The sequence below is a fragment of the Hyperolius riggenbachi genome, chromosome 8 (assembly GCF_040937935.1).
Source record: "Hyperolius riggenbachi isolate aHypRig1 chromosome 8, aHypRig1.pri, whole genome shotgun sequence".
In the NCBI taxonomy this organism is placed as follows: Eukaryota; Metazoa; Chordata; class Amphibia; order Anura; family Hyperoliidae; genus Hyperolius; species Hyperolius riggenbachi.
The window spans coordinates 28,316,060-28,388,148 of record NC_090653.1 but is presented as its reverse complement, the minus strand read 5'-3'; the positions used below and the strand labels follow the sequence as shown (position 1 = coordinate 28,388,148).

The window sequence follows — 72,089 nt, the reverse complement described above, 5'->3', positions numbered from 1 at the left end:
AGGTTACTAGACAGGATTGCTGGGACTCGGAAACTGATGTAGTGCATCTATTGGCATCTGCTGGATCAGACAGGAGTTGAACTTTATTAACACAGGTAATTTCTGCAGAAGTGTTTGCAGAGACAGGCAAGATTTTTCTGGTGTCTGTTTCACTAAACAAAGAGTCATGAGTACTGGCTAGGCTGGACTCGGAAGTCAGCAGGACCTCTGGATTCTCTGCTGAGAAATTTGCGCAGGGCAAGGTTAAGAATGTATCAGTGGCTTCTGTTTTACTGGGAAGTAACACTGAGTTATCCATGGTACAGGGTGGAATTGCAGGAACTTCAATTTCACACAAAAAGAGCTCCGAATCACCTGCTGAATCAGCCAAAGGTGCTGAAGCAGGCGGGTCAGAACGCCAAATTTGCGAATTCGGAGTCACATAAAAATCATCCAAAATCAGTTCCCACACATCAATCAAAGGAGCCACACAGTCATACCTACACACACCAGCCTCTATTAGGTTATAGGCTGACTTAATGCATGCGTTCAATACCATTTCACTTTTTGCACTGTAAAATTGACAAAATGAACTTGAATCATTCTTCCATTCACAGACCAGGGCTTCCATCTCTCCCCTCTCGAATGGAGGATCCCATGCATACTTAACAGCGAAACATTTAGGCTGATCACAGTCTGCAGATATGATTGTGGCAGGCACATGTATAGGGTTAATTAGCAGGTGATTGGCAGATTCCTTATTCTTAAGAATCTCCAATACCTGTAGCAAGTGTTGAACTGTAGTGTATGCAAACTTCCCTTGGTTCACAAATAAGTTGATTTGTTCAATACTCTGTAATATCTCATCATAATCATACTCAGATAATTCTTTTAAACAAAAATCTTTATTTTCCCTAGCCAGGGAAGAAAGTTCATTAGTAGTTTCATAAGTCCATTTAACTCCCCTGAAAGACAATTGCATATCATTATCTGTTAATGGCAGAATCTCATTATAGGTCTCAGTCGCTAAGGATAACGACTCTGCAGATCGGACACGTTTCTTAGAACGTTTGCGTTTTGCCTTAGACCCTGCTGTTTTTGGTGATTTATTCAAGGCTGCAGGAAAATTATCAGTAACACTTTCTGCTTGCTGAACATTTTTGCAAGCAATTGAAGGAGAAGCTGATTGGCCTGCTGCCAGGAGTTCATTAAGAGGAAAAGGCAATGGATCTATGCGCAACCAGTTATGGATCACAAACGCTAGAAATTCCAGCGGTCTCTCTTTCAAATCGGAATGATTGAGAACATCAAATGCCCACTGGAATAATTCCCCTTTAAACAAAATATAACTTAGTTGGAGTGCCCAGGTTGAAACAGGAGTCGCTTGGAGATCAGGATTGGCCAGGAACCTGGCACATTCAGAGAAAAACTCATTTTCTGTTTCAGAGCTAAGTTCTTCAAATTTCTTAAAGGAACAGGAACCATAATTAACAGTGTCATACTTTCTGGGAATCCCCCCCACAATGGGGATTGGTAATGGGGTTTTCATAATGTGAGGCTTGGTGGTGTATTCTCCACAGTCAGCATGCAACGCATGAGCTGGCGTGGAGGAGGTACACACACTAGCACAAGGAAACAGGCTATCCCTAGTATAGTGGAGGGGAGGACTGACTCCAATAGGAGATTGTGGCGCACAGAGCCGGTGCAGATCTGACAGCCACAAACAATGCTTTCGTTATAACGTCTCAGCGCAAAGTAGCGCTGAGCGCATAAACCAGAACTGAGGAGATCAGGACAGGTAGACAGAATGAACGCTTGCTAGCTAGCGGCTACTTAGCGACAGCAAGCGTCCAAAACCAGACAGACTGGAATGAGGCAGCCAATGCGATGCGGCGATGGCGTGCCTCACAAAGACAGGACAGGACAGTCAGAAAATAGCAGGATTAAGATAGATGAACGTAACACAGATAAATATACAATAAGTATGTTTTCCTAGCGTATTACAATTACAGCTATCAATGAAACTATTTGTAACGTCTGACTAACATATGTATATATCGGCAATGAACCGATATATGACATAAGCAGGAACGCTGACTAGGAATGGAGTAACACAGGGAACAGGACTCAGAAGGATTCGCTATCTCTTCGCAGAGATGAACGCAATCCACAAACGGTAACAGAACAGGATTCAGAAGGATTCGTTATCTCTTCGCAGAGATGAACGCAATCCACAAACAGTAACAGAACAGGATTCAGAAGGATTCGTTATCTCTTCGCAGAGATGAACGCAATCCACAAACGGTAACAGGACAGGATTCAGAAGGATTCGTTATCTCCTCGCAGAGATGAACGCAATCCACAAACGGTAACAGAACAGGATTCAGAAGGATTCGTTATCTCTTCGCAGAGATGAACGCAATCCACAAACAGAACCAGGAGCAGGGTAACTACCTCAGCACGGGTGGTCACGGTACGCGCAACCTACCAAAACGTGCTGGAAAGCTGACTAACTGCACACAGGATATAAACAGTTCGTGTACGTATACATCAGCGACACTGATGTATCAACGTAACACAAATACAAGGAAAATAATAAACGTGCTGGTATGCATATATATTGGCAATGAACCAATATATGATGCAAAGACCAGCAAAGTATCTTTAGAACAAGAAACACGATCGAGGGCTGAAGCGACAGCAAGACAGGCTTAAGCTGAAGCTATGAAAACCCAAGGAAACCCTGCAGGAAGCAGATCTTTATACTGAGGTCATCCAATGGGAGCAGACATGCAGATTCCCACACAGGTGAATGATAATCAGTCACAAGCTGACAGCAGGGAAAGACAGACAAAGCTATGCAGCTTGCATGGAAATAGATCAGAACTGCCTGAGCTGCAGCACTACTACTTCCAGCAATAGCTGCTGCAGCAGCGATCATTACACTGAGATGAGGAGAATTTAAAAAGGGATAATTTGCATATTCAGTAGTGGAGCATTGTGGGTAACCACAAATGTTCACTTGTAGCTGAATTATTGCAGATGTCCTTCAGTTTTAAGAAGGCAAATACACCAGGCAGAAGACGTCCTCAAGGGCTTGTTACCCTCGCCACGTATTGGTGCAGCTGTGGTACCATGAGCTGAAAAGCTATGTCTACATAAAACTAGAGGGTTAATGCTCAAGTTTTTGTAACCAAGAAATCTATCTCTGTTTTCTTATGCCATGCCAATCAAATAAAGCACCCCAATCCAAATTATAACCAAAAAACCCAGAGGGATGAGAAAGGGTGCCGCACAGGGCTGGATTTACCATAAGGCACTGTAGGCAAATGCCTACAGGCACCTGATGATAGAAAGGCAGCTCACTTTGCTCCTGGAGTTCCTCCTTCCCTCCTTCCTTGACTATGCAGAGTCCTGAGAAAAAGAGAGGTTAATCAACTGACTCTCAGCGTTCCACTGACAAGATCTCCCTTTAGTCAGGGGCACCTCTAGCAATTTACTACTGAGGTTCCTCTAGCTACCTTATACTTGTAGTATATATGTGCCTATAGGCTCCTGTGAGGTAAATCTGGGCCTGGCGCCGCCATAGACTGCAATGTTCTTTGCTACGATTTGTAGCTCTAAGGGGGTTAAAAGGGTGCCTGTTATTTATTTGGGACTATATCCTGCACCCTTTTATAACCAAAAGCACTTTTCTTGGCTATATCTAGTGCTCTTATATAAACAAAATCACTTTTCTCAGCTACAGTGGGATGCAAAAGTTTGGGCAACTTTGTTAATCGTCATGATTTTCCTGTATAAATCTTTGGTTTTTATGATAAAAAATGTCAGTTAAATATATCATATAGGAGACACACACAGTGATATTTGAGAAGTGAAATGAAGTTTATTGGATTTACAGAATGTGCGCAATAATTGTTTAAACAAAATTAGACAGGTGCATAAATTTGAGCACCATAAAAAATAAATGAAATCAATATTTAGTAGATCCTCCTTTTGCAGAAATTACAGCCTCTAAATGCTTCCTGTAGGTTCCAATGGGAGTATGGATTCTGGTTGACAGTATTTTGGACCATTCCTCTTTACAAATCATCTCTAGTTCATACAGGTTTGATGGCTTCCGAGCATGGACAGCTCTCTAACTCACACCACAGATTTTCAATTATATTCAGGTCTGGGGACAGAGATGGCCATTCCAGAATGTTATACTTGTTCATCTGCATGAATGCCTTAGTGGATTTTGAGCAGTGTTTAGGGTCATCGTTGTTTTGTTGAAAGATTCAGCCCCGGCGCAGCTTCAGCTTTGTCACTGATTCCTGGACATTGGTCTTCAGAATCTGCTGATACTGAGTGGAATCCATGCGTCCCTCAACTTTCACAAGATTCCCAGTCCCTGCACTGGCCACACAGCCCCACAGCATGGTGGAACTACCACCATATTTTACTGTAGGTAGCAGGTGTTTTTCTTGGAATGCTGTGTTGTTTTTCCTCCATGCATAACACCCCTTGTTATGCCCAAATAACTCAATTTTAGCTTCATCAGTCCACAGCACCTTATTCCAAAATGAAGCTGGCTTGTCCAAATGTGCTTTAGCATACGTCAAGTGGCTCTGTTTGTGCTGTGGGCGGAGAAAAGGCTTCCTCTGCATCACTCTCACATACAGCATCTCCTTTTGTAAAGTTCACTGAATGGTTGAACGATGCACAGTGACTCCATCTGCAGCAAGATGATGTTGTAGGTATTTGGTGCTGGTCTGTAAGTTGTCTCTGACTGTTCTCACCATTCGTCGCTTCTGTTTATCTGAGATTTTTCTTGGTCTGCCACTTCGAGCCTTAACTTGAACTGAGCCTGTGGTCTTCCATTTCCTCAATATGTTCCTAACTGTGGAAACAGATAGCTGAAATCTCTGAGACAGCTTTTGTATAATTCCCCTAAACCATGATGGTGAACAATCTTTGTCTTCAGGTCCTTTGAGAGTTGTTTTGAGACCCCCATGTTTCTACTCTTCAGAGAAAATTAAAAGAGGAGGGAAACTTACAATTGACCCCCTTAAATATTCTTTCTCATAATTGGATTCACCTGTGTGTGTAGGTCGGGGTCACTGAGCTTACCAAGCCAATTTAAGTTCCAATAATTAGTTCTAAAGGTTTTGGAATCAATAAAATGACAAATTTATGCACCTGCCTAATTTTATTTAAACAAATATTGCGCACTTTCTGTAAATCCAATAAACTTCATTTCACTTCTCAAATATCACTGTGTGTGTCTCCTATATGATATATTTAAGTATATAGAGATCCGTGCGCTCCTCAACCTGTACTCAATCATAAAATATCACAAATATATTGCCGCTAACTGCCACAGATGCGTGTGTCACACTATCAGAAACTGGTTATTTGTTACAGCAGAGCGCTCAACAACTTAATCTCAAACTCTTTCTGCATATGCAGATATCAGATATAAATAAGCCAGGAAAAAAAACCAACACAGTTCATTCCATGCACTTGTAGATGATAAATTTATTAAAAGTACACACTTCTTCTTATCCTTCATATACAGTACAGTTCATGGCAGTAACATTATACGCTCACCAGATCACTTGGCCAACCACTAAGGATCAGCATTCACGCTTTTTGGGCCTTGCCAGTTCACCACTTGCTAATATCTCCCAGATGAGACTCCTCAAATGTCCATGTACATGGTAAAAGGACAAGGATACAACAGTAGTGTGATACCGCTTGGTTATAGAATGTTCAATACCACCAGTGCTCCCAGTTTACTCCAGTATCACCCTACGTGCCTCCACCAGATAAGCACTCAAGCCTCTGACCAGATGAGGTTGCCGACCCGTCACAGACCAGCACTTCAGCGTATTTTGTAAATATCTCCCCTCCAACAAAATGGTCCTAGGACTCAAGCAAAGTGTAACATAGTGTAACTCCGTTTATTAATATCAGTATAAAAAGGTAGTGCACTTACAAACATCCATAAAATCTGCGCATATAAAATCTTTCCTCGAGGACATTCAGTGTCTGGCCAGCTCCTGTAGCACCGCCCTACTAGTTTCGTCAATTTGACTCACCAGGGGGGTTAAGGATAGTTACCCAGCAGGGGAGGTTAAGTGTTAGGCACCACCAGGGTAGGGTTCTTTGTGAGAGTAGGGAGAAGTTAGGCCATAGTAATCACTTTTCTAGGCTATATCCGATGCCCTTTCATAACCGAACTCACTTTTCTCAGCTATATCCGGCATCCTTTTATAACCAAATTACTTTTCTTGGCTAAATTTGGTGCCTTTGTATAAGCAAAATCAGTTTTATCAGCTCTATCCGGTGCCCTTTTAAAACCTAAATCACTTTTATCAGTGCTATCCGGCACACTTTTATAACCAAAATCAATTTTCTCTGCTATGTCCAGCACCCTACCACTTTTCTCGACCATATCTTGTGCCCTATTATAACCGAAAGCACTTTTCTCGGCTAAATACAGTGCCCTTTTATAATCAAATTTATGTTTCTTGTGCACTTTTCAAATGAAGGTGTTTTTGGTTGTGTAGAAAGAAAGGTATTTAAGAAAAGTTGACATACATACAGAATAAGCTTTAGTGAGTCCATCATGGCATGTCCAGCATGAGAAGATCCCATGCTGCAGGTAAATTGTGTCTTTGAAACTGCACAAAATAGCCCCATCACGTTGTTGTATAAAGTTTTACCTTGTTTTGAAGTTTTTTAAAACTAAAACTTCAACCGTAAATAATTAAAGTCAAAGTTTGGTGCTCAGGGAATCCAGTCCAATGAGATCTTATTAGTCTTCTCAAAAGACTATAAAACCCTGAGCTATAGCAAGGATTTGTAATACGGAAAGCTACATTGCAGCAGCAGATTATGTAGATGGTAGACCACCATAACCATTGCATTTACAGGCAATTACGCTAGAAGCCTTAAACAAACATAATTGTGAAAGTCTTGTTTTTACCTTTCTCCTTTCCAATTCTTATGTCCATAATTTTGTAAAAAATATACTGTATATGTTTTGGGGTTTTTTGTAAGATGGGTTTTTACTTGTTCTGCAAGCTTTAAACCATATTGGGTTGGATCCAATTCACTTTTTCTTCTTCGCTTTCTTCTAGAAGATTATTTTTATCTTCTGCTTTAAATACTTTTTCAGCACTCTGCAATTGCAAAAATGTAAAAAAAGTGAAATTGAATTGGATCAGGCCCATTTTGTGATATGCTTTATATGCTTTCTGTATACAAATATCAGCTGCCTCAGAAAGCACCATAGTTTTCCAATTTCAGCCTATGATGTTCCATATTGTCTTTGCGGCTCAACACCTTATAACAAGTAATTGGAAAAGTACTGAACCTTTATTTATCCACCAACTTAAAGCTTTAGTTTCTCACAATCTTATCCTGGAACAAAGCTTAAGAAATAAGTCTTTACACAAGAAGGCTTGTATCCAACATCTTCCACCTAATTGGAAACAACTTTTGGAGCAATTTGAGTGTAGACGAGTAGTTGTAGATGATTTAGTTTGATTATGTTCTTAATGTTATCCAGGTTTTACAGTGGTTGAAGTAAATTATCTTTGCTATTGCAATAGTGCTTACAAAGTTCACAATAAGAAATATATCTGATACTACTCTAACTTATACGGTTAACAACTCTATGCTTTCAGTCCAGCTCAGAAGATCTACAGATCACTGCTCTGAGCTGTATCATGTCATAGATGGGGTGGCTACTCCTATCAGCCTTTTAGGCTAAGTAAATGAGAGGGTGTTAGTTACTCGATCTGGCATATACTTTATGCAATTTATAGCTTACTATACCTGTACATGCATTTGAATCTCTAAGATTCTTTTTGTCTTCCATACTCAAAATGTATGTCAATTTGTAATGGTAGTATCGTTTGACTATTTGTAAGCTTATACTTGTTGACTTTTTCGCTTCAATAAAACTTAATTGTGAAAAAAAAGAAAGCACCATAGTGTTTTAGCATAGAAAAATCAAAAAATACGCCTTAAATGGATTAATCTGGGCAATACAGACACAACCTTCACTAACCTTCCACACAATGCATGCGTTTTATCATTGCAATCACTGGTTACTGTACAAATAAAAAGTATGCATTCCTGCAGACACAAGTGGGACCCCTCCCTGACTGTTCCTGTTTTCTCTCCCTAAAGGTGGCCATACACCATACAATTTTTTAAATATCTGTTCAATTCAAGAATTGCAATACATTTTTCTGACTGATTGTAACATTTCAAAAATGTACCACACACATGTTAAAATTTTCCCCAATCATGATAAAAATTATTTCAAACGCTGAGAAAATTGCTCGGGTGTGCATATTAATAAATTGACAGTCTAACGCACACAATAAAATCTTTAGAAAAATTGAAAACATTTTTTCCAGCATTCCGGATCGATAAAAAAAAAAAAAAAAAACAGGAAATCTGATCGGATTTTTCAGTCAAATGAAAAAAAAGCTTTTGATTTGTTTCGGGAGACCCGATCATGTTTATCAAATTTCCGTAAAATCGGATCATTTTATTGTATCGTGTGTGGCCATCTTAAGAGATAGTTCTGCTTCCCCACAAAGCATTTGGAATCAAAATGTCAGCTCTTGTTCCACATCAGCCAATCTTTTAATGGAAATGTAATAAAGAGTTATGTTTTATACATAAAAAGAGCTATATAAACTTTTCTGGAGGTGCTGACCCATTCTGAAGATTATTTTGAATTAAAACGTCATCTCTTGTTCCGCATCAGTAATTGCACAGCCAAGCCTAGTTCTGTTTTCATGGTCCAATACACCATGAATGAGAGGAACAAGACAGCGGAGACCGTCTTCATACTCAAAGGCTTTTCAGACATCTCTGAGCTTGAAGCTCCAATATCAATTCTAATTCTTCTCATTTATCTCACCACTCTTGTTGGCAACATAGTCATTCTTCTGCTGGTTTGCCAGGACTCTCATCTCCACACTCCCATGTACTTCTTCCTGGGTAACCTGTCTGTTCTTGACATAGGTTATACCACCGTCGCACTACATAAGAGCATTGATATCTTTGTAACAGGAGATCATGAAGTATCTTTTATTGACTGCATGGTACAGATGTATTTCTTCACCTGGTTTGCCTGCAATGATTTAATGCTGCTTACATCCATGGGCTATGACAGGTATGTCGCCATATGTAAACCATTGCATTTTACAACTCTCATGAATGGTAGAGTCTGTACCAGATTGGCCATGTTCTGCTGGGCGTTTAGTTTTCTACATGTTCTTCCTCCGGTCACCCTAATTTCCCAGCTCTCTTGCTACACTTCCAATATAATTAACCACTTTACATGTGATGTCTTACCGTTGGTGGAAATTTCCTGCAGTGACACCTCCATTGTGGAAATGGTGATCTTCATAGATGGAGGTTTAGTAGCAATATTCACCCCTTTTCTGCTCACTTTTATCTCCTACGTGTTTATCATTACCACCATAATGAAGATTAAGTCTAGCGCAGGGAGAAAGAAAGCCTTCTACACGTGTTCCTCACACCTCACTGCTGTCCTCATTCTCTATGTATCTATTTTTTCTCAGTATTTGACCCCAAGTGGCACCTTCAAGTCCAATAAGCTTTTGTCTTTATTCAACTCAGCTGTGGTTCCCATGCTAAACCCCTTCATCTACAGCTTGAAGAACAAAGATGTGAAGTCCGCCATACAGAAGAAACTCAAAAATGTTATGGCCATTCTTTAAAGAGTAGCAAATGGGGCAGAAAAATAAAAATACACAAAATGATTATAACCATGATGATGCGTTCCTGGCAGAAAAAAAGGCTGACTACTGTGTGCGAAATATTTATCAGATGACAGAACTCAGTATTGGTTTGAAACACAGAAACCTCTTGAGGAGGATGTTTGATCTCTTGTCTTCACAGATAAATGTAATAAATGTTATGATTTTTCATTGAAGGCATAAGAAGAGCCCAAACATTGGACTACAGTTAACAGCTTTATTAAATATAGTATTTTTCAGACTATAAGAAGCTCTGGTCTATAAGATGCACTTAGGTTTAGAAGACAAAAACCAGGGAAAAAATAAACTAACCCTGGTGCATCCATGGTCCAAGGGCATCTTGTAGATGTTCTCTCCCCAATTATTGTGTCCCCATTGTTTCACCCACCGATACGAACTGCAATGTCGGGGGCTGCCTGTACTGTCACCAGTGTCCTCCTTCGCTCCCCCTGTGGAATGTAATTAGCAGCTGCAGCTACGTGTATCTCTCACCTTACGCGAGGGTTCCTGTGGTTCCACAGGAACCCTCGCGTAAGGTGAGAGATACACGTAACCCTCGCGTAAGGTGAGAGATACACGTAGCTGCAGCTGCTAATTACATTCCACAGGGTGGCTTCTACTCTCACTCGCTGTTCCCCTTAGTGCCAGTCACATGTGTAATGATGCGAACAGGAAATGCCGATACTAGGGGGAAGACCGTGTGAGAGAAACATCTGCATGAGAGACACGTGGCTGCAGCTGCTAATGACATTCCACAGGGGGAGCGAAGAAGGACACCCGGAAAAGTACAAGTAGTCCCCAACATCGGGGTTCATATCGGCGGGCAATTGTAAATCAGGAACTCCCTGTATTTGGACTATAAAACGCAGAGACTATTTCTCCCACTTTTGTGGGAGAAAAAGTGCATCTTATAGTCCGAAAAATATGGTAGTCACTTCGTCCAACCTCTTCCACTCTTCCCCCTAGCCTCCCCTGTGCACCACACCTAGACAAATCACCTTATCATCATCACAACAAACCTCTTCATGGATTATATTTCATCAACTATGAAACATCCTAAAAATACACTGGTCTCAAAATTAATTACATTTGTTTGGGCAATGCTTTTATGGTAGATACATTTTTGAAAGAGCAATAGATTATCAATCTATCAATGTTATGTTTTTGTTTTGTTATTTTTTTTTATATTTGTAGAAATCAATAAACCGACTATTTCTCGTCTAACATTAAATAAAAGCATGTTAAGAGTCCTTTTTTTCACACTTGAATACGTAGAATGCTAAAAAGTCTAGTATGCAGAGTCAGTGTCTGACTGGGAGGTGGTAAAGCTGAGGAAATCCACCTGCTGGCCAAGCAGCAGTCACCCTGTGTTGTCACTCCCAATGAAAACCTATAGCAAGTCTTCACTGTGAGCAGCAATTCATGATTACTGCTGCTTGGAAAGCAAGTGGATCTCCTCAGCTTTACCACCTCCCTGTCCAACACTGATTCAGACTCAGTGGAACACACAGCTGAAGTCACTTTTTAACCACTTAACAACCGCCTAACACCGATAGGCGTCGGCAGGTCGAAGTGGTGTTTCCATGGAAACGGCTGCTCGTTTGAGTGGCCGTTCCATGTCAGTTCACGGAGGTTGTCTCCGTGAACAGCCTGCGAGCCTTAGATCGCGGCTCGCAGGCTAATTGTAAACACGCGGGGAAGAAATCCCCAGTGATTACATCAATACGGCGCTGCTGCGCAGCAGCGCCGTAAAGGAGATCGCCGATCCCCGGCCTCTGATTGGCCGGGGAACACCGGCATCTGATAGGCTAAAGCCTATTAGAGGCGGCGCAGGACGGATCGCCGTCCTGTGACGCCCACAGCGCGGAGGGGAGGAAGGGAAGGGCGGAGAGGGCAGAATAGCGCTGCGTAGGGGGGCTTTGAGGAGTCCCCCTGCTTGTCACACATAGCCGGCGGCGATCATACCCCCCAGCAGGACATCCCCCTAGTGGGGAAAAAAGGGGGGAAGTCTGATCGCCATGCTGCCAACACGATCTGTGCAGTGGGCTGAAGAGCCCACGCAGCACAGTCAAGGGGAAAATCCCCTGGTCGTCAAGTGGTTAACAATGATAAATATTTCATTTGTATTATTATATAGTATTTATATAGCGCTGACATCTTCAGCAGGGCTGTAGAGAGTATATTATCTTGTCACTAACCGTCCCTCAGAGGGGGCTCACATCTAATCTCTACCATAGTCATATGTCCATGTATGTATCGTGTAGCGTATGTATCGTATAGGGCCAATTTTTTGTGCGGAAGCCAATTAACTTATGTGTATGTTTTTTTTTATGTGGGAGGAAACCAAAGCACCAGGAGGAAACCCAAACAGCCAGGGGGAGAACATACAAACTCTGTGCAGATAGTGCCCTGGCTGGGATACAAACCGGGGACTCATGGCTGCAAGGTTAGAGTGCTAACCACTACACCACCGTGCTGTCCAATCCATTTTAGTGTAACTGAGGTGAGATATTCCCTATGAATACATTTTAGTTGAATCATTTGTTCTTTAAATGATATAGCAAAAACTCGGTATACAGAGGCGCCAGAGTAGAGTAAAACGTTTTTAAAACCGCTTAAAAGGAGAGGGGGGTGTTAAGGTGGACTCACCTCCCTCTTACAAAAAAAGAAAACTCACTTGAGTCTCAATAAAATATGCAACGCGTTTCGCGGGCGTGACCCCGCTTCCTCAGGCAAAAATGGGAGCACAACTTAGTGGGTCAAGCAATAAGTTTGAACGTTTAAATGATATAGAGCAGTGGTCCTCAAACTAAGGCCCGCGGGCCGAATGTGGCCCCTGAGGCTTTTTTTACCAGGCCCCCACATACAAAATGTATTACTTATAGATGCGGTAAGCTACATCTTTAAATATTGGTAGTCCACATATAGAATAGCAGTGCTGGCACCACCCTTCCACATGGAAGCCAGAAAGCACTGATTCTCTGGTTTCCAATCAAATTCCACAGTAGGTGACACTGCTGTCCAATTGGACGGAAGGTTGTCACCTGGGTATGCTTCACTGTCTGGCCCGCAAAGACTTCTACATCCTTTTATGTATACTTCGGCCCCCCAGCAGTCTGAAGTATGTTGACCCGGCCCTCGATCCAAAACGTTTGGGGACCCCTGATATAGAGGATTGCCTTGCAAGGCTTGGTCCTCAGTCATTTAATCTACTATATTGTGTTTCCATTTGGCAAAATGATCTTTCCTTTTCTGGGATTGATGAAATGAAATAGTATAATTAAAGCTAGGCACACATAACTGTCCCTCAGAGGATCTCACAACCTATGCGAGCTATTTTCAGCTTACAGCCTGTAAAATTAAGGGGTAGAAACACTAGGAAAAGGAAGTGCAGTAAAATGTTGACCTTCTAGCGGCTGGCGACCAATCAGAATGTCCTATTTAAGGTTGTGTGCTTTCCCTAACCGGAGGTGGTTAGTCAAGCAATGTGAGGTAAAGGAGAGAGCTAAGTGGAAGATTACACCTGTGCAGTGGCCCTGAAGAAGGCAAGTTGATGTATCATCAACAATAATAGTTATACCAGACATAGGAGTTGGATCTTGTAGTGGAAAGATGACAGTTTCTGTTTTACTTATAATGTGTTTCAGGAAATAAGAGGGCATGCAGGAGGACATCATGTTAAAGAGAATCTGTATTGTTAAAATCGCACAAAAGTAAACATACCAGTGCGTTAGGGGGACATCTCCTATTACCCTCTGTCACAATTTTGCCGCTCCCCTCCGCATTAAAAGTGGTTAAAAACAGTTTTAAAAAGTTTGTTTATAAACAAACAAAATGGCCACCAAAACAGGAAGTAGGTTGATGTACAGTATGTCCACACATAGAAAATACATTCATACACAAGCAGGCTGTATACACCCTTCCTTTTGAATCTCAAGAGATCATTTGTGTGTTTCTTTCCCCATGCAGTTCTCATGCACTGAAGTTTCAGGCTGCTCTTTTCTTCCTGCAAACAGCTTTGCCCTTGTCTGTAATTTCTCAGTATGTGAAAGCCCAGCCAGCTCAGAGGACAATTTATCCAGCTTGTAAAAGAGAAGAGAGAAGCTGCCCTAATCTAAATAATACACAGGCAGTGTGCATAGAGGGGCCTTGAAGGGGGAGTTCATAGCAGAACCACAACACTGAAGAACTTGGCAGCCTTCCAGACACAGGCCAACAAGTCTGACAGGGGAAAGATACATTGATTTATTACAGAGACTGTGATAGCAGAAAGTGCTGCAGTAAGCCAGAACACATTAGAATAGCTTTTGGAACTTGTAGGATGATAAAAAACAGGATGCAATTTTTGTTACGGAGTCTCTTTAAAGTCTTCAGGGACATGAGATGTTAGTGTTGTCACAGCAGGAGATAAGAGATAGATTTTCATGTCTTCCGCATATAGATGGTACTGGAAGCCAAACAAGCTGATAAGCTGACTAAGACTACAAGTACTAAGAGCCATCCTATGCCAGGGAAAAAAACACATATACAAGTAGATAAATAATTGATCTACTTACACCACACATGTATTATACTGTCCACGTTTTGATTTCAGTGAATTTTATATAGTAAATGATGAGAATTCTGTTCCTGGTGGGGGCCATGTCTTTTGCCCACAGTTTAGGCTAACTCGTGATGTCATTTCTGCCCTTTACTTTTTTTCTTGTCTCCTCCAATCGCTGAGTCGCCTCAGCCTTGCTTGTAAACACAAGTGAGTAGGGGATCAGACTTCAGATAAGGAGCTGGCAGGGAAATAAAGGGAAGAGGAGGAATAGATTATAGATAAAAAGAACCCCCAGCATGCAATTCTTTGGCACTGACTACTAAAGGGCCAGTGCTCCTTAAGTATGTAATAACTCCAAATCATAACAGCAGAAAAAGTTTTGAACGTTTTGAATGCAGGATTAGCATCTTTATCACTTAATACACTCAGACCAGTTGCTGTTGAAATTTGATTTGTATGGTGACGATACAGCTTTAAGTGCCCTACCAAGATGGAGCATGCTAAGGGGCCAGTGTTAGCATGTGGGACCCTGCAAGACCTATTAGTGAGGTAGGAAGAAAGCCAAGAGTGAGCTAGAAGAGAGAGGATAGTAACTGAAAATGCAGAGGGTGATTAGCCCTGTCTAAATCTAATGAAATATCAGGTAGAACAACTATACAGAACAAACTTTTATATTTAACAGTGAATAAGTCATTAGTCACTTTGACAAGGCCAGTTTCAGTAGAGGGACTTGGACAGTTGCTGTGAGACTAGCATGGTCACGGATAGGAAGGGTTTCCCAGCTAGGGGCATGGAGACACGTAGAAGTCAGATATTTCCCAGGGAGTGATTTGCAAGAGTGGATCAGGGAAGTATCTGTACTGGGTTGCTTAGGGGATTATTCCTTTAAGTGAGGCACCTTAAAGTGTGGGGCAGCATGAGTTCCCAATAGAGATAGGGAGGACAGCACATAGTTGGAGAGGGGGAAAGGAAAAGAGAGAGAGAAAGGACTTGACCCATCCAGGTGTGCGTCGCTGCGACTGCAGAACGTTTTTTTCGGGGTTTTTTGTGTCAGGGCCAGGACCAGAGATTGATAAAGAAGTCATTGCTGGGCTGTTAGCATGTTTTTCCTTGCCCACCGATTGGTCAAATATATATATTTTTTTCTTTCTCTTCTTTTCTCCAGCTCTGATTCAGTTAGCACAGAACAGAATTGGAAGCAGTTCAAGGGGAAATTATAAAGATGAAGGAATTGCCATTTACAGAGTGACAGTGTATCAGTACAGTGTTTGCCATAGGACTACCTACCAAGTGGGCATTCAGTGATTCGCATGCAGGCATGCGCAGCCCTGAACCCTGGGTGGTTAACTGGCAAACATTGGTCAGAGGGTACACTAAACAGGACGTCGAGCAGTGAGGGCTGCAATCGATGAAGTTCTAGGTAAGTCAATGCGAAAATGAGTAAGAACATTTCAGGCTCACCTGCAAAGCAGCAATAGGTGTGTGGCATCCGTACTCTGTGCATATGACGGCCGCGTATGTACAGAAGGGGGGATGTGGGGAGAGTTTGCAATGAGGTGAGAGCTTCCAAAGATGAAGTCCGCGGGAGCAAAATTTTAAGCAGGTAAGTACTTAGGATAGTACTTAGGTAGGGGAGAGGAGTTTAACTCCAGTCTACCAAAAAGAGTAAACAGAGTTCATGAGAACCATAAAGCAACGAGATCAATTACGGTATATATATTGATCAATTTAAAGTGTACAGAGTACAAGCCGCAGGGAGAAACCCAAATCATTAATAAGAATTGATTTGTTTGTATTTCGATTTCAGGAGTTTGGCAATATGGAATCGAGACAGCTGCAGTGCTGGCAGCAAAGATGGAGATGTCAGTCGGATAAGCGAAAGGTTCTAGATGCCAATCTGAGTTTGTAGAACAGCAAGATTCCTGAGATTGGATAGAGACTAAAAAACGAGATTCCTGAGATTGGAAAGAGACTAAAAAACGAGATTCCTGAAATCAGAAAGAGACTAAAAAAACTGACTGAGCAAAGCATAATGCAAATTGCTAATGTTTTTCTTTCCCAAGGAGGTGCTTTTATAATGAAGAGTACCGTGCTGATGGTGATCCTAGGCTGCCATTTTGTCCTAGGAGAACGAAGAGAGGACATTCTCATGAACAATAAGGGGTTAATGAGAACACAAGGCCCAAGCATGCTAATGTTTGGTGACAAAGGTACTGATCCTTTCACACCTCCCTCTGATTGGCACAGATGGACCAAGCAGGGATGGAGGAAAAGAGCACTTGTGCCAGGTGGAAACAAATTTCATGGCACAATGCTGGTGAAAGGTCTGAAGGGTCAGGTGTGCTGGAAGTCTGAATTTAATGGCAGTGTAAATCTGCTCTTGAATGTCACACTCCCAGAATCGGTGCACCGATCCAAAGTTTTGTTAAAAGGTACATTGCAGTACAATGCGTACATGCAAAAGGTGGAGTGTGTGATTCAGGGGTACCTTGTCTTGGTTATCCAGAGTGAGATGGTTCCAGATTGGAGAGGAACGAGCAGGAGGCGTCAATTCTCCTCCTACAGGAGAGACGCAGGGGACAACATCGCACTCTGGGGTTACCAACAGAGGGTGTCTCTGAAACAACTATACACACATAAAGGCTGGAAAGCCGAGGGTTTGTGGTTCTCGAAACAAGAAGTGAAAATCGAGATCAAGCCACATTTACAGGTGACAAAGAGGGTGGGGAGAGCGATCCCGGGGGAGGGAAAGCCAACACAGGTAACCCCATTCTCCCTACACGGGTCACAACAGGGGACAATATTACACAGTCCATATGCAGCCACTTATCCTCATGCTAGTTGGGTAAGTGAAGAGGTACTCTTAATTGAAAGATTGCAGAGAGTACAGTCTTCCCAACCTCAGGTACACATTTTGCCTCAGGACTTAAGGGGGGAAGAGGTCCAATCAGGACAGTTGGGGACATATTTTGTCAGGGAGATGCTAAAAGATCCTGTGCAACTGAGATTGGACAAGGAGAGGTTTATCGATTTTTCTGGAGAAGGATCTTTTGCATGGAAGCTTCGAGATGTTTGGGTGAACAAATGGAAAGGGTGCAACACTTCTTTAGGCACCGCCACTTCCTTAGTTCCCACCTCAACACATGTCTTACACCAGGACCTGAGAGGTCAACATTTTTTGGTGCTAGACGGGGAGGTGAAACAAGGAGAGTTGTCCTCATGCGGGCAATTCTCACAGAGGTACCTGTGTTTGCCGGGGCAAGTCAAATTTAGTGAAGAAGCCTGCTGGCTCAATAACACAGAATGCGAGGTTACCATTCAAAAGAACCGCCCTGAAGCTAAACCAATAGTTCCGGTGGCTGAAGGAAAGGTTTGTTTTTTTAACATAATGTCTAATGACACATTCATGGTACATTTTCATAATTGTTCCGATAGGGTTGATCTTTCAAGGGGAACATATTGTGTGAGCGGAGATCCCATACGGATCAAGTCATCCAGGTTTGACTACGTTATCCATCAAATTGTTAGGAGAACTCTAAAGTTCAAAGCTCCACAGGAAGTGCCCATCCTGAGGGATAACACGCCATGGGACAAATGGGTACAGGTTTTGACACAAGATCACACTTTGTTAAAACGGTTAAACAAACAGAACACTAAATTAGAGGTGATATTTCATCATGATCTAGGTGATCTTAAAGAGGTTGAACACAAATATAATCAGGTGAATTCCAGTCTGACCTGGTGGAAACGGTTTCTGGCGATATTCCAGGGACACTCGGACTGGGCCTCTACAATTCAGAATTTCTTCCTACATCCACTGGTCGTAGTGATGGAGGTGGCAATCTTGGGAATCATTATACAGGTTAGTTTGTGTGTAAAATTACGCAAACAAATTAACACGGTTAAGAGATTGGTGCCTCATAAACAATCTCATGAACCAATATTTCCAAATTAAGGGACATACAGGGTTACGGGTATAGGTGTAGTAGTACCGGTGATGGAGCTGATTGTATAAAGGCGCTCTTTTAGAAGGCACCAGGCACTGCTCCGTTGTGTAACAGATAAACGAGTTTCACTTTTCTGTGATCATGCAAGTTTGTGAGTGATACGCAAGTGACGCAAATGCTGAGAGTGTGGTATAGAGGGACTTAGAAGTAGGGCATCCCCAGAGAGCCTGGTTACAGGAAGACCAAGAGGTCTTGCCCTCTCTTCCAGGGATAACCGCCTAGAGCAGAGAAGTTATGTGAGCACGAACATCGAAAAGTGAAACATACAGAAAAGAAACCAGGTACTGCTGGGTTCAGAAGCTGGGATCTGCGGATCAAGCCATTTTAGGGGGGATTGTTATAATTTAAGTAGGCCTCAGTTATCTGGACTAAATAACTTATACATTGAAGAAGCCTGAGAATGGTCTATCTCTAATAATGTTTGCTGTGTGGAGAGTCAAGTTATCTCACAGTCTGTGAGGTGCCACTCTAGGAAGTGGCTGGTGTCGAAGCAAAAAGGTGATTTATAACAGTGGTGCCGATAAACCCTTCACTGTCTAGCGAAACAGACAGACAAGGGCCAGGGGCCGAAGTTTTCAAGACATTCCACAGCGAAACAAGCGGAGTAGACGCGGACTGGGAAGCTTATCAAGCTGATAAGTGGTGTGCGTGAGCCAGCACACGGGCTGCAGTTCGAGGAAATCAGCGGCGAAACTCTTTGACGTTAAAATTAAACTGCAGGTGCACATGCAGTTAAAAGCCTAAACAGGATCACAGGTGCCTGGAGCGCTCTGAGGCCGGCTAGCAACTGCCGCGGGAAAAAGACGATCCACTGAGGGGGGGGAGGGAACCGCTCAGGAGCTCCAGGTGTGTCCTATCAGTTTCGTGGGGAAGTTGCTACAGCTGATCGGATTGTCAAGCGATTAGAAGTCCGCGGACCTGACAAGTATGGTTTACATTGTTATATTGCATTGTCTTTATTGTATTTGGAGTTGTACAAGGTGATAATGCATTCTGTGTTATGTGCAACTGCTATGTTAGGTTGGAGGCTGCGTACTTCTTCCCCCTCCCGTGAGTGGTGGGAAGGGGGGGGGGGGGTTATAGCTCCAGTGTAAAGCGTACATAGTGCTGTCTTACGATTTAATGTTTCTGTTTTGCATGTTACGGCTTACATAGTGGTTATATCCACATTTGTCACAGGCATGTTTTCTTTCGCTGGTCAGATGTTGATTGTGTTTTTTTTTCTTGTTTTTTTTTTGTCTTTCTCTCTCTCTCACTTCACAGAGAAGGTCTGGGAGTCTGGGAGTTTTGCCAGATGTGTGTGAACTGTCCCCCGCAGCAGAGATAAGGGGGGGATGCAGGTTACAAGTAGTGGATGGGGGAGTGAGAGAGAGTGAGGACTAGGTCAGAAAGATGGAGAGAGAAGCTAGAGAAGCAGTGTAAAGATTACTGAACAGTTAGTGCCGGCGGTATTAATTGTTTGTGTGTTTTTTGTTATGTTTCTGGGCTGCGAGGCTAGTTAGTTGTCAGTGGACAGCGGAGTTTAGAGAGCTTAGGGAAAAGAAAGCTGGTTCCAGTTAGAGCTGTATGTAAAATGTTTTGTTTAATTTCTGCATTAGTTTATGTTGTTTTCACTTTGTTGTGGAGAAAAATTTGCACGTCACTGGGGATTCTAATGTATGAAGCAGCTAGGATCACAGCTGGGACAGGGTTTTTCTAAGGTTTTTGCAGGCACCAGAGAGTGTATGCAGCGGAATGCTGATTTTCTGCAATGTGTAATTATGCTATATGTAACTAGGAATAAAATGTTTGTTCTGTTTGATTTTTTTTTCTTCCTAATGTGTATAGGATTAAGAGGTTGCTATGGGAGATTGCATAGCAGCCATCTTAGCTGGCAGTCCAGGACTCAAAATGGCGGCATTGGGGAGGGCCCGTCCCCACGAGTCATGGCCCCCACACGTCATGGCAGGGGGGAGGAGGGGCTGGGGGATCCACCTCACGTCAGGCTGTGCTCACGGCAACGGGCAGGGCAGCTGAGAGGAAGGGATGGTAGAGATAATGAGACACTCTACTGAGTATCTCGGATCCCGGAGTATTTCCCCAGAGCCTGGGTCCAGGGAAAGGAATGCCAGAATATGTGCACCAAGCAGTTGCTGTGAGACTAGCATGGTCACGGATAGGAAGGGTTTCCCAGTTAGGGGCATGGAGACAAGTAGAAGTCAGATATTTCCCAGGGAGTGATTTGCAAGCGCAGCGCAGATCAGGGAAGTATCTGTACTGGGTTGCTTATGGGATTATTCCTTTAAGTGAGGCACCTTAACGGGTGGTGCAGCATGAGTTCCCAATAGAGTAAAAGGGGGGACAGTGCATCAGGGGGTGCCGGAGTTGGAAAAAAAGGGAGTTGACCAATCCAGGTATCCGTCGCCGCGGCTGCAGAGCGGTAACGTTTTTTCCGGTTTTTGTCGTGGACAGGGCCAGAGCTTGACGAAGAGGTCAATGCTGGGCTGGGGCTGTTTGTGCGTTTTTTCGTCCACTGGTTGGTCACATTTTTTTTTCCAGCTCCTACCAAGTGTAGAACAAAGAACAAGAACTGAAGGAAGGCCACAGGCCTACACTGCCCCCAGACAAATGGACTACGAAAACAATCAACATAGGCCATATTTACAAAATACCACATTCTTGTAAACTAAGTGAAAGGCATCATTAAATATTAATCGAGTAGGTGGGTATTATGACACCACGAGGGATCTAAGCCAATAGTCGGGTCTGGGGGAGGGCTCAGATGAGGTCACATTTAACTCTTTCCTAGTCAGTATAAAAGGGCCGGATGGGCCAGCGGAGCGCACTCTGATTTTTACTTTCATGCTCTCTATCTGCTGACTGGAACACCTAATTACTTTCCTTCATTTATGTAATCTGATATAATGTATGCTGCACATAGGTAGTCTAGATGTAACATAGGATAGACCTAAGAACATGACCTGATTATCTTCAACAGGAAGGTGATCAAGTGCTTGTAACGCAAGGCAAGAATCTGCTTGGCTAAGATATGACGAACTGTATCTGTATATCTGTTTCCTGAATAAATAACTTATACATTGAAGATGACTGAGAACGGTCTATCTCTAATAATGTTTGCTGTGCGGAGAGTCAAGTTATCTCTCAGTCTGTGAGGTGCCACTCTAGGAAGTGGCTGGTGTCGAAGCAAAAAGGTGATTTATAACAAGAAGCAGTTGCAGATTGATTGTCATATGGAGCCTAAAGATTGTCATATGGAGCCTGCAGCGTTAAAATTGGCATGCACAGACAACACACGGCAATTTCACTGCTACTAACGGCAGGGGGGCAGTGCAAATGTCCCTATTAACACAACGTGCATTGCCTGTGCTACGCGGTATACCATGAGTGGGGAGGGACCGATCGGCTTAGCAAACTGGATTGTAATCAACCTACGTATGTCTAGTTTTAGTTTCATAAAATTCTGTCCGATTTTTAGAGATTGGCTGTTTCTCCTCTTAATTAGATTCTGCGTGTGACATTTTTTTTTATTTAGTTTTCTTTTGTACTTACATGACCAGTCAAAAGTGTTTAAATGTTTCCAGTTTCTATATTGAAATGAAAGCAGTTTAATTTCTCATTGTACTCTGAAATCAAAGCATAGAACAAATAAAGTAAAAAGGAACTGGTGGAAACCATATACAATCAGAATCATTGATTTCATCAAGTACAAATGAGGGGGTTAAAACAATCCCAAATGTATTCAAAGTATATGTTGGGAATGCACCCATTCCAGGGAATAAGCTTTAGTGAGTCCATCATGGAACTGTCCATGTCCAACATTAGTAGACCACATGCAGCAGGGAAATTAACCATTTATCAGACAATTTAATTAGAGGCTTGCAAGTGTTCCAAGCCAAAACATTTTTTAGCACAAGTTTTTTATTTCTTTATGTGTTACATTTCCTTGCTTCTAATTAGTACTCCTGTAGTGTGTATTCATGGCCACTTGTCACTAGGGGGCAGTGTGAGACAAAATCAGAGGACTTCTGCTTTTAGTTTCTATATTTTCTGCTAGAGAGAGAAATCAAAGCATTACAAGAATTTACAGGACAACGAGCTCTGCTGACTGAGGTCAAAAGCAGCACACGTATCTCAAAGGAGATAACGCTATTGAAACTGCTAATAGGTTAAAGAGAAACAGTAACCAAGAATTGAACTTCATCCCTATCATTAGCTGATACCCCCTTTCCCATGAGAAATCTTTTCCTTTTCTCAAACGGATGATCAGGGGGCTTTGTATAGCTAATTTTGTGGTGAAACCCCTCCCACAGTGTGATGTCAGTGCCTCACATCTCTGAGGTCCTGACATCACACTGTGGGAGCCTTGTTGCATTGTGGGAAATAATAGCTGTTTCCAACTGCCAAAAAAGTAAGCAGCTTCTCCTTCCACTGGCATCACCTGCCTGCAGTAAAAATGTCACCATGTGATAAATGTCTGAATGTAAATCAGGGAGAGGAAATATTTTACAATGGGCAAACACTAACTAAATCATTTATACATAATTATTGTAAAAATTACGCACTTTTTTATTAAAATATTTTCACTGGAGTTCCTCTTTAAATCATGTGTGTCTTTCTCATATTGCCTTTAAAGCTGCACAAAATAGACATATTTTGTATTAAGTTTCACCTTAAAATCATATGTTTTGAAGTTTATTCAAACTAAAACTAAACTTTAGCTTTTCTTTTCATTAAGTCAAACAAAGTTTTGTGTTCAGGGAATCCAGTCCAATGAGATCTTATTAGTCTTCTCAAAAGACTATAAAACCCCGAGCTATGGCAAAGATTTGTAATATCGTAAGCAATATTGCAGCAGTGGTTTATGCTGCAGAAACCTTTAATGTAGACCGATATAGCCCTTCAAATCTACAGGCAATTTCTCTAGAAGCCTTAAGAAAACGTTATTGTGAAAGACCTGTTTTTACCATTTTTCTTTCCAATCCGTATGGTCATAATTTTGTAAAAATATATAAATATCTCTCTGTTTTAGTTTTTTAAGACTGGTTTGTACATGTTCTGAATGCTTTAAGCCATATTTATTGGGCCCGATCCAATTCACCTTTCTTTCCTCAGTTTTCTACTAGAGGACAATTTCTCAGCACTCTGCAATTGAAATGGAGCCAAAAAGTAGGTGAAAAGGTACTGTGAACATTACTCATATGCAATTAAACCTTTCACCTGAGTTATCTCCTAAGAGATAATTTTCTTCTTGTTGTTAAAGGGACTCCGAGCTCACCCAAAAAAAGAAAGTTGTACTCACCAGGGGCTTTCTCCAGCCCAGTGCTGGTCGGGAGGTCCCACGCCGGCGTCCTGGCTCCTCTCCTTCTCCCCGCTCCGGAATGGCTGACAGGCCGCAGCCCGGGCGACACTCGGCAGAGTGTCGGGCTGCTCCTTCCGCGTATGACGCGGCTGACGTCACCCGCCGGCCGCCTCGCGTCATCGCGGCGGCCGGCGTGAAAGTACTGCGCATGCGCGATTAAAGCCCCTGGTGAGTACAACTTTCTTTTTTTGGGTGAGCTCGGAGTCCCTTTAAACTAATGTTTCAACATTTTACAATTGAAAAAGTACCCAAAAGTTGATGAAAACATACTATTAAATTTATTATGAGTATTTTCTTGCTTGCTGGTGGTTTCAAAGGCATTTTATGACAAATTGTGAAAATATCACCTGGGAGAAAACACAGGAGAAAACGTGCATTGCATAGGGGCCTAGGGGTCATATGCAATTCTCTTTTTCACCTGAGTTTTCTCCTAGTTGATATTTTTACACCTTGTTATAAAATGTCTTTTAAACCACCATCAAGCAAGAAAATACTCAGAATAATTGTAATAGTACCTTTTCACCAACTTTTGGGTAATTTTTCAGTTGTATAATGCTGAAAAGTTATTTCACAGAGAACATGAAAATTATCTCGTAGGAGATAACGTGAGAGAAAAAGCAATTCACTTTTTCACCTGAGTTATCTCCTGGGTGATATTTTTAAACTTGTCTATAAAATGCATTTTAAGCCACCAGAAAGCAAGAAAATACTCAAAATTATTTTGATAGTACTTTTTCATTTACTTTTTGGTACTTTTTAGTTTAAAAGTGTTATAAAAGTTATTTTAATTAGAAGATGAAAAATTATCTCCTAGGTGAAAACTCAGGTGAAAAAGTGAATTGCATATCGGCCAGGGAGCCATATGCAATTCACTTTTACTCCTGAGTTTTCTCCTAGGTGATATTTTTAAACTCGTGAATAAAATGCCTTTTAAGCTACCAGAAAGCAAGATAATGCTCAAAATAAATTTGATAGTACCTTTTCTCCTACTTTTTGGTACTTTTTTTAGTTGAAAAGTGCTGTAAAGTTATTTAACATTGAAGATGAAAAAAATATCTCCTAGGAGAAAACTCAGGTGAAAAAGAGAATTGCATATGGCCCTAAGGTCCATATGCAATTCCCTCTTTCTCCTGAGTTTTCTCCCAGGTGATATTTTTTAACTTGTCAATAAAACGCCTTTTAAGCCACCAGAAAGCAAGAAAATGCTCAAAATAATTTTGATAGTACTTTTTCACCTACTTTTTGGTACTTTTTTTGGTTGAAAAATGCTGGAAAGTTATTTATAATCGAACATGAAATATTATCTCCTAGGAGAAAACACAGGTGAAAAAGAGAATTGCATATGGCCCTAAGTGCCTATGTGAAAATATCACCTAGGAGAAAACCTAGGAGAAAAAGTGAATTGGATCAGCCCCATAATGGGTTATGCTTTAAAATCTGTATAAAAATCAGGTCAACTTCCTGGCAAAGCACTATGGTACTTACAGCATAGGAAAAAACAACATTACACACAAATAGGCCTTAAGTGGAGTCATCTTGGCAGTGCCAAAATAGAACAACTGAGCAAAGCAATATTAACATGGACAACATTTCTTCTTACGCAAATCCTCATGCGAAATCATTCACAAAAATCACACAGCAATCATTGCTGTCCCTACATTGCTGCATTATTTTTGTGAATGGTTTTGCATGAGGATTTGCATCAGTGTGTGGAAGTTCATTTGGATTTTGCTGCTTTGCTTGCCACACCCCTTCCAGCACCTCCTTATTACATCTGCAAGTGTTTAAAGATTACCTACATTATAAATTACAGTTTGCTTTAAACCTAATAAGTTGCCATGATATATAAAATCACCCATGATAAAGTTTGATTTTCTCACCCCCAGGGTCTGTATTCCACATATAATCTTGAAATCCCCACCACCATTGTGAAATTGGGCCCGGGGCAGTTTTTTTCCCCAAACTATAGGTGCAAGGGATGCTGGGAGATTGATGTCATAACTCCACTCCTGATGTCCATGTGATCTAATCTAGGCAGACAGACAGACATCTGAAATAAAAATTATAGCAAATAGACATGATAAGATAGGCTCCTGCAGTTTCCCTGTCTTTTCACTGAACTACAGTTTGTGAAAAGAGAAGTAATTTGATCCAGGCAGGCATAGAGCAGGGGTGGGAGGGGCAGACAGCAGGGGAGGGAGGGGCAGGGGAGTTAACCAGGCTGAAGACGTGGGCACAATGCTTTCAGCTTCAGGAGGAATAAGGAAGTGCTACATACAGATATAAATGTGAGTCTGTTCTATCAAATATGATGTACCAGATGTACATTTTATATGTTCATCTAACTGTACATAGAGCCTAGACTACATATATGTATTGCCATTCAGACCTTTTTTGGCTGGAGGTAGTCTTTAAATGTCCTATCTAGAGGCAGGGATGCTCATCCGGATCCTTGGTACCCGGATAAACCCGGGTATCCGACCATTTATACGCTATCCGGGTCGGATCCGGATACCTGGGCCACTATCCGGATAGCACTATCCGGATTTTATCCAGATATCTGGCCGCATAATCCAGATACCCATGGGTATCCGTCCAGATATCCGGATCCGGATAGTGTAACTAAGGAGATGATGTCATTTAGCCAATCAGAGGGCTCCCAGCAGAAGCCCTAGCAACCAATTACAGAGGGGAACCCTGGCCAGCCCCACCTGACCTCATTGAGCCAATCAGAGGCCTACCAGCCTAAGCCCTGCCACCCAATCACAGAAGGGAACCCTGGCCAGCCCCCCTGTATAATAAGGAGGGCTGGCATGATGAGACAGATCGTCCTTGCTTGTGTGGCTGGCTGGTCACTGACAGACTTGCTCCAGTGCTGGCTTAGCAGGTGCTGTATACAGTGATAAACCTAAAGCTTTGAGTGCTAAACACCTTCACTACACTTATGTTCTATTGTTGTAATTGTTTGCTTTCATTCACTCAGTTAGGTCCTGTGCCTGTCTGTGCCTGTGTGTGCTGTGCAGGCCAGCAGGACAGTATAAGGAATAGGAGGATTACTGTGTTATTGTATTGTAGTTAGTACTGCAGTTAGTTGTTATGGTGGCAGCCTGGCGGGTACACACGGTGCGTTCCCGCACTCGATTTCCCGCTCGATTCCCGTCGACTCGATTATTTCCGACATGTCCGATTTGCGTTTCGATGGATCGTTAGCTCGATTCGCATGTAAAGTATGCCAAATCAACCTAACGATCCATCGAAACGCAAATCGGACATATCGGAAATAATTGAGTCAGTAACACAAGTATGAACCTCATGAGATGTATTCCCATTTTGGTATCATGCCCCTAGGTCATCAATTAAACATCATAACACAAAGAAAGAAAAGGAGGACCTATCTGGGCCATACATAAATAATGTTTCCAGGACACTCCAGATCCAGATAAATCAAATATCAAACTTTATTTAGCAAACAAGCACAATTAAAAACAATTAAAATATAATCTCCTGGTACATGTCGATAGTTATCAACACTATCCGCCTCTGGATCACAATTCAATAAATCACACTATAATAGTATATATAAGGGCAGGTGCCACATAGTGTGTACAAATGTGCAAAAAGATTCCTGCTGGCCATATAGCCATTGTCTATATGCAACTGAAACCCTCTCCAATTACTAGCTGAGTAGCTCAGCTTCTGTTTGAATTAATCACTGCAGACTAGGTGTCATGTGTATGTGCACTTCTTGATTGGCTTACAAGCAGCCTGCAGGCTTTATATAAGCAGCAGAGAACTGTTTGGGAAGTGAGTATCTCCTGTGTGTTTGGTAAGTCTTAGAGCAGTTGGGGACAAGCTCCTGGGTGTGGCAGATCCAGGGCTTGGCTGCGCTCACATATGGTGTTGCATGCTGGTTCTGGGGCCCCGGGCAGTGAGAGTTCCTGGGGCCCCCGGCTGGCTTGTGCACCATTATTGTTTTTAATTTTATTGTAGATTCCCATGCAGTTTAGTTAGGAGGGGGGCAGATGAGAGGGTATATCCTGCACGCTGGTGCCCCCTGCTGGCCATATAGCCATTGTCTATATGCAACTGAAACCCTCTCCAACGACTAGCTGAATTTGCTCAGCTTCTGTTTGAATTAATCACTGCAGACTAGGTGTCATGTGTATGTGCACTTCTTGATTGGCTTACAAGCAGCCTGCAGGCTTTATATAAGCAGCAGAGAAGTGTTTGGGAAGTGAGTATCTCCTGTGTGTTTGGTAAGTCTTAGAGCAGTTGGGGACAAGCTCCTGGGTGTGGCAGATCCAGGGCTTGGCTGCGCTCACATATGGTGTTGCATGCTGGTTCTGGGGCCCCGGGCAGTGAGAGTTCCTGGGGCCCCAGGCTGGCTTGTGCACCATTATTGTTTTTCAAAAAGATTCCAATATCTTTATAAAGTGCTTCCGTGCAAATTCATTTGGTCAGCAAAAAATGGTGTGTGCATGTCCGCATCCACGCCCAACAACATGGGTGCCCACATGCACAATGCATGTGTACAATTTTCAAAAATTATAGTGAAAAAAAGAAAAATGAATACAATCATAGAAAAACCATAAAAAAATCATATCCTATATAAAACAATCTGAACTACCACCTTCCTACCTATCTACCCGAAAGTGCCTCTCTCCATATACAACGTGCTGCGTGCTCCAGTGAAAACTTGCTGTAAAGGGAAAAAATGTTTCTCACTGTGAATGGGAGGCACCACTTACCCTATGTGTATCCAGAGGGGGACCCCAGAGAATGCCTAACGCGATCGCAGCTGACGGCTGCTTCAGAAGAGGCCTGTATTAAAGGGGTTCTTCCGCGAATGAGGAAAAAAAATCAAAATGGTTTATGCATGTTCTATTAAAAATCCTTCTAAAATAGTGTGAAAATTTTTTCAAAAAAATGAATGGTTTCACCAATACAACATGTAATGTATACAGTGACGGCTGACGGGACTGTGAGGCTAATCCATTTGTTAGGGGTGTTTTTTTTGTTACTTTCACTTCATAAGCTGCTCCCTACCTAGTTTTCATTGCTGTAATGCAGGGCTATGATGAAGTGCTGTGCAATGGCAGTTACAGCTATTAAAATAACGGCTGTGCTGCTCTGTAGTTTCTGCTTGTACTTCCTCACAGAGCTGACCCCCCTCCCCCCGCCTCTCCCTGTAGGCAGAGGTCGGGCAGCTCTTCGGAGCAAATCACGTGTTTACCTCGTTGCCGGGCAACCAGACTTCAGCGTCTGTGCAGAGGACTTCCTATCCATTGCACGGCAAGTTAGCTGCCTGAGCTACAGTTCAGTACAGTACAGTACAGAGAGGGGGGGGGGAGGGGGGTCAGCTCTGTAAGGAAGTACAAGCAGAAACTACAGAGCAGCACAGCCGTTATTCAGCTGTAACTGCCATTGCACAGCACTTCATCATAGCCCTGCATTACAGCAATGAAAACTAGGTAGGGAGCAGCTTGTGAAATGACAGTAACAAAAAAACCACCCCTAACAAATGGATTAGCCTCACAGTCACCTCAGCCGTCACTGTATACATTACATGTTGTATTGGTGAAACCATTCATTTTTTTAAAAAACTTTTCACACTATTTTAGAAGGATTTTTAATAGATTATGCATAAACCATTTTGATTTTTTTTCCTCATTCGCGGAAGAACCCCTTTAAGAACAATAAATGTTATTATGCACTGGCAACACATTTTGTGGGGCTTGCAAATAAAAGTGCTAAAACAGTTAATGAGCCAGGAAACAGACTCTTCCCCTATTGTGTTTCTAAGAGATGATTCTGCTTCCCCATAATGCATTTAGGATCAAAATGTCATAGGAGGTTTCATGGCCAAACCTAGTTCTGTTTTCTGGGCAACTTAATGTTGTGCATTGAGAAAAGACTACACACCATGAATGAGAGGAACAAGACAGTGGTGACCTTCTTCATACTCAATGGCTTTTCAGACATCCCTGAGTATGAAGCTCCAATATCCCTCCTGATTGTTCTCGTTTATCTCACCACTGTTGTTGGCAACATAGTCATTCTTTTGCTGGTTTGCCTGGACTCTCATCTCCACACTCCCATGTACTTCTTCCTGGGTAACCTGTCTGTTCTTGACATCTGTTATACCACCGTTGCACTACATAAGAGCATTGATATGTTTATAACAAGAGACAATGAAGTATCTTTTATTGACTGCATGGCACAACTATATTTCTTCACATGGTTTGGCTGCAATGATTTAATGCTGCTTACATCCATGGGCTATGACAGGTATGTCGCCATATGCAAACCATTGCATTTTTCAACTCTCATGAATGGTAGAGTCTGTGCTGGTTTGGCCACCTTCTGTTGGGTGTTTAGTTTTCTACATATCCTTCCTGCAGTCACCCTAATATCACAATTTTCTTGTTATTCTTCCAACATAATTGACCACTTTTTCTGTGACCTCTTACCTTTGCTGGAATTTTCCTGCAGTGACACCTTTATTGTGAAAATGGTGATCTTCATAGATGGAGGTTCATTAGCAGTATTTACCCCTTTTTTCCTCACTTTCACCTCCTATGTGTTCATCATTGCCACCATAATGAAGATTAAGTCTAGCACAGGGAGAAGGAAAGCCTTCTACACATGTTCCTCACACCTAACTTCTGTCCTCATTCTCTATGCATCTATTATCTCTCAGTATTTGACCCCAAGTGGCACCTTCATGTCCAGTAAACTTTTGTCTTTATTCAACTCAGCTGTGGTTCCCATGCTAAACCCCTTCATTTACAGCTTGCGGAATAAAGATGTGAAGTCCGCCATACAGAAGAAACTCAAAAATGTTATGAACATTCTTTAAAGAGTAGCAAATGGGGCCATGCAAAAAAAACACTTTTTTTTTAAGAAACTGGAAACTCATTTAAAAGGACAGACAAAAGAAAACAAATAAGATAACTGCAGCCATGTTAGTGCACTTGTAGCATGATCAAGGTTCTTTGTTGATTGTTGTCATATCCTTTTTTATATTTGTACTAAGCTTAAAAAAAAGTTTTATTTTGTTTTTGGAATCCTCACTACATTTCTGGAATGTAACCCATGAATATCCTCAGGAGGCTGTTCTATAATGATTTTCACAGGTACATTTTATTAGTGTTCTTCAAAGACACAACAATTAAAATAAACCTAATCGATGTATTTAGTGGTGAGCAATATTGCCTAAACCAGTTTTGCATTTTTTTTGCTACTATTGTACTATTTTAAGGCTACTTACACACCAAGACTTTGCGTTTTAGGGGACGTTATGGCCGCATAACGTGCCCCTAACGCAACGCATGGTGGTGTTGAAGTTGGACGTCAGATTATGCAGCTCTCAAAGCAGCCGCTCCAGGTTAGTGATAGGAAGTCCGGATTTTTTTAAGGATTCGGATCATTTGAATCGGATCATTGAAAAGGTCCAGATCTTTTAACCGAATCATTTGAATCATTTTACTAGGGAAGCAGACTGGGTGAAATGACAGGACTTTCCCTGCACTGTACATTCTGTATGTTCCTGTTTCTTCCAGACAGACATCCACTGTAAACCGAATCTTTCATTGTGATGATCCGGATGATTCAACTCACAAAAAAAGATCCGGATCAAATTAACGATTCTTTATGATCTGGACAACACTACAGTCCCACCACGAGTCTCTGCAGTGCAGTGAATATTAATTAGCCATGTGACTGGCCGCAGAGGAGGAGGGGAGACCTCCTCCTCCAACATTACGGAGCATGTGCAAACAGTCTAACGCTGCTTAGCTCAGTATAACGCACAGCATGCTGCACTTTCCCAGAACGTGCAGCATTACAATGTAACGCAACGGGTGCACTGTGAACAGCCCATTGATTTTACAGTGCTGTGAGTTAGGCTGCGTTACTGGCTGCTGTAACGTGGGACTTTAACGTCCCACTGTGAAACCAGCCTAAATGGTATTTAAATGCATTGTGGTTATCATTTTACGTGATCAGAAACTTTGTACATGGTGCATTTTATCTGCCAGAACAAAATATCAAAGCTTAATTGCTGAAAAATTGCAGAAAACTGAATCACATTGCAAAATAGTTTTTGATTGTCTTTTGCAGTGTAACAGCCCAAAAGCTTGGTGAAATATAAAAGACTGAAGCTGCTGCAATCCAGCATTGCACTGGTTTTTAAATGTGTTTTCCCCTTTACATTTTAAAATTGATTTTCTCAAACACTGTGGGATCATTTTGAAAAAAGAAAATATACTTTTTTTGTTCCCTGGGTTAGCCTACCTGGGTTATACATACCAAAATTTGCATATTAAGAATGGGAGCTTTACAATAAACATGTAAAGTGGTTCCAAATGACATCAATGCAAATGCAAAAAGTATGGTACATTTTGGCAGCAATTTCACTGCATACTACGGTAAGCAAAAATTAGCAAAATTTGCAGCAAAATGAAATTTGGGAATTTTGCCTGCTCATTCCTGCTTGTACTGCATTAATACAATTGTACACTGTTACTAAAGAATGTGAACATTGTTTTTTTCTTAAAATCGCCCCATTGAAGACTTTATTGTATACTCCGCAAAAATGCAACGCACTTCGCAGGTCTTTAACCCACTTCCTTAGGCAATTAACACGAGTAACAGCTTTTATCTAAACCAGACAATTTGGCCCATATGCAATTCGCTTTTTCACCTGAGTTTTTTCCTTGGAGATAATTTTTCATCTTCGATTTAAAATAACTTTCCAGCACTTTTCAACTAAAAAGTACCAAAAAGTAGGTGAAAAAGTATTATCAAAATTATTTTGAGTATTTTCTTGCTTGCTGTTGGTTTAAAAGGCATTTTTTTGACAAATTTAAAATGATCACCTAGGAGAAAACTCAGGTGAAAAAGTGAATTGCATATGGGCCTTTGAGTCTTCAATGGAGAGGTAAGTCCACCACTAAATCCCTTTTTAAAGCCCAATCTACACGATACGATTCTTTATACGATTCTATTTACAATCCGATTAAATCCGACATGTCCGATCGGGATTCGATTCTATTCAATTAGATTTGCCATTGTTTTGCAATGACCAATCGAATTGAATCGAATCCCGATCGGACATGTCGGATTTAATCAGATCGTAAATAGAATCGTAATCGAATCGTATAAAGAATCGTATCTTGTAGATTGGACTTAAAGTGTGTTTCCCATATGTTATTCTTTCTGGCACCTCTGTTTCTATTGGTTTAGATGATGGAGCTCCTATTTCAAGTATTTTGGTGGGTGGGAAAAATGCCTGAGCATTTCCCTACAACATTCTGTTAATCCTGCTGGTTTACTGCCAATATATGAAGCCTGGTTGTTTGTTGTGTAATTCAAATAATATCTGCAAAATGTTTACATATCTTGCATGTATTTTGCTTATCAACAATGTCATTTGTAGCTACCGTTAGCAATACATTTGGCATTTTTTTGTGTGGCAAATAGAGCTGACTTTGAAAATTAAAAATAAGTTTTTCTCTAATCTTTTAACAGGTAAATGTTATTAATTTTCATCGAAGATATATAACGGTTAAGAGTTAAACAACAGGTTACAGTTAACAACTCCATTAAACAGTAGTTTGTTCCTACCCACGCTATCTCTCCTCCAAACTTACCCTCCATCATTTTTTACATTAACTCCTACTATTATTGATCTTGATCATATTCTGTTAATTATGAAATTTCATGGCAGGCCAAGTTTCCCAAATCTGAGAACATTTATTTGGACAGCCTCGGTTATGGGAGGTAATTTTTATAAAACAGGAATACCTAACCAACTGCCTACATGCAAGTTTCGTACCCTGGAGGAGTTGGATAAGTGCATTTGCAGGCTATTTCTGCAAATGCACTTATGCTATTACTGAAAATGGATAAGTGCATTTGAGGAACTGGATTAGTGCATTTGCAGGCTATTTCCACATATTTTAAGAGTACTGTCTAATGTTTATTCTCTACTTTAGCAGGTAGAATACACAAGAATGCAACATTTGGGCTCATGGAAAATCAAGATACAGGCAGTTTTTACATAAAAAAATATCATAGCAAATGCTGTGATCTTTTTTTTAAAAAAAAAAAAGGAATCCGAAATAGGTTTAACCTCCCCAGCGGTAAGGACGAGCCTAACTCGTCCAGCTAAAAGTTGCTGAAAGTGGTATGGACGAGGCAGGCTCATCAATGCAGCCAGGGAGATTTGTAGCTGCTGATCCCCCTCCCTCCACTGTTCATCCCTTGCTCCCTCCTGATCCCCAGAGTAAGGGAGGATTTAGAGTCTTACGCTGGGGGTCAGGAGGGAGAGAGGGATGCACAGTGGAGGGAGGAGGATACAGAATGTTACACCGGTGAATCAGGAGGGAGGGGGATACAGAATGTTACACTGGGGAATCAGGAGGGAGGAGGGTCGGATGGATGAAGAGTGGAGGGCGGGTAGGGGAGGGCAGTTGGGTCAGGAATACAACAGGAGGGGGGAAGAGAGCTGCTACAGCTGACTGGATGCTGTTTTATACTGAATAGTTGGCTACTGGCTAACTGGTACTGTAGCATATATTGCTGCTAACTATACTTGGGACACTTATACCTGCCTAACCTATACTATTACACCTATAGCTGGCCAAATAGGCTAGGGACATTTTTATTGGCTACCTATACTGTGGCACCTATCAGGGCAGTCAAGTCGGTACAAAAATCATCAGACTCCGAAACTCCTCAGTTTATGAAACCACTGACTTTGACTGCAACTCTGACTCCAGATACCCAAAATGACACCTATACCTGGCTACCTATACTGTTGTACCTATCCGTTGGCTAACCTATACTGGGGTAACTATGCCTGGCTAACCTATGCTCACCATTGGCGTACTGATCCCTCATCGCGCACCTCTGATAGCTTCCTCAGTGTCTTCCATGCCCCTCAGCGGATTTGCTCCTCCCTCTGTGATTACATATTTGTCTGGCGATTGAGGGCCATGCAGCGTCAGCAACATCTGGCGGCAAACTTTTTTATTTTTTTTTATGAATTCAATACAATAACCTGTATTGAATTCAATATTAAAAAATAAAAGTTTACAAAAAAAACTGCTTAAACATTATTTTAAATTATTTGAACCACTTTTTGCACAGAAATCCTGGGGAAATTGAACGCCAGGGAGGCTACTTAAATCAACTATCTTGGCCATCAATTTACGGGTAGATATCCTCTAAATACCTGCCACTTTGTCACAAAATACGACTTGAATGTGTTATTGTAGTTTGAAATTTGGGCACAAGTGTCTTGAACATCTTTATCTTTATGGGGATGAGATATGTCCCGAGATTAAATTTAAATGGAATCATTTGTTCTTTAGATGATGTAGTGGTTTGCACCAACACTTGCAAGGCTTGTAACCCATCCAATCTGTTAGAGTAGGGGTCAGGAACCTTTTTGGCTGAGAGAGCCATAAACGCCGCATATTTTAAAATGTATTTCTGTGAGAGCCATATGTTACAAACTGGGACAGTGCGCATGCGCATCTTCAGCTTCTCTTGGGTTTCATCAACATCAGCAATTTCCCGAGAGTCAGACAGGAGAAATACCAACTAACAGCTTGTACAATTAGCTAAAGCAGAAAACCGAGAGCCCAATATAGTGTAGTATGTATTAAATCAGGGAGGGTAAATGAGATGCAAGTATTATACTTACAAACGAGGGTTACCGCTTAGGCAACCACTGTATAGACAGGTAGGGAGATCAGGCCTGTCCCTACTCAGGACCAAGATGTCGCTCTCTGTAGAAAGGAGAAAAGAGGGTGTACCACCCTTCCACCTGGGGTGGATAAACTTGACGTAAAGGTGTACAGAGGCGCCAAAAGAGTAAAATATGCTAAAACATTTAAAATATTCGGGTGGCGGCGGTGGACCTGCCATTTAAAAACAGACACGATGCTGTTGCTTGAGATTCAGACAATTTATTCCCATACTCCTATAAAATACTGCTACGCGTTTCACGGGCACAACCCAGAGGTGCCAAGCTGTTATTGGACCTAAAGCTGTGATACTCAGTTTTTGTTGATTGCCTGATGAAGCGGGATTGTGCCCGTGAAACGCGTAGCAGTATTTTATAGGAGTATGTGAATAAATTGTCTGAATCTCAAGCAACAGCATCGTGTCTGTTTTTGAGTGGCAGGTCCACCGCCGCCACCCGAATATTTTAAATGTTTTAGCATATTTTACTCTTTTGGCGCCTCTGTACACCTTTACGTCTTTGTACAATTAGCTAGCTGACTCGGGGGTTGATTCACTTTGTAGGACGAGATCCCCGCACTTTGGCCCAATAGGCTGCCTGTGAAGTGACAGGCAGCCTATTGGGCCAATCAAAATGCGGGGATCTCGTCCTACAAAGTCACTGGTGGGACAGTTGGAGCAGCTGTTTGTTTTGGGGTAGCGCGAGTAAGTTAGTAGTGCACGCTTCAGCAGTAGCGTGCCTACTTTGAAAATTTGACTTGTGTTGCCACACTAAGCTGTGCTGCTTGAGCAGTGTAGCTTAGTGAATCAACCCCTAACTGTGAGCCAGATGTAGCCATCAAAAGAGCCACATCTGGTTTCTGAGCCATAGGTTCCCTACCCCTACGTTAGAGAAATCAAATGTTAAAAGCATGGTGAAGATCTTTTAAAACCCAGATTCTCAACATCTGGTATGGGTTCCCCAGCGGGTACTTCTGATTGGTCCAGGAGGTACTTGTATTTGATATTTTTAATCAAATATGACTAATTTAGAGTTTTAGAAAATAATGAATCCTATGTAAACAACACCAAATTAATATTTTAGCACATTTATAGCAAAATTGAATGATTAGAGATAACCTTTACTAGATCTGTTGAATCCACGAATCCCTGGAATCTTGAGAACGATTTGTGGATTTGAATTACAGATTCAAATACATTTTGGATTCATCCTATCCCTAATCTTTACCATACCAGTATTAGTGGGATGTGGGTGTCAAAAACACCCTCTAGTGAAAAGATACAGGAGACAAAAGTGGGAGCCCAATAGTGTAGTATGTCAAAAACAATTGAACGTAATAAAAGTAAGACACTACTCACAAAGGTGGGTTGCAGAGGGGCAACCGACCACAGGAAGCAGGTGGAGACAACAAACCCGACTCCACTCGGGGTGGTCCCTAGGGACCTGGATGCGGTCGCTCTCCTTGGTAAAAGAAAGGGGACAGATATCCGCCGTGGTCGAAGCCACGTGTGGTTTGTACCCACCCCTCAGACGGGTGAGGTAAGGGGGTATGATTGCACAATAAGGGTATAAGAGGCGCCCTGGTGTAATAAAAGCATCTAAAAACAGTTTAAAAACGGGAAATAAATTTGAGGTAGCTTACCTCAGTGACGAAAAAATCTTTGTATTTTACAAAGGTTTTTATTAGTAGCACAGGCAACGCGTTTCGCGGGTCAGAGCCCGCTTCCTCAGGCCAATAACAGTGCCAAACTAAATGACAGATTCAGCAAAGGGAGCCTCTAATCTAGAGGCTCCCTTTGCTGAATCTGTCATTTAGTTTGGCACTGTTATTGGCCTGAGGAAGCGGGCTCTGACCCGCGAAACGCGTTGCCTGTGCTACTAATAAAAACCTTTGTAAAATACAAAGATTTTTTCGTCACTGAGGTAAGCCACCTCAAATTTATTTCCCGTTTTTAAACTGTTTTTAGATGCTTTTATTACACCAGGGCGCCTCTTATACCCTTATTTTACCATACCAGGGGGTACTTGGCAAGCACAGGCATTCAAAAGGGGTACATACCCATGAAGTGTTGAGAAACTCAGTTTTAGAACATGAAGAACATTTCTATTGCAATGGGTACCTATAAGGCTGCTTTCACAGTGGGACGTTACAGGCGCACGATAGAGCAGCCTGTAACGCAGCCCACCGCACAGTAATGAAAAGTCAATGGGCTGTTCACAGTGCCCACTTTGCGTTACATTGTAACGCAGCAGGTCAAGTTAAAGTCCTGCGTGCTGTACGTTATAAGCGGCTAAGCTGCGTTAGACTGTTTGCACATGCTCAGTAGTGTTGGAGGAGGTCTCCCCCCCTCCTCCTCAGCCAGCCACATGGCTAATTAATATTCACTGCATGGTGTGACATGCAGTGTTTACCTCCTGGAGCGGCCGCTCTGTGCGGCGATTGGCTGGCGGGACCACGTGATGCCGCATGCCTCCAAGAGTATGCATCATGGCATCACGGACGCCAGAGTGAGCTGCACAACGTGGCTCAGTCTGACGTCCACATCCAACACCAACAAGCGTTGCGTTAGGGGCACATTATGCGACCATAACGTCCCCTAAAACGCAACGTCCTGGTGGGAAAGTAGCCTAAACATCAATACATCCAATACTTTACTTAGGATTGTTTCCTCAACATCCCTGCTTATTATAGTTGATAAAGTATGTGGGACTTAAACAGAAATACAATCTGTAAGTCACAGATATTTTATTTTCAATAAAAATTGTTTTTTATTGATTAAAATTTAAGTACCAGCAATCCAGGTTTATCCCTTCCAAATCTATTCCCCTAAATATTGGGGAACTTTCCTCAATAGTCAAGTAATTCCTGACGACCCAGGTAAAAGAGCTATATTCTCATTCGGCACAACAAAACTTCTGATTGTGTGGAATGACCATAACTACCAAAGAAAAAAAGAGCATCTGCATAGAGGATGCCAAAATAAACAATATGTAGCCAGAATGAGCTTCAAAGTAATGAAAACTTTATTGAAAACACCAATAAGCTAAAAACAATCTATACAAATCTATTGGAGAACAGGCAATACAAGGGTGATCATAGGTATGCACACCAAACTCTCAATATGCATACAAATAAGAGTAAGACCTCAAAATATTGTACACATCAAAAAGTATATATAGGATATCTAGCGACTGAATGACAAAGCAGCACAATGCATAAATAAGGACCTCCAGAGAATCATGTGATATAAAACAATTACTAATGCCAGTCGGCACTGCTGAGGTGAATAGAGATGAGGTGAATAGGGATGTTAGGAAAAATAACTGCTACTAATCAAGGTTGGTCCTCAAAGAGTTCAGTCCACTGAGGTCTTGTTACCAGTCTTGTAAAGATAGGATAAAACATCTCATCTACATCATGTATGTGTAGCTGTACAAAGCTGCCTCCACACTGTGTCAGGTATACATGCAGAACAGAGGACCCCAAACTATGTGTCATCACACATCTATGTGTATATATGGAACTTCAGCCTAAACAAACATACTGTCATTAAGTTACATTAGTTATGTTAATGAAAACAGATAGGTAATATAATCTCTTACCCACCCTGTTTTAAAAGAACAGGCCAATGTTTGTGATTTCATGGGGGAAGCCATCTTTTTGGTTGAAAGGAGGTGACAGGGAGCATGAGACACAGTTCCAACTGTACTGTGTCCTGATCACCCCTCCCAGCTGCGCGCGCTAGGCTTCAAATCTCAAATTCTAAATTTAAATAAAAAAAATTGGGCCAAAACAGTAGGAGAACAACAACATCAGGAATCCCATCATGCTTTGCTCAGCATCAGGGGAAAAATACCCGGGCAGATTTCTTCTGTGCAGCTAAAAATGAGGCTTTGGTAAGAAAAACAAAGTTCTGATGGTGTGAAGCTGTTAAAGAAACGCCAAGCCTTTTCGGTGCTGCTGAGTAGATTTTTAGTCTGGAGGTGCACTTTAATTTTGTGATAATGTTATTAATGTTTACATGCTTATTAGGATCTTGATAAAGTTATACATATTTACATACTTATTGCTGTGCTAATTGTATGGTTTCTAGTACAACAACGAAGAAACGGTGGGTTGGTACTCAGAGGTTCAAGGTGTGGAGAGGGTGACTTGGGCTGTAACTAGTGTTGGGCGAACACCTAGATGTTCGGGTTCGCGAACGTTCGCCGAACATCGCCGCGATGTTCGGGTGTTCGACCCGAACTCCGAACATAATGGAAGTCAATGGGGACCCGAACTTTCGTGCTTTGTAAAGCTTCCTTACATGCTACATACCCCAAATTTGCAGGGTATGTGCACCTTGGGAGTGGGTACAAGAGGAAAAAATTTTTTAAGCAAAAAGAGCTTATAGTTTTTGAGAAAATCGATTTTAAAGTTTCAAAGGGAAAACTGTCTTTTAAATGCGGGAAATGTCTGTTTTCTTTGCACAGGTAACATGCTTTTTGTCGGCATGCAGTCATAAATGTAATACATATAAGAGGTTCCAGGAAAAGGGACCGGTAACGCTAACCCAGCAGCAGCACACGTGATGGAACAGGAGGAGGGTGGCGCAGGAGGAGAAGGCCACGCTTTGAGACACAACAACCCAGGCCTTGCATGAGGACAAGAAGCGTGCGGATAGCAATTTGCGTTTTGTCGCCATGCAGTCATAAATTTAATACAGATGAGAGGTTCAATAAACAGGGACCGGAAACGCTAACCCATCACAGATGTTCATTGTTCATGTTACTTGGTTGGGGTCCGGGAGTGTTGCGTAGTCATTTCCAATCCAGGATTGATTCATTTTAATTTGAGTCAGACGGTCTGCATTTTCTGTGGAGAGGCGGATACGCCGATCTGTGACGATTCCTCCGGCAGCACTGAAACAGCGTTCCGACATAACGCTGGCTGCCGGGCAAGCCAGCACCTCTATTGCGTACATTGCCAGTTTGTGCCAGGTGTCTAGCTTCGATACCCAATAGTTGAAGGGTGCAGATGGATTGTTCAACACAGCTATGCCATCTGACATGTAGTCCTTGACCATCTTCTCCAGGCGATCGGTGTTGGAGGTGGATCTGCACGCTTGCTGTTCTGTGTGCTGCTGCATGGGTGTCAGAAAATTTTCCCACTCCAAGGACACTGCCGATACCATTCCCTTTTGGGCACTAGCTGCGGCTTGTGTTGTTTGCTGCCCTCCTGGTCGTCCTGGGTTTGCGGAAGTCAGTCTGTCGGCATACAACTGGCTAGAGGAGGGGGAGGATGTCAATCTCCTCTTTAAAGTCTCCACAAGGGCCTGCTGGTATTCTTCCATTTTGACCTGTCGGACTCTTTCTTCAAGCAGTTTTGGAACATTGTGTTTGTACCGTGGATCCAGAAGGGTATAAACCCAGTAATTGGTGTTGTCCAGAATGCGCACAATGCGTGGGTCGCGTTCAATGCAGTCCTAGGCCGAAGAGGTCATAGCCTAGGGTCACAAAAACCTGTTTATTTGGGCTATTTCAATGGTAGTGATGGTGACGTACATAAATCTCAGCTATGGCCGTTAGCAACGTCTGAATTTCACGAAATGTCTCATGCAGGTAGAAGACATATTGTTAGACTTGGATTCCAAAGATGGGGTCCCTACATCTCTGCAAACCAGAGTTACAGGGGTCCAAATTTGGTAAAATCCCCCATAGACTTTCATTGCCTCCCAATTTCACTTTCCAAAATCTCACATCTTTTCAAAGGGCAATGGCTCAGCAGTACCACATTTTCTAGCATTGTAGGGACCCTTAGGGGGAACATGACTGGTGAGTTTCGGGCCCCTAGGCCGAAGAGGTCATAGCCTAGGGTAACAAAAACCTGTTTATTTGGGCTATTTCAATGGTAGTGATGGTGACGTACATAAATCTCAGCTATGGCTGTTAGCAACATCTGAATTTCACGAAATGTCTCATGCAGGTAGAAGACATATTGTTAGACCAGACCAGTAGCTCCGGGGGGGGTCAAACCTTTACCATCTGGGGCTGAAGAATCGGACTCCTCGATAGTCCCCAATAGTTCAGTATCCGATAGTTCCGTTTCAGCAGGGGAGGGATCACGGAAACACGACACGCGATCAGGACGGGAGCCCCCTAGAACAAATTAACAAAAAGAAAAAGAAAAGAAACCTAAGAAACAAAATCCCTCATGCTCGGAAGACTCGGATATGGGGGGAGGGGGCGGGGAAATGGGTCGGGGTCCCCACGCATGTGGTGGGGGCCCTGCCTCTGGCCCCTCCTCCTCCTCTCACTCGGGTTCGGATTTTTTAGTCGGTGCCCAGTTGGTGAGGTAGCTGATGTGGACCCACCACTGGGACAACCCACGACAAGGGATGATTTACAGGTCATTAATTTAACAGGAGAAAATATTCCCCAAACGTATCTTAAATTGTTATCTAAGGGCCTAGGTTTTTGCCCCATGCATAATGTGGATATTTTTGAAACGGTGGTGGATCTGCACCTGTTTGGTCGCAGGATCCTACTGCAATTGTTCTATGACAATTCCCAGAAACGGTCTACACTGACCCAAGATGATAGGCCATGGTCGGAGGAGGATTTGTTAGCTTTGCAACATCTGCAGGAATTGGCTTTTGAAAGCTCTGCTCCATCAGAGAATGTAGACACTGCCCCATGTGGGGTGGGTCCTCGCCCCTTTCTTCCCCGGCTGGAGGATGTTGGTCTGAGAAACAGATCACGTAAATTCCCCCCGTTTAATCTAAATTCTAATCTCAAGACGTTTATCGATGTGGTCGAAAAAGATCTTTCCAAACTGAGGCGGGATAGATCGCTCGTGGACAACTTGGAAGTGGGAGAACGAGAAACGCTGAATGAATTGATAAAAAATAAAAAATGGATCATAAAGCCTTCAGACAAGGGGGGCAACGTGGTCATCCTATCTGTAGATTTATATAGAAACATGTGTCTGGATATTCTGAAGAAACGAGATTGTTATGTGAGGGTCCCGGCATCCAGGGTCACTGCGTGTCAGCAGAAACTATTTTCAATCATAGATGATGCTGTCATCAGAAACGTAATAGATGATCTTACAGCACAATTTTTGAAGGTTACGAGCCCGATCTGTCCGACCTTTTATGCGCTACCCAAGGTACATAAAAGGTTGGACAAGCCCCCTGGTCGTCCAATCGTCTCTGGACGTGGCTCGCTGACAGAGAAGATCAGTGTATACATAGACCGTTTTTTGCAGCCGCACGTGCAGGCATTACCCTCATATATTAGAGATACATCTCATCTCTTGCGGGTTTTAGATGGACTGCAGTTACCGATAGGGACGCTGTTGGTGACCCTGGATGTCGAGGCCCTGTATTCGAGTATTCCACACACACTTGGAATACAGGCGGTGGGCACATTTTTGAGTGAGCTGGGCATACAGTGCACTGCGCACAGCGCATTTTTGTTGACTTTGCTGGAGTTTTTGTTGACAAACAATATTTTCGTTTTTGAGGGTACCCACTACCTCCAGGTGCAGGGGGCAGCGATGGGGACGACCTGTGCCCCGTCATATGCAAACCTGTACCTGGGGGAGTGGGAGCGGCGGCTATTTGCCAGTGATGGTCTCTCGATGTACCTGTGCCACATTTTGGCGTGGCACAGGTACATCGATGACATCATCATGTTTTGGACTGGGGGTGAAATCTTACTAAAGAAGTTTGTAAGCGCTTTAAATGAAAACTCCAGCAACTTGAGATTCACTATGGAGTACAGTCCCTCGGGGGTCCCCTTCCTTGATATCTCCATCCAAATTGATAAGAACGGTCATTTGGCAACTCATCTTTATAGGAAAGACACCGCAACAAACTCACTCCTCAGAGCGGATAGTTTTCACCCCTCGCATACTGTGAGGGGCATTCCTATGGGCCAATATTTGCGGGCAAGACGCAACTGCTCTGAGGATGTGTCTTTTAAAGAGGAGGCCGATAATCTGAGGAGGAGATTCAGGGAGAGGGGATACCCGGAGGGCACTCTGAAAAAAGCCTATAGAAGGGCAGATGCCAGTACGCGGGCTGCTTTACTCGCTACTGGCCCACGATTAAAAGATGATACCAAGGAAGCTGTGCGTTTCTGCACTAGATATTCGGCTCAACACTCCAAAATTGCCCACATAATCGAGAAGCATTGGCACATTTTGGCCAATGACTCTAAATTGAACAAGATCATTTCCACCAGGCCTCTATTTTCTTTCAGACGGGCCCCTTCCCTGAGAGACAGATTGGTCAATAGCCACTTCTCTGACCCCTCTGGGGGATCTAAGCACTGCAAGGTGACAGGCACTTATACCTGTGGTGGTTGCACCATGTGCAGATACATTAGGGTGGGGAAATCTGTCAGACTACCTGATGGTAGAGACTGGGAGTTGGCACACTACGTTAATTGTAATACCACATTAGTGGTGTACCTTTTGTTATGCCCCTGTGGAGCCTTTTACATAGGGAAAACTAAGCGTGAGCTACGCTCACGTATTTCAGATCATGTTACTAATATTAAAAGTAAAAGCCTCTCCAGTCTTACCCCTGTGGCCAGGCATTTTAAAACCGCACATGGCGGTAAGCCCACCCTGATGCGTTTTGTTGGCCTTGATCGTATCCATGCCTCCGTCAGAGGTGGAGACATGGATCGTTTATTATTACAGAAAGAGTCACGGTGGATATTTGAACTGGGGGCCACCAAGCCGCCAGGTTTGAACGAGCATACTAGCTATGCTTCGTTCTTACCACTATGATGGACTGGGTCGGGCATCATTAGGGCCCTGCTTGTCTGGGTAGCATTCCGCTGCCTTTTTTGGAGGGGGCCCCTCGCCGCACATTGCCAGACACAAATAAGTGACATGGTTTTAGAGGCATCCTTGCCATGTTATGGAGTGATTCATAATTCCCTATTTACCAGGGACACCTACATACATGGTCCGTTGTGATACGGACTGTGATTTGCTTTAAATCCCTGGATATGTGAATGCTTACATATGATGTATCTATATCACCATTTATTGTACTAGAGTTTGATCTATATGATTAATTGAGATTTGGATTATAGTTTTATTCATGCTATATTTGAGTTTTCATTAAGCTCAGCTGTGTTTGCCTGTTGGGGTCCCTTTCTCGTTTTCGCCCCTGGTCTGGCGGGGGTTGTTTTGGTGGCTGTCCTCGTCCGCCCCCTCTGGCGGCGCTTCCGGGCGTGGGGGCGGGGCTTGGCGGACGTGCCATGGGTGTCGCATAGCGGCCTCCGTGTTGCGTCTGCCCGCTCCGCCCCACCGCCCGGTGGGTGTTTGGGTTGGTGGGCGGGGCTATGGCGACGCTTCGGGTGTATGGCCTTGGTGCCTGCCCGCTGTGTCGGCTGGTTCCGCCCCCCTGCCCGGCATTGGCCGCTGGTGGGGGTGGGCGGGGTTGGCCTCTTCGCTCCCGGCGGACCTGGGGGGATAAAGAGAGGGGTTGCACAGGAAGTGGTGTACCTTCAGAGGAAGCCGGAAGTCCGGCGAAACCGGTCAAGGGCACATGTGCTGTGTCCCTGTCTCCCCACACCAGCGCACCCGGGATCGACTCATCCACTGGTGGCCACACATCCAGGCTCTGGGCACACTGGCAGCCTTGTCTCACATCCAGCTGATTGGCACCTACGGAGCACAGCTCGCATCAGGACTCTGGCACCCACCTTCACAGCCAAATGTAAGCTATATGGTGCATATGTGATTACCTCACATGGAGGTGAACTGCATGCTTGATCCACACTGCTGATGCTTATAAGGTATGCCTGCACAACATTGCTCGTGAAGCCCTGCTGGATCATGCCAAGTCTGTGATATCATTTGACTGTTTAGACGCATATCAACAATGTGGAAAGCTTTGTTGCTATACACCGCTTATGCTAACCTGGCTTATGCATGCTGAGACTGGCTTCATTTGACATGTGATATAGAGGCTGCTGCACGGAAATCCTTTGTGCCACACAAATGTAACAGAAATACCTCATTGTACTGTGTCAAGGCCGCTGTTTTCCACGATATACAGGCTACAGGCCGTTACATTGGAGGCTTGCTTGTTATATGCTGCTATCACTAACTCAATCAATCTACGCTATATAGGTTGTGGATACGGAACAGTTTCTTTTCTTGATTGGAAGATACAGGGTGGTTTTGATCTTTCTCGTTACTATAAAGACCCGGAACCCGGGCTGCGTTTGATCTGATCCTGGACTTTGTTCTGTTACTCCAAGATCTCAGCGTGAATTTATGGTCCACATTTTTTCTAAGTGGACATTTACACTTGTGGCCAAACAGCCTCATACAAAGCTTTTTAGTGGGGCAGGTGCACATGCCTCAAGTTTTTGAGTCATTGATTTGGAGCATTAGGGGTGGGATCTGGATGGTCTGGGGCTGGTAGGGTGGGTTGACGAGGGTGGAGTTGGTTGTTCTCTTGGGGTCATGGGACACAGTCAATTTTAATTGGGATGCTTTGCTATAACTGATTAATAAAGTTTTTGTATATATTTCTAAAACGGATTACAGTATATTTTTTGTTCAGTTGGATCATACCTACCTGTATATATCTCACAACGTTTTGGTATTAAGTTACATTAGTTATGTTAATGAAAACAGATATCGGTACTATATGAATGATGTAGTAAAGTATCTGTATATCTACCGATATTCTACTACCACTATCCTGCATCCTTTTAAATGGATGCCTTTATCCAATATACGTGACTGTAAAGCCTATAGACTGTAAAGGTTATAGAGAACTTTCTCCCAACTAGAGCAAATAATTGTGCCCCAGACGGGGCCATTATTTAAATAGGTCTGTTAAAAAGAAAACAGTGGTTTACTCAAATCCTGCTTTATCCCATGTGCTGTCAGATAGTCCTCAAAGTGGAGCAAGGTCCAGGCATCTAGAGAGCTTTTGGGTATTAGGTTTCAGTCTCCAGGCATCTAGAGAGCTTTGAGGTATTAGGTTTCAGTCTCCAGGCATCTAGAGAGCTTTTGGGTATTGGGTTTCAGTCTCCAAGCGTCTAGAGAGTTTTAAGGTTAAGGATTGGGTTCCAGTCACCATCTGTAATGAGGTGAAAGGCCTTAAGGGTGAGACCTTTCATCCAATTGAAATAGCTTGAAAAGCTAAAGCCTAGGGTAAAATTTGGATTATCAAAGAATGGAAGGAGTTGGCATGGCTTGGGAGATATGAGAGATATGAGAGATGACATTCTTTACTTCGAGATTATATTATTATTATTTAGTATTTATATAGCGCCGACATCTTCTGTAGTGCTTTACAGAGTATATATAGGCTTGTCTCTAACTGTCCCTCAGAGGAGGTCACAATCTAGTCCCTACCATAGTCATATGTCTATGTATGTATCGTGGTCTAGGGCCAATTTTTTGGGGGGAAGCCAATTAACTTATCTGTATGTTTTTGGATGTGGGAGGGAGCCACAGTGCCTGGAGGAAACCCACTCAGACATGGGGAGAACATAAAGACTCCTTGCGGATGTTGACCTGGCTGGGAATCGAATCAGGGACCCAGTGCTGCAAGACGAGAGCGCTAACCACCACGTCACCATGCTGCCCGGTAAACTTTTTTTATTTTCAGATACCCTTCTACCATCCTACATGCAATCTCTGCTCTTCCTACAATATTCTCCTGTCTTCTTCTCTGTTCACCTCTTCTCACTTTTGCTTACAAGACTTCTCTTGAACCTCTCTACTACTCTGGAACACCCTTCCTCAACACATCCACCACTTACCTACACTTACCCTTTGTAGGCACAACCTGAAAACTCACCTCTTAAGGCAAGCATACTCTCTCTCTCTCTTAGGACATCTTGGCAACGGACCACTATTTTACCATCTCACACACAGCTTCCCTTTGCCTATTGTACTATCCCTTAACCCTTTAAACTGTAATGCCAATTGGCCAGGGCTCTCTTTCTTCTTTTGTCTCACAATCAGTGCTGCTCATCAGGATTCCGGATATCCGGGTAACCCGGATATCCAAACTTTTTTCAGCTATCCAACCGGATTTGGATTCCAGATACCTGGGCCCAAATCTGCATAGCTATCTGCGGATATTTGGCCGCATAACGCGGATATTCGCGGATATTAGCGGATATCCGGATTCAAAATACTGTAACTAAGGAGATAACATCTTGGAGCCAATCAGAGGGCTCCCAGCAGAAGCCCTAGCAACCAATCATAGAGGGAACCCTGGTCAGCCCAACCTGACCTCATTGAGCTAATCAGAGGGCTCCCAGCCTAAACCCTGGCACCCAATCACAGAAAGGAACACTGGCCAGCCCCCCTGTATAATAAGGAGGGCTGCCATGATGAGACATATCGTCCTAGCTTGGGAATGCTCACTGAGAGACATGCTCTAGTGCTGCTGGCCTAGCAAGGGCTGTACACAGTAATAAACCTAAAGCTGTTCAGTGATTAACCCATTCACTATCACTACACTATTGTTAAATCATTAATTACCTTGATGTAATTTGTGTGAAAGTCAGTGTGTGTGCTTCAGGCAGCTGCTATGTGTCTGTGTGTGTGCTGTGCACAGACCAGGCCAGCTGCTGCCTGCTGGCCAGCTATTAGCCTTAGGTATAGGTTAGTTTATGGATTAGGGAATAGGATTACTGTGTTATTGTGTAGTTAGTACTTTAGTACTGCAGTCAGTGCTGGTAGTTGTTAGAGTAGTATTACTACTGTGTTAGCTTACTACAGAACTGTTGTGCTGTGAGCAGTGCCAGTGTGACAGTTAGTGTCTTCTCCTCTGCTGTCTGACTGTCACTCGGCACTTGCCATGAGCCATGTCACGTGCAAAGTGCCACGTGCAAAGTTCAAAGTGCCGCATCACGTGCAAAGTACAAAGTGTAAAAAGTGCCACGTGCAAAGTGCACTTTGCACATGACGTGGCACTTTGCACGTGATGTGACACTTTGCACTTTGCACGTGATGTGGCACTTTGCACTTTGCACATGGCCCTTTGCACTTTGCACTTTGCACGTGACGTGGCACTTTGCCTGTGGCAGGTTGCACGTGCAAAGTGCCAAATGCAAAGTGCCACGTGCAAAGTGCAAAGTGCCACGTGCAAAGTGCCACGTCCCGTGCAAAGTGCCACGCGCAAAGTGCCACGTGCAAAGTGCAAAGTGCCACGTTCAAAGTGCAAAGTGCCACATCACGTGCAAAGTGCAACATGCAAAGTGCAACGTGGCACTTTGCACTTTGCACTTTGCACGTGACGTGGCACTTTGCACGTGGCACTCTGCACTTTGCACATGACGTGGCACTTTGCACTTTGCACATGGCACTTTGCGCGCAACGTGGCACTTTGCACATGGTACTTTGCACTTTGCACGTGACGTGGCACTTTGCACTTTGCACGTGGCACTTTGCACTTTGCACGTGACGTGGCACTATGTACTTTGCATGTGGCACTTTGCACTTTTTAGTTTTCACGTGACATGGCACTTTGCATGTGACAGGTGGCACGTGCAAAGTGCCAAATGCAAAGTGCCAAATGCCAAGTGCCGAGTGCCACATGCCAAGTGCAAAGTGCCACATGCCAAGTGCAAAGTGCCACGTACCAAGTGCCACATGCAAAGTGCCAAGTGCCACATGCCAAGTGCCACTGCCAAGTGCCATGTCCAGCATGCTCCTGGCAGACGTTACACCTGCTGCTGCTGCTGCTGCATTGCCCTGCTCCTGTTGCCTGTGCAGCACCCACCGCCAGGGTGCCGCAGGCCACTGCTGCTGTGCTGATAGCACTTATATTTAACCCAAAACACAATTGCTGCGTAATTTTTTGGAGGTGTCTGGGCTGAAAACTGCCATGTCCCAGTTGTGCGGTTGGACTTTGGACACAATGTGGGCTGCACGACCGCTGTCTGGAACCTAGGCCTGATGTTAATTGACAGCCATTTTTTTGGAGGGGGGGATTTTAAGTTCCCACATCATCAATTAGTGTTCCCCTTTAAAAAATAATGATGCTACATGCCTCATTTACCGTAAAAAAGTTTTTAAAGTAATTTAAAGGACACTTCCAGGTTTTCTATCCGGATATCCAAATTTGCCCGGATATCCCGGATACTAGGGTCGGATATCCGATTCGGATTGGAAATTTTTGAAATCGGATATCCGGCTCGGATCTGGATCCAATCCGGATTTTGAAAAGGGGTATCCGAGCAGCACTGCTCACAATGCTGTGTAATGAGAGTGCATATCTACCACCATTAGGTAAAAATTTGTAATTGATTTCTTCACTGGATAAACTATAATCCACAATTGTTTTGTACTGTTAACTGTTTATATTGTATTGTTATACCGTGCAATCTATTGCACAGCCATGGAAGAGTTGGTGCGATCTAAATTAATAATAATAATATGAGAAACTACACTTCCAGCCAGGTCCCATATCTTATAGTTCTTGTCTAGCCAGAGGTGTGTCAGAGGTATCCTCAAGCTTCTTCATCTCCCATTTTACACCAACATTTCTGTTTAGCATGCCAGTGCCAGTCTATGACTCTTAATAGGGTTGCAGCAGCATGGTATAGTTTTGGATTTAGAATCCCAGTTTCCTTGGGGACAGTTTGGAGAAAATATTTTAGTCTGGGTTTACAAACCAAAGGTTTGGTTTACTTGTTTAAAAGAGCTAAATGGGATACATATGGGAAGGGTCTGGAAACCTCATGAGTAATAATGAGTGAATGTGTACCACTTTAAAAATAAAAAAGTCAGATACTCACCTAAGGAGAGGGAAGGCTCGGTCCTAATGAGCCTTCCCTCTCCTCTCCCGGTGCCCGGTCCCGCGCAGGATCCCCCGTAGCAGTATTCGACCAGTTCGGTCAAATACTGCCACTTCCGCCGCCGAAGGGATGTTTCGTAAGCCTTCGGGAGCACTCGGGCTCCCGAAGATGGGCCGCTCCATACTACGCATGCGTTAGCACCCTCTATGATGCATTCGCGCGTGCGTAGTATGGAGCGGCCTGTCTTCGGAAGCCCGAGTGCTCCCGAAGACCTCCGAAGTCCCTGCGGCGGCGGACGCGAACGGGGGAGCCAGCGCAGTACCGAGGGCACCGGGAGAGGAGAGGGAAGGCTCATTAGGACCGAGCATTCCATCTCCTTAGGTGAGTATCTGACTTTTTTATTTTTAAAGTGGTACCCATTGGCTTTAAAGGGAGGTTCCAGGCTAAAAAAAAAAAAAAAACTCCACTTGCCTGGGGCTTCCTCCAGCTTCTGGCAGTTGATCTGTGCCCTCGGCGCAGCTCCTGCGTCTCCCGGGGGCCAGCACTGAAAGAGCTGACCTCGCCAGGTAGGCTTCCGGGTCGGCTTCTGTGCGCTCCACAGCGGGGGGTTCACGTGGTGTACGTGACGTCATCGGGTCTCTATTGCACAGTAGAGACGCAATGACGTCACGCACACACGTGACCAACGCCGTGGAGCGTACAGAAGCCGACCTGGAAGCCGACCTGGAAGCCGACCTGGCGAGGTCAGCTTCTTCAGCGTTAGACACCTGGAGGGAGAGGAGCTGCTGCGAGGGCACAGATCGAATGCCAGGAACTGGAGGAAACCCCAGGTAAGTGGATTTTTTTTTTAGCTTGGACCCTCCCTTTAAGCACTCAAATGTATTATTTTACCAAACTTTAATTCGCTCAGGTGTGCGACAGGGAGTGAAGGGGTTATTTACCCATAAGTGCATGTCCTCCCTGTGCTCCAAATAGCTTGCAGGCATCCTATTGGTCACGTTGCAAGCCTCACTGCTTGCACTACCTCCTTCAAGCCGGAAGGAGGAAGTGTGTGGTGGTGAGGCTTGCAATGCACCAGAGGAGCCAGAGTTATGTGTTCAATGATATAACTGTAGTCATGTAACTATGGGGGATTCATCAACCCATTGATAAATGCCATATTCCCATTCCAGATAAATTGAATTTGCTTCCTAGGCATTGACTGACCATCATTTATTAATTTACTTTACCTTGGCTCCATTGCAGACTATGTCACACTTAAAACAGCCCTTCCATTTGGGGCTGTCCACTAACCTTCTTAGCGGTAATCCCGAGTCAGGCTGAGCTGCATCCGTGGGAGGCGTGTAATGTGCAGGCCTGCCACAGATCTATCTAGTAGTAGGATTTTTAGGGTCTAAACTCATGTGAAAAAGTTGCACCGCTTTCAGACACTAAAATCCGGAAATAATCTTAACGTAAATAATGGCTGTTGAGATGTTAAAAATAATAATAGCTTACAAATAATTACTACTAATCAAGGATGATCCTCAAAGAGTTCAGTCCACTGAGGTCTTGTTAGCAGATGTGTAGCAGGAGTATAAAACATCTCATGTACAGCCCGTATCTGTGGCTGTACAAAGCTGCCTCCATACTGTGTCAGGTATACAAGCTGCAGAACAGAGGATCCTGAACTATGTGCAATCACACATTTATGTGTACCTGCTTATTACTGTGATAATGTTATTTATGTTCACATGCTTATTTCCATGATTATTGAGATGTTAGGGTTTCATCTTGTAAAGTGTGATGCAGTGTGTGAAAAACATCTGAAGTGTCACCATGTGTCACCAAGTGTCAATGGGAAAAACCTTGAGATCTTCTGCTGCAGTTATGAGCAAAAATGACAATATTCTTTTCGCATTCTTTTTCACGAAAATAATGTAACATTTGACTTTCAAGCAAAAATTTGTTTGAAAATCATTTTGTAATAAGTTTATTATTTTTCGTGTTTTTAACAATTTTTCACTTTAAACGGTGTGATTTTTTTCACTTTTTTGGGGCTATTTTTAGCTTTAAAGGGTCATTTGCTCTGAACTCATGAATGGAAATTTGGGTGAAAATGTTGATTGATTTTTTTGCCAAAACTGACTTTGTGAAAATATAAGTATTTTTGCAAATATGTTTTTGAAGCCAAAAATAGCATTTTCGATGCGAAAATGACTGTGGCAAAATTTTGCAAGCAACACTGCTCTGCTGTAGAAAAACTGATAGTGGCTTATCGACCATTCTAATGCCATCCATGCATGGCAGAAAGTAACATTTGTCATTCTTGCAACAAACGCGTGCGCACTCGCACGCACGCACGCACACACACACACACGCCAAGATTCTTCTCAATGACTGTATTTTTATTAGGGCTATTGACATGAAAGAGTTCAATTACTCTACTCAAAGAAAACAGAGCAAATAACTCCAAACATTACATTGAGGGCCAAATGCAATTCACTTTTTCACCTGAGTTTTCTCCAAGGAAATAATTTTTCATCCTCAATTTAGATTAACTTTTCAGCACTTTGCAATGGAAAAAAGTACCACAAAGAAGGCGAAGAAGTACTATGAAAATTATTTTGATTATATTTCATGCTGGCTGGTAATTTAAAAGGCACTTTATTAACAAGTTTAAAAATATTACCTAGGAGAAAACTCAGGTGAAAAAAGTGAATTGTATATGGCCCTGTGGTAATGTGGAATGATACAGGAGAAAAGTATCGAACATGCTTAGTGAGGGCACAAACCCTACTTAATTCTAGCAGGGGGGAAGGGGGTGTTGGGGAAGGGGAACCAGGGCAGCCTGATACTAGTGACTGGCTGGGAAGAAAGGCGTTTAACATTTTTCCAGGGGGTCTGGGAATTTCTTGAATTGATACACCCCCATCATATCTGCAAGATGCTCTTTGAAATGTTTACTTTTTTTCTCATAAAAATACTTTAATTAAAAAAAATGTTTGTTGTCATTAAACCTTGCAATATGAAGAACCAAACTGTGAACAATGGCATTTTCTCATCATAAATGATATTTCAATTTAAAGTCATCATATTTTGATTTAAAGTAACCCAGTGCTCATATTCTGTGAAATAGAGCAAACCTCTGAAAACATTATACAAGTTATCATCTTATATATATTCCATGTTTGGTTTTAGTGTATTTTTTTCTTTGCTCTGTAACTTCCTTTTTCAGACTTGAGTAAGGCTGATGCCTGAGTTGCCCATTACTGCCTCACTGATCTGATTTGGCTAGCCAATTTTTCCTAACATCCTTTGCCAACTTCACAATCAGGGCTGGATTTTCTGAGTGTTTAGGTAGTGATTCAAACTGCTAACAGTTTCCCAAATGTTAATGAATGGGCCAAATTACACTGGATCGATTGCGATTAAGAAATTGCAAAAGGCAGGACATGCAGCATTTTTGGCGTTTAGCATTAGCATTTCTGCAAAGCGAAGAATATAAACGCTGGTGTAATCGCTCATCAACACCTGCACAGAGCGATTTTGTTAGCGTTTTGAAATGACTGCACACTGTAAAAAAATTAAAATTGATTGAAAGGACCAATCAGAAATAAAAACGCTAATCGCTAATCACTACACAATCGCTGGCAAAAAGCTGACACTTTTTAAAAACGCTTCCAAAATTGCTCCTAAAATCACGTACAAAATGCTCATACAAAATGCTACCGATTAGCGATAGTGATTTGTAGTGGGTTCCAGGCCTAAGAGTTGTGCTGCTGTGTCTTATCTAACTGTTCCTGTTTTGGAAGCCAATTTTTTGGGGGTCAAATAAAGTTTTCTTGTTCCACTCAGGTGATTTTACTGCTGAACCTAGTTGTTTTCTTGTCTTCAAAGTCCTCTTAATTTTGTGTAGTGACAAAGTACAATAAGCCATGAATGAGAGGAACAAGACAGTGGTGACATTCTTCATACTCAAAGGCTTTTCAGACATCCCTCAACTACAGACTCCAATATATCTTCTAATCCTTCTCATTTATCTCACCACTCTTGTTGGCAACATATTAATTCTTCTGCTGGTTTGCCTGGACCCTCATCTACACACTCCCATGTACTTCTTCCTGGGTAACCTGTCTGCTCTTGACATAGGTTATACCACCGTCGCACTACATAAGAGCATTGATATCTTTGTAAGAGGAGACAATGAGGTCTATTTTATTGACTGCATGGTACAGATGTATTCCCTTACATGGTTTGGCTGCAATGACTTAATGCTGCTTACATCCATGGGCTATGACAGGTATGTCGCCATATGCAAACCATTGCATTTTACAACTCTCATGAATAGTGGAGTCTGTGCTGGTTTGGCCATCTTCTGTTGGGCGTTTAGTTTTCTTGAAGTTATTCCTTCGTTTGCCCTGATATCACAATTCTCTTGTTATACTTTGAACATAATTAACCACTTTTTCTGTGACGTTTTACCTTTAATAGAAATTTCCTGTAATGATACATCTATATTGGAAATGGTGATCTTCATAGATGGAGGTTTAGTAGCAGTATTCATTCCCTTTCTACTCACCTTCATCTCCTACGTGTTCATCATTGTCACTATAATGAAGATTAAGTCTAGCACAGGGAGAAGGAAAGCCTTCTACACCTGTTCCTCACACCTCACTGCTGTCCTCATTCTCTATGCATCTCTTGTCTCTCAGTATTTTACACCAAGTGGCACCTTCAAGTACAGTAAACTATTGTCTTTATTCAACACAGCTGTGGTTCCCATGCTAAACCCCCTCATATACAGCTTGAAGAACAACGATGTGAAGTCCGCCGTACAGAAGAAACTCAAGCATTTCACTTCTGTTTTTTAGAAACTCAGCTAAATGGACAGACACTGAACGTAAATAAGATGATTTAGCCATGTTAGTGCACTTGAAGACTTTTTGGCAGTTGCACAACACTCTCAGTACTGGATTGTAACACAAAACTATTCTCAGGAGGCTGTTCTATAATGATTTTCACAGGTACATTTTATTAGTGTTCCTCAAAGACACAACTGTTAAAATAAACAGAAACAATAGAAGTTATCATGTGTGAAAGATATGAAAACATGTACGGTATGAATATAATTTAAAGGGACTCCGAGTAGTGCGGTAACTATGGAAAGATGCATACCATTTTGAAGCTCTCTTTCTCCTCTTTCCAGCGATATATAAACTGCTGCCCTATGCCAATTAGTTGATTCAAAAACGGGGGAGCGATGAGGGCTCTGTGGCCCAATATGTTACATAACAAGGTAAGTTACCCAATTGATGAATGATAAACACTATGAACAAGAAAAGTACCAATATGGGTAATGAATATCTATCAAAAAAAGTGCCCAGTGCAAAAAAGTGCCTAGTGCAAAGGGATACACTGTAACCAGCTATCCATCTACTCACAATTGATCTCTAGGTGCATAAATAAGCATGATGAATAAATACACACATCTCATAAAAAGTGACAAGTGCCAATATGTACATAAAACACAAACCTCTGAATGTGCAGTGAAAGCCCTCTGCGCGTAGTAGCCGTGTGCATACCCAGCCCCAGATAAGAGAACTGGGGATGCGCATGCACCAGCCCCACACGCAGAGCCTGTGAACACAAATAAAACTCAAAAAATGACCTGAGAATATGAAAAGGATTAAAGTGCATGTAGTGCTAATGAGTGCCCTTACCGGAGCTAATGTGAGCTGGAAGCCGGGAGAGGGAACACGCCTAACGCGGTCGCAGCTGATCTGCTGCTTCAGAAGAGGCTGCCGAGTGTTAGGATTGGCTGGGTTAAATACTAAAGAACGGAGCTCCGTCATGACGTGTACGGCCGTACACGTGACTACCAAGCGGCATGCGGACCAATCGGCGCATGCCACTCGTGTCTGCTAGGACCTGGGTCACCTGGTTGTGAACATCCAGGTCCTACGGAGTAAATTAACTGCGCCTGCGCTATAGAAAAGGGAAGCTCCAAGGGCTAAATAACATGTCAATACCCTGCCCATATACATGTGCATACATAAACCATATATACAATTTATAACAGATGTAATATATGATACAGATGGAACATCCTGTATGTAAACATGACAAATCAGCTAAAAAATGACAATACTGCCATCTAGTGGTCGAGACAGGAAAAACACTACACAGAACACTCATGTTGCAGGGGATTAACAATCTTGTCCCAAATCTGTGTCCAATGCGTGGTGGCGAGAAGTCATCCAAGAAAGCAGGATATATATGAAAAAAACAGACTGGAAAAAAGGAAAGGGGACACAACACATGAATAAAAATTGAATCAAAATTAGATTAGTACGCATGTGAAGGAAAAACACGTCAACAGATGTCCATGACTGCTCACCCCAATCAGGACATCAATATTTATTAAAAAGTGTCAAAAAATTACACTAATTCAAAAATTCAAAAACACACCAAAATAAATAGTTAACCACGATTGCTCACCCCAATCGGGCAGAAGGAGAGGTTTGTTACTTTAAAAAATAAGAGGGAAAAAGAACAAATGGATGGAAGACTATCTACCCATGCAGGCGACAGTGAACCCACACATGCAACCAAAACACTCCCCTTTGGTACAGATCAAAGTAAAAAAGGTCAATTGGTTGTATATCGCTTACCCATCTTCTCTGTTTAAAGATCAGGCTGATCAACTATGTATATATATCAGTGATATCAAAACCTAAATAAACCGAAGGAATCACAAAAACACATCATTAAACACAATCTCAATTCAGACTCCTAAAAAACAAGCAAAATTTGTGTCCTCATTAAGGCCCCGAGGTTGTTTGGTTCGCAACTTATGAATCCACTTTAGCTCGCTCTAAAGTAATCGCAAGACTATATCACCCCCTCTCTCATTGCAAAAAATCCTCTCAATGCCCACACATGTCCAATCCTCTAGGCTTCCACCATGAAAAAGTAAAGCATGTTCTGCTACTGATGTTAGATTTTTATTATCAGCCCTATCCCGCTCAGCCAGTTTGACAGTGGACATGTGCTTTTGTATCCGTAATTTGAGTTGGTTCTTTGTCTGGCCCACGTACTGTTTTCCACATGGACATTGGAGTACATAAATAACGCCACTTGTCTGGCAGTTGATGAATTGCCTTATATCAAATTCTTGTCCCGTGACATTACTCAAAAATTTCTTGCTCACTCTCATTAGTGGACAAATGGAACACCTTCCACATTTGTAATTGCCTCTTATACCCACCTGGGGATTCTCCATCCTGAAATGGCTTTTGCTCAGGATGTTCTTTATTGTAGGGGCTCTCCTAGCTGTAATGCTTGGGTGACTGGTGATACAGTTCCTCAATGTGTTGTGTCCCCTTTCCTTTTTTCCAGTCTGTTTTTTTCATATATATCCTGCTTTCTTGGATGACTTCTCGCCACTACGCATTGGACACAGATTTGGGACAAGATTGTTAATCCCCTGCAACATGAGTGTTCTGTGTAGTGCTTTTCCTGTCTCGACCACTAGATGGCAGTATTGTCATTTTTTAGCTGATTTGTCTTGTTTACATACAGGATGTTCCATCTGTATCATATATTACATCTGTTATAAATTGTATATATGGTTTATGTATGCACATGTATATGGGCAGGGTATTGACATGTTATTTAGCCCTTGGAGCTTCCCTTTTCTATAGCGCAGGCGCAGTTAATTTACTCCGTAGGACCTGGATGTTCACAACCAGGTGACCGAGGTCCTAGCAGACACGAGTGGCATGCGCCGATTGGTCCGCATGCCGCTTGGTAGTCACGTGTACGGCCGTACACGTCATGACGGAGCTCCGTTCTTTAGTATTTAAGCCAGCCAATCCTAACACTCGGCAGCCTCTTCTGAAGCAGCAGATCAGCTGCGACCGCGTTAGGCGTGTTCCCTCTCCCGGCTTCCAGCTCATATTAGCTCCGGTAAGGGCACTCATTAGCACTACATGCACTTTAATCCTTTTCATATTCTCAGGTCATTTTTTGAGTTTTATTTCTGTTCACAGGCTCTGCGTGTGGGGCTGGTGCATGCGCATACCCAGTTCTCTTATCTGGGGCTGGGTATGCACACGGCTACTACGCACAGAGGGCTTTCACTGCACATTCAGAGGTTTGTGTTTTATGTACATATTGGCACTTGTCACTTTTTATGAGATGTGTGTATTTATTCATCATGCTTATTGATGCACCTAGAGATCAATTGTGAGTAGATGGATAGCTGGTTACAGTGTATCCCTTTGCACTGGGCACTTTTTTGCACTGGGCACTTATTTGCACATAATTGGAGTATCCTTCCGTGTATGTTTCATTTTTGAACATTAGATTCTTACCATGTAATATTATTCTGATTGAGCTGGAATACCAACAACTCTTATAAAAAATAATTTTTATTTGTTTTTTAATTGGATTGTCTAATAAAGTTATATTGATAAATATTTGCACCATATATGTGTGGAGCCATTTTTTTGATAGATATTCATTACCCATATTGGTACTTTTCTTGTTCATAGTGCTATGCCAATTAGTTTTCGCTATTTTCACGATCAAAATTGCCGCGGCCGAGATTTCGTTCACGAAAATAACGAAAATTAAAAGGCGTAGGGCGGCGGTTTATATATATCGTTGGAAAGAGGAGAAAAAGAGCTTCAAAGGTATGCATCTTTCCATAGTTACTTGTATTACACAGGGTGACTTTTCCCCAAAGTTGGCAGCTCCATTCAGCACAATGCAATGAAATACAAGGAACCCAGGGGGATATAATTACAAACATCATGCTGGTAGGTGTGAGGATATAATTAATTAGTTGTGGGTATGCTTAAAGGCATACCCACAGGCACTGCTCGGAGTCCCTTTAAGATTGTAAAGCTCTCAACAGATTCTCCTCCCTACCCCATACTCACTAGCCTCCAGATACCAACCCAACTGCAATCTCTACCCTGCACATTACCTTCTTCTGTCCTCCTTCTTGGATACACAAGCTCCTTGCATTCACGTATACAAGGTTTTTCATGAGCTTGACCACTCCTCTGGAAAGCTCACTTTTTCAGACAGGAATATCAACTGAATCATCAACTCTCAGAAGGATGGTGACATATTGCAAAAGAATCTGGATAGGATGACTATATGGGCACATAAATAGCAGATGAAATTCAGTGTTGAAAAATGTGAGGTTGTGCATTTTAATAATAATAATAATAATAATTGCAGTATTTGTATAGCGCCTTTCTCCTGTCGGACTCAAAGCGCTTGCGAGGCAGCCACTAGAGCGCACTCAGTAGGCAGTAGCAGTGTTAAGGAGACTTGCCCAAGAAACTCCTTACTGAAATAGGTGCTGGCTTACTGAACAGCCATAGTCATACTAATGGTCTAGCACCATTCAAAATAAATGGGATACAGTTGGGGACATCAGACTTGGAGAAAGACTTAGCAGTACTCATCGACAACAAATTAAGTAATTGTATTCAATGCCAAGCTGCTGCAGCTAAAGCAAATAACATTTTGGGATGCATTAAAAAGAAATAAAAACTTGTGATAGCATAATATTTTCCCTATTTAAAACTCTAGTAAGGTGCATTGGGAATATGGAATTCAGTTCTGGGCACCACATTACAGACACTAGCCGAAGGTAAGTACCAGGGGAACATATACAAAACACAATTGTCACTAAGACATGCCCTATAGGTACACAATCAGGTATAATACACCTGATATTAGTTTTAATAATAAAGTATTTGATAAAAAACACCGCTATGTCTAGGTGTTTACTACAGAAACACACAATGTCTGTATTGGTCCTATGCTGTGGGGGTCCTGGCTGATCCCCCTCCACTGCAGTGATATATCAGTGGGGTGTAGCTATCCCACAGCAACGGAGTTAGGTGTCCTGTAATGGGTGATATGGACCCGAGTGAGTTCGCAGGTGTGGTAAAATAAACCACCTCAGCAAAGACCCCTCAGACAGTTGGAGTCCTCTATACACCCAAATGGGAGGCTGGATTACTAGGGTGTTCAAACGTGCATAGTGCTGTACAATAAACCTAATGAGATCACATTTCACCTAAACAAGGCTTCTTCAGAGGTGCTATACATATAATACAAAGTGCTATACAAGGTAAACATCACCCACAAATTAAAATAACAAAATGCCCCCCATATCTGATTGCCCCAGTCAGAGCTGTGTGAGCCATGTTAGGCTGCCAAATAAATACCGTTGAGGGAGGAAGAGGAGGCAACTGCCACACTGGGCTACGCCCACCCTAGTTCATGTGAGCTACGTCTCCCGGAGGTGCCAAGGAGAGCCTCCCTAGGGCAGAGGATCGAGCTCCGAGCTCCGCCTACCTCCAGGATAATGTCCCCCAAATGGCGAATCTCGGGGATCCCCCTATCGCCCACAAATCAGTCGGAGTCGCTGTATGCGCTCCATCGGGCTGAAAAGGGGCGGGGTCTGCGTGTCACTTACGCAGTATCCGCCGTCAGATTCCGCACCTCGCACGAATTGGCTGAAAACTCGCCGTAGCTCAGGACGCTCTGCGTCAGGCTCCTCTGCGTGGAAAGGAGGAGTCCAAATGGGCGTGTCCACTGCGCGCAACCCAACCCCCGTAACCAATGCAACGCATCCCGCGTTGCCATAGTCCCCGCTCCCAAAACAAACCGAGGGACATAGGTTGTCTGGGCACGCCACCACACATCAAATGCATATGGGCACATTAGCCGCCCCTGTTGGGATCATAACGGCTACGTGCGCCAACCTTTGCAGAAGTGTACTTTAACATAGAAAAGCAGGTGGTACATGCGGGGAATAAATTCGGGGAGGGGGGGGGGTGTGTTACGTGCGGTTCAGTGAACACTGACAGTAGACGTAGCTTCAATGGGCACTAACAGTGGACGTGGCTGGGAGGGTACACTCATAGATACTCATGGATATTCATATGGCCAATGCACCATGCATATAGCAGGCCATGTGATCGGATGTAGGAACCAAGGATACATAGTATTAGAGGTGAAGCATCACAAATATGTTCATGATACACATTAGACAACTCATAATGCTGATATGGGACCCAGTCAAGATCTGTGGTATCAGGTCTCATAAAAAGCATGCCAGATTGAAGTCCTCATTCAATCCATTGGGTGAGATAGTCTCTAGACAGAAAATCCACTGCGATTCAATTTGTGTGAGTTTTTGATCAAAATTCCCACCCCTGAAGTCCCTTTTCCATGTCTGGATTCCCCAAAATTGGATCTCAAAACGTTGATTTAGGTGGAGATCATTCATATGTCTGGCAATCGGAGTATTCCTCTTATGTTTTATATCGCCGACATGTTCCAGTACGCGATCCTTAAGCTGTCTTGTTGTTTTACCCACATACCATAAATTGCAGGGGCATTTAGCCCCATACACTACCCCCTTGCTTTCACAATTGATAAATGTACGCACGTCAAAGGTTCTCCCACTTATTGGAGCCGTGAAGTGTTTTACAGTTGGCATGTATGCGCAGGCCTTACATCGGCCACATCGAAACGAACCTGCTGGTTTAGGTGGCAGCCAGGTTTCTCTAGGGGTAGTGGGTGGGTTATACGTACTGTGGACCAACAGGTCCCTCAGATTGGGGGATCGTCTATATGTAATGGCTGGGGTATCAGGGAGATGTTTGGATAGATCTTTGTCCTTTTGTAAAATAGGCCAGTAGTGCTTCATGATTTCAAAAACTCTATGCGAATCATTTGTAAAGGTCCCGATCAAACGGGGTATCCTCAGTGTATCAGTTTGTTTCTTACTATGACTGAGTTTGGATTTCGTGTCTTTGAGGGTTTCGTCACGTGGTGTCTCATAGGCCCGTTTATATGCTTGTTCAATAACGTGGTTAGGAAAGCCTCTTTGTTTAAACCGTTGTCGTAAAAGTGTACATTCCTTATCAAAAGATTGTGATGTCGAGCAGTTCCTCCTCGCCCGGAGGAACTGACCGGTGGGTATGCTCCTACGTAGTGAACTGGGATGGGAACTCTCCCACCTCAGTAATGAGTTAGTCGATGTAGGTTTGCGGAATATCTCAGTTTGTATTTTACCATGCTCAATCGTAATCTTAAGATCCAAGAAATTGATGGTATTTTCATCAATCTCATATGTGAAATGCATGCCTATCTGATTAGAGTTCAGGATTTCCACAAAGTCCTTGAAGACATCCTTAGGGCCATCCCACAGCACTATCACGTCGTCGATAAATCTCCCCCAGTACAAGATATGAGAGGTGAAGAAACTGAGGTCCTCGGAGAAGACACAATGGTCTTCCCACCAGCCCAGGAACAGATTTGCATATGAGGGGGCACACGCCGTCCCCATAGCACTGCCCCTGAGCTGGTGGTAGAACCGCCCCCCAAACAAAAATACATTATGTGTCAGGATGAATTCAAGAAGACGAATGAGAAATCGATTGTGTGCTTCAAGGTGTTGTCCCCGTTTTTAAGAAATATTGCACTGCTGACAATCCCAATTTATGTTCGATATTGCTATACAGAGATTCGACATCGAGGCTTGCCAGTAACGTGGTAGATGGAACCTCGATGTCCTGCAGTTTCACTAAAAGGTCTTTTGTATCCCTAAGGTAGGAGGGTAGAGCCTCTACAAATGGTCTCAAGAAGCCATCGACGTATTTACTAATTTCATCTGTGAGGTTACCACAACCTGACACTATCGGCCTCCCAGGAGGTGGCACTCGTTCTTTGTGTATCTTGGGTAAGGCGTAAAAGACCGCCAATCTCGGGAACTTAGTCGAGATGTCTAATCGAGTGTAGTCAAGTGTGTCTAGGCAGCCCTCATTCACTGCCTCCTTTAATATCCTACATAACTCATCTGTATGTCGTTTGGTGGGGTTATCACGGATAATAGCGTATTGATTCTCATTCCTCAAAATCATTAGGCACATTTGTTCATACATGTCCTTGTCCATAACAACTACATTCCCCCCCTTATCTGCAGGTTTAATTATAAGATTTTTATTAGTTTTGAGTGTATGTAATGCTCGTCTTTCATCTACACTCAAATTATCATGTGTAGGGGTTCTGATGCTGTCACTTTCAAGTCTTTTTAGGGCTCTTGTGACCATATCGACAAAAGTGTATATCTGAGGATACTGAGATATCGCAGGGCAGTATTTACTTTTTGGTCTTGTACCACTTGGTGGGGCCAGAGGCGGGATACCTGTATCATATTCAGATAATAACTCCTGTAGGGCCTCATAAGCCTCTTTTTCTTGTTTCTCAGATATCTTTTGTTTAGCCTCCTTATTTTCATACATCTTGACCAATGCCAGTTTCCTAGCAAAGAGATTCACATCCTTTACCCAGTCAAAAGCATGAAACCTCTCGGTGGGCACAAATGATAGGCCCTTAATTAACAATGAATTTTCAGTTGGTGTCAGGACATGTGATGATAAATTAACTACCCTCAACTGTGCCACCGGATCGTGTGTGGTTACCATTGATGTGTGGGTTTCCTGTTGCCACCCCTCTTCTGCCCCGTATACCCCCACTGTTTCCGATCTCTTAGAATATGTCGCTCTTGTTCCATCTGAGTCTGTCGTGGGTCTGCACATTGTACGTTTGGGGAAGATGGAGGCTGGTCTAAAAAAGTTTGTTTACTTTTATTGTTGTATCTTGGTTGTTGGCCTCTAGGGGGGTTACGTATACCACGTTGAACGTATTTTTTCTTGTTATGTCTTTTGGGTGATAAGTGACTGCAAGAACTATTTGACTCGCTTTCTGACTGTACGTCAATATCAGATACCGTGATAGATTCACTCCCCGGGGCGGGTTGTTGGGGTTGTTTAGGTTTCTCTGCCCACGTATAAACTTTATGGTTCTTGAAGTCAGAACTGTCTCTTTGAAACTTCTTATGTTTCCTGCTCTTAATTTCCTCAGTGTATGCACTGACTTTACGTTCAAGTTTAGCTTCAAATTTTTCGAATTCTGGGTGACCAGATAGTTCTAATAATATTTTTTGCTCCTGTACCAGTTTGGCTCTGGCCTTTTCTGCAAATTTTTGTTCGTAATCATGTAGGTATTTCATTAGTTCTAACGATTGTCTAGTCTTAAGTTCATCCCACCCAGTCATAAATAGAATATCATCAGTGTGAGAATGTAACTTGGTGAGATTACGTAGGCCTCTAACTGTGATATGTTCCTTCAGATAGATACTGAAGGATGCCACTTCCCATGAGGACCTAATAAATTCTTTGTAGGTTTTGAAGATGTCCACAAATACAGGCTCGATATCTGTCTGATTGGTCCCTGGTTCTACCTCGATGTCACTTTCTGACTCCTCTGTGTTAAATGTCTCTCTCGCCTCTTTGGTAAATGATTCAATGGATGGTAGCCCTTCAGATAAATAGGCCATATCCTAAAATAGAACGAATAGGTGTTCGGCACACCATATACAAAATGATACATACACTAGCCGAAGGTAAGTACCAGGGGAACATATACAAAACACAATTGTCACTAAGACATGCCCTATAGGTACACAATCAGGTATAATACACCTGATATTAGTTTTAATAATAAAGTATTTGATAAAAAACACCGCTATGTCTAGGTGTTTACTACAGAAACACACAATGTCTGTATTGGTCCTATGCTGTGGGGGTCCTGGCTGATCCCCCTCCACTGCAGTGATATATCAGTGGGGTGTAGCTATCCCACAGCAACGGAGTTAGGTGTCCTGTAATGGGTGATATGGACCCGAGTGAGTTCGCAGGTGTGGTAAAATAAACCACCTCAGCAAAGACCCCTCAGACAGTTGGAGTCCTCTATACACCCAAATGGGAGGCTGGATTACTAGGGTGTTACCAAAGAGGCGAGAGAGACATTTAACACAGAGGAGTCAGAAAGTGACATCGAGGTAGAACCAGGGACCAATCAGACAGATATCGAGCCTGTATTTGTGGACATCTTCAAAACCTACAAAGAATTTATTAGGTCCTCATGGGAAGTGGCATCCTTCAGTATCTATCTGAAGGAACATATCACAGTTAGAGGCCTACGTAATCTCACCAAGTTACATTCTCACACTGATGATATTCCATTTATGACTGGGTGGGATGAACTTAAGACTAGACAATCGTTAGAACTAATGAAATACCTACATGATTACGAACAAAAATTTGCAGAAAAGGCCAGAGCCAAACTGGTACAGGAGCAAAAAATATTATTAGAACTATCTGGTCACCCAGAATTCGAAAAATTTGAAGCTAAACTTGAACGTAAAGTCAGTGCATACACTGAGGAAATTAAGAGCAGGAAACATAAGAAGTTTCAAAGAGACAGTTCTGACTTCAAGAACCATAAAGTTTATACGTGGGCAGAGAAACCTAAACAACCCCAACAACCCGCCCCGGGGAGTGAATCTATCACAGTATCTGATATTGACGTACAGTCAGAAAGCGAGTCAAATAGTTCTTGCAGTCACTTATCACCCAAAAGACATAACAAGAAAAAATACGTTCAACGTGGTATACGTAACCCCCCTAGAGGCCAACAACCAAGATACAACAATAAAAGTAAACAAACTTTTTTAGACCAGCCTCCATCTTCCCCAAACGTACAATGTGCAGACCCACGACAGACTCAGATGGAACAAGAGCGACATATTCTAAGAGATCGGAAACAGTGGGGGTATACGGGGCAGAAGAGGGGTGGCAACAGGAAACCCACACATCAATGGTAACCACACACGATCCGGTGGCACAGTTGAGGGTAGTTAATTTATCATCACATGTCCTGACACCAACTGAAAATTCATTGTTAATTAAGGGCCTATCATTTGTGCCCACCGAGAGGTTTCATGCTTTTGACTGGGTAAAGGATGTGAATCTCTTTGCTAGGAAACTGGCATTGGTCAAGATGTATGAAAATAAGGAGGCTAAACAAAAGATATCTGAGAAACAAGAAAAAGAGGCTTATGAGGCCCTACAGGAGTTATTATCTGAATATGATACAGGTATCCCGCCTCTGGCCCCACCAAGTGGTACAAGACCAAAAAGTAAATACTGCCCTGCGATATCTCAGTATCCTCAGATATACACTTTTGTCGATATGGTCACAAGAGCCCTAAAAAGACTTGAAAGTGACAGCATCAGAACCCCTACACATGATAATTTGAGTGTAGATGAAAGACGAGCATTACATACACTCAAAACTAATAAAAATCTTATAATTAAACCTGCAGATAAGGGGGGGAATGTAGTTGTTATGGACAAGGACATGTATGAACAAATGTGCCTAATGATTTTGAGGAATGAGAATCAATACGCTATTATCCGTGATAACCCCACCAAACGACATACAGATGAGTTATGTAGGATATTAAAGGAGGCAGTGAATGAGGGCTGCCTAGACACACTTGACTACACTCGATTAGACATCTCGACTAAGTTCCCGAGATTGGCGGTCTTTTACGCCTTACCCAAGATACACAAAGAACGAGTGCCACCTCCTGGGAGGCCGATAGTGTCAGGTTGTGGTAACCTCACAGATGAAATTAGTAAATACGTCGATGGCTTCTTGAGACCATTTGTAGAGGCTCTACCCTCCTACCTTAGGGATACAAAAGACCTTTTAGTGAAACTGCAGGACATCGAGGTTCCATCTACCACGTTACTGGCAAGCCTCGATGTCGAATCTCTGTATAGCAATATCGAACATAAATTGGGATTGTCAGCAGTGCAATATTTCTTAAAAACACGGGGACAACACCTTGAAGCACACAATCGATTTCTCATTCGTCTTCTTGAATTCATCCTGACACATAATGTATTTTTGTTTGGGGGGCGGTTCTACCACCAGCTCAGGGGCAGTGCTATGGGGACGGCGTGTGCCCCCTCATATGCAAATCTGTTCCTGGGCTGGTGGGAAGACCATTGTGTCTTCTCCGAGGACCTCAGTTTCTTCACCTCTCATATCTTGTACTGGGGGAGATTTATCGACGACGTGATAGTGCTGTGGGATGGCCCTAAGGATGTCTTCAAGGACTTTGTGGAAATCCTGAACTCTAATCAGATAGGCATGCATTTCACATATGAGATTGATGAAAATACCATCAATTTCTTGGATCTTAAGATTACGATTGAGCATGGTAAAATACAAACTGAGATATTCCGCAAACCTACATCGACTAACTCATTACTGAGGTGGGAGAGTTCCCATCCCAGTTCACTACGTAGGAGCATACCCACCGGTCAGTTCCTCCGGGCGAGGAGGAACTGCTCGACATCACAATCTTTTGATAAGGAATGTACACTTTTACGACAACGGTTTAAACAAAGAGGCTTTCCTAACCACGTTATTGAACAAGCATATAAACGGGCCTATGAGACACCACGTGACGAAACCCTCAAAGACACGAAATCCAAACTCAGTCATAGTAAGAAACAAACTGATACACTGAGGATACCCCGTTTGATCGGGACCTTTACAAATGATTCGCATAGAGTTTTTGAAATCATGAAGCACTACTGGCCTATTTTACAAAAGGACAAAGATCTATCCAAACATCTCCCTGATACCCCAGCCATTACATATAGACGATCCCCCAATCTGAGGGACCTGTTGGTCCACAGTACGTATAACCCACCCACTACCCCTAGAGAAACCTGGCTGCCACCTAAACCAGCAGGTTCGTTTCGATGTGGCCGATGTAAGGCCTGCGCATACATGCCAACTGTAAAACACTTCACGGCTCCAATAAGTGGGAGAACCTTTGACGTGCGTACATTTATCAATTGTGAAAGCAAGGGGGTAGTGTATGGGGCTAAATGCCCCTGCAATTTATGGTATGTGGGTAAAACAACAAGACAGCTTAAGGATCGCGTACTGGAACATGTCGGCGATATAAAACATAAGAGGAATACTCCGATTGCCAGACATATGAATGATCTCCACCTAAATCAACGTTTTGAGATCCAATTTTGGGGAATCCAGACATGGAAAAGGGACTTCAGGGGTGGGAATTTTGATCAAAAACTCACACAAATTGAATCGCAGTGGATTTTCCGTCTAGAGACTATCACCCAATGGATTGAATGAGGACTTCAATCTGGCATGCTTTTTATGAGACCTGATACCACAGATCTTGACTGGGTCCCATATCAGCATTATGAGTTGTCTAATGTGTATCATGAACATATTTGTGATGCTTCACCTCTAATACTATGTATCCTTGGTTCCTACATCCGATCACATGGCCTGCTATATGCATGGTGCATTGGCCATATGAATATCCATGAGTATCTATGAGTGTACCCTCCCAGCCACGTCCACTGTTAGTGCCCATTGAAGCTACGTCTACTGTCAGTGTTCACTGAACCGCACGTAACACACCCCCCCCCCTCCCCGAATTTATTCCCCGCATGTACCACCTGCTTTTCTATGTTAAAGTACACTTCTGCAAAGGTTGGCGCACGTAGCCGTTATGATCCCAACAGGGGCGGCTAATGTGCCCATATGCATTTGATGTGTGGTGGCGTGCCCAGACAACCTATGTCCCTCGGTTTGTTTTGGGAGCGGGGACTATGGCAACGCGGGATGCGTTGCATTGGTTACGGGGGTTGGGTTGCGCGCAGTGGACACGCCCATTTGGACTCCTCCTTTCCACGCAGAGGAGCCTGACGCAGAGCGTCCTGAGCTACGGCGAGTTTTCAGCCAATTCGTGCGAGGTGCGGAATCTGACGGCGGATACTGCGTAAGTGACACGCAGACCCCGCCCCTTTTCAGCCCGATGGAGCGCATACAGCGACTCCGACTGATTTGTGGGCGATAGGGGGATCCCCGAGATTCGCCATTTGGGGGACATTATCCTGGAGGTAGGCGGAGCTCGGAGCTCGATCCTCTGCCCTAGGGAGGCTCTCCTTGGCACCTCCGGGAGACGTAGCTCACATGAACTAGGGTGGGCGTAGCCCAGTGTGGCAGTTGCCTCCTCTTCCTCCCTCAACGGTATTTATTTGGCAGCCTAACATGGCTCACACAGCTCTGACTGGGGCAATCAGATATGGGGGGCATTTTGTTATTTTAATTTGTGGGTGATGTTTACCTTGTATAGCACTTTGTATTATATGTATAGCACCTCTGAAGAAGCCTTGTTTAGGTGAAATGTGATCTCATTAGGTTTATTGTACAGCACTATGCACGTTTGAACACCCTAGTAATCCAGCCTCCCATTTGGGTGTATAGAGGACTCCAACTGTCTGAGGGGTCTTTGCTGAGGTGGTTTATTTTACCACACCTGCGAACTCACTCGGGTCCATATCACCCATTACAGGACACCTAACTCCGTTGCTGTGGGATAGCTACACCCCACTGATATATCACTGCAGTGGAGGGGGATCAGCCAGGACCCCCACAGCATAGGACCAATACAGACATTGTGTGTTTCTGTAGTAAACACCTAGACATAGCGGTGTTTTTTATCAAATACTTTATTATTAAAACTAATATCAGGTGTATTATACCTGATTGTGTACCTATAGGGCATGTCTTAGTGACAATTGTGTTTTGCACCACATTACAGGAAATATATAGCAGTTTTAGAGCAGGTGCAGAGACGAGCAACAAAATTGATTAGAGAGATGAAAGGTCACACTTACCAGGAAAGATTAGAAAAACTAGGCTTATAAAATGAACATTTATAAATACATCAGAGGGCAATATAAAAGCTTGGCAGATGAGCTTTTTGCCCCTAGGCTTTTACAAACGACTAGAGGACATGATCTGTGCATGGAGGAAAAATGTTTTAGCCATTTATTAAGGTAATGGTTCTTTACAGTAAGTGGAATATATTACCACAGGAAGTAGTTATGACAAATTCTTTATCTGCATTTAAGGGGGGCTTAGATGCTTTCCTTGTGTTTAAACACATCTATGACTATATTTACTAGGTACTGTAATTCCCAGTGAGGTTGATCCAGGGATTTTATCTGATTGCCATCTGGAGACGGGAAGGATTTTTTTCCCTTTTACGGCCAATTGGACCATGCCTTGTAAGGTTTTTTCACCTTCCTCTGGATCAACAGGATTATGTGAGGGTGCAGGCTAGTGCTTTACCTTATCTTCTGGTTGAACTCGATAGAGGCATGTCTTTTTTTAACCCAAATAACTGTGTAACTATGTTACTATGAATATGCACTAACTAACCAACAGCTCTCATGGGCAGAGCTGTCTCGCTGTTTTTATTTTATATATATATATATATATAAAATCGGATGTATGTATGTGTGTGTGTATGTGTGTATGTATGTATGTGCCGCGATAATGTGAAAACGGCTTGACCGATTTGAATGAAACTTGGTATACAGATCCCTTACTACCTTGGATGATATGTTTTTGGGGTCTGTTTTGGGGGTCTCATGCCCCCCCTGCACACGTGGGCGGAGCTACAAACAGCAAATTCGATTTAACCCATTCATGTCAATGGAAAAAATGGAAAAGGCTGCCATGCTCACAGTAACCAAGCCAGAGTCCCCACACTTGGCACAGTTGGTCACTTGGTGACCGCGGTTACAAATCTAGGAAAATTGGGCGGAGCATAAAACAGCCAATCAAATTTCAGCCATTCATTTTAAATAGGAATATGTAAACTGCAGCCATTCTTTGACTTTTAATTGCAGGGATTTCAAACTTGCCACACTTGGTCACTGGGTGACTGGGATTAATATTCAGGAAAGTGGGTGGAGCCTACAACAGCCAATCAAAATTTACCTATTGATTTTCAAGGGGAATATTTAAACTACTGCCATTATTACACTGCTAATGGCAGAGGCTTTAAACTTGCTACAGTCGGTTATTGGGTGACTGGGGTTCAAATTCACCAAAGGGTGTGGAGCCACAAACAGCCAATCAGATTTCTTTGCTGGATAAACTGCTTCCATTCACATATTTTTGATGCCAGTAACGCAAAGGCTCACCAACTTGGTCACTGAGAAACTGTGTGTCGAGGTCACAAAAAGTGGGCTGAGCCAAAAACAATTTTCACTGGTCAAATATAAACTGCAGCCATTCTTACACTGTTATTGGCAGGGTTCTCAAACTTTGCCCAGGTGGTCACTTGGTGACATGGATTAATATTCAGAAAAATGGGTGGAGCCTACAACAGCCAATCAGATTTGTTAGATTGATTTCAGCCATTCTGTTATTGGGAGGGTTCTCAAACTTGACACAGTTGGTCACTGAATGACTGGGATTAATATTCAGGAGAGTGGGAGGAGCCTATAACAGCCAATCAAAATTCACCTATTGATTTTCAAGGGTAATATTTACATTGCTGCCGTTTTTACACTGTTGATAGCAGATGCCTCAAACCTGGTACAGTTGGTCACTGGGTGACTGGGGTTCACAGTTTAAAAAAAAGGGGCGGATCCATAAACAGTGAATAAGTTTTGTTTAATTTCAATGGGAATATACAAATTATTGATACCAATGACCACAAAGCTCATAAACTTAGTAATTGAGTGACGGTATGTCAAGGTTAGAAAAAGTAGGCGGTGCCAATAACTACATTTTTTACATGGGAAAATATAAACTCCAACCACTCTTACACTGTTAATGGATTCTCAAGCTTGACACAGTTGGCAATTGGTTGACTGGAATTAATATTCAGAAATTTGGGTGGAGCCTACAACAGCCAATCAAAATCCACCTATTGATTTTCAAGGGGAATATTTACATTGCTACCATTCTTACACTGTTAATGGCAGCGTCCTCAAACCTGATAAAGTCAAAAATTGGGTGACTGGGGTCCAAATTCACTAAAAGGTGGAGCCACAAACAGCCTATCAGATTTGTTATATTGATTACAGCC

General features: G+C 42.9%; 3 protein-coding genes across 3 annotated transcripts; all 3 read left to right on the top strand.

Annotated features, from left to right (window-relative positions):
- Positions 1-8,798: 8,798 nt before the first annotated feature.
- On the top strand, positions 8,799-9,734 carry LOC137527224 (olfactory receptor 2AP1-like). The gene has a single exon (XM_068247729.1). It carries the CDS (start codon positions 8,799-8,801, stop codon positions 9,732-9,734), a length of 936 nt encoding a protein of 311 aa, XP_068103830.1.
- Positions 9,735-29,605: 19,871 nt separating this feature from the next.
- Positions 29,606-30,541, top strand: LOC137527223 (olfactory receptor 1E16-like). The gene has a single exon (XM_068247728.1). It carries the CDS (start codon positions 29,606-29,608, stop codon positions 30,539-30,541), a length of 936 nt encoding a protein of 311 aa, XP_068103829.1.
- A 23,594-nt stretch (positions 30,542-54,135) lies between these two features.
- Positions 54,136-55,071, top strand: LOC137527222 (olfactory receptor 2AP1-like). Its single transcript, XM_068247727.1, has one exon. The coding sequence runs from the start codon at positions 54,136-54,138 to the stop codon at positions 55,069-55,071; it is 936 nt and encodes a 311-aa protein (XP_068103828.1).
- Positions 55,072-72,089: the final 17,018 nt, after the last annotated feature.

Bases quoted from the DNA above. Each gene is read 5' to 3' on its own strand.
- LOC137527224 (XM_068247729.1), top strand. From the start codon at position 8,799: ATGAATGAGAGGAACAAGACAGCGGAGACCGTCTTCATACTCAAAGGC.
- LOC137527222 (XM_068247727.1), top strand. From the start codon at position 54,136: ATGAATGAGAGGAACAAGACAGTGGTGACATTCTTCATACTCAAAGGC.
- LOC137527223 (XM_068247728.1), top strand. From the start codon at position 29,606: ATGAATGAGAGGAACAAGACAGTGGTGACCTTCTTCATACTCAATGGC.